This window comes from Pseudophryne corroboree, chromosome 10 (genome assembly GCF_028390025.1).
Source record: "Pseudophryne corroboree isolate aPseCor3 chromosome 10, aPseCor3.hap2, whole genome shotgun sequence".
In the NCBI taxonomy this organism is placed as follows: Eukaryota; Metazoa; Chordata; class Amphibia; order Anura; family Myobatrachidae; genus Pseudophryne; species Pseudophryne corroboree.
The window spans coordinates 327,418,780-327,490,868 of NC_086453.1; the positions used below are offsets into that span (position 1 = coordinate 327,418,780).

General features: G+C 47.7%; 1 protein-coding gene across 1 annotated transcript; it reads right to left on the reverse strand.

Moving 5' to 3' along the window:
• Positions 1 to 5,477: 5,477 nt before the first annotated feature.
• On the reverse strand, positions 5,478 to 60,259 carry LRRC47 (leucine rich repeat containing 47). Its single transcript, XM_063943579.1, has 7 exons — positions 59,614 to 60,259; positions 56,701 to 57,147; positions 35,035 to 35,151; positions 28,599 to 28,714; positions 14,246 to 14,348; positions 12,168 to 12,257; positions 5,478 to 5,908 (listed from the first exon to the last, which is right to left on the reverse strand). Exons 1-7 carry the CDS (start codon positions 60,172 to 60,174, stop codon positions 5,666 to 5,668), a joined length of 1,677 nt encoding a protein of 558 aa, XP_063799649.1. The 5' UTR covers positions 60,175 to 60,259; the 3' UTR covers positions 5,478 to 5,665.
• Between the last annotated feature and the right edge of the window lie 11,830 nt (positions 60,260 to 72,089).

The window sequence follows — 72,089 nt, forward strand, 5'->3', positions numbered from 1 at the left end:
GTCGGCAGATAAGAACCACTTGGCCCATCTAGTCTGCCCCTTTTTTTTTTTTATATATTATTTTTTTTTTATCACTAACCTTATTTGTTCCTTATTTCTTTGTAAGGATATCCTTATGTCTATCCCATGCATGTTTAAATTGCTCTACTGTCTTAGCCTCTACCACCTCTGATGGGAGGCTATTCCACTTGTCCACTACCCTTTCTGTGAAATAATTTTTCCGCAAATTTCCCCTGAACCTCCCCCCCTCCAGTCTCAGTGCATGTCCTCGTGTCCTATTGCTTCTCTTCATTTGGAGAATGTTTCCCTCCTGGACTTTGTTAAAACCCTTCATATATTTGAAAGTTTCCATCATGTCCCCCCTTTCTCTTCTCTGCTCCAAACTATACATATCGAGATTTCTTAGTCTTTCTGGGTATGTTTTGTGATGTAGGCCATGCACCATTTTAGTTGCCCTCCTTTGTACAGTTTCTAATGTATTAATATCCTTTTGAAGATATGGCCTCCAGAACTGAATACAGTATTCTAGATGAGGCCGTACCAATGACCTATACAGTGGCATTATTACTTCTTTCTTTCTGCTGCTGATTCCTCTCCCAATGCAGCCAAGCATCTGACTAGCCTTCCTCATTGCCTTGTTACATTGCTTACCTGCCTTTAAGTCATCTGAAATAGTGACTCCTAGATCCCTTTCCTCCTCAGTAGTTTCCAGTATAGTGCCATTAATACTGTATTTAGCTTTAGGATTTTTGAGACCCAAGTGCATGATTTTGCATTTTTTGGCATTAAACTGTAATTGCCAGACTCTTGACCATTCCTCTAGTCTACCTAGATCCTCAATCATTTGTTTTACCCCACCTGGTGTGTCTACCCTGTTGCATACCTTTGTGTCATCTGCAAAAAGGCATACTTTCCCTTTAATCCCATTTGCAATGTCACCAATAAAGATATTGAAAAGCACTGGTCCAAGTACAGATCCCTGGGGTACTCCACTGGTAACATTTCCCTCCTGTGAATGCACTCCATTTACCACAACTCTCTGTTTTCTATCCTTCAACCAAGATCTTATCCATTCAATAATCCTAATATCCAATCCCAAACTTTCAAGTTTATTTAGCAGTCTGCGATGTGGAACTGTGTCAAAAGCCTTACTAAAGTCAAGATAAGCTATATCCATGGCTCCACCTTTATCCATCACTTTAGTCACACAATCAAAAAAGTCAATAAGATTTGTTTGACATGATCTTCCCCCAGTGAATCCATGCTGTTTGGGATCCAGTAAATTGCCGGATTTGAGATGATCTACAACTCTTTCTTTTAAGAGTGTTTCCATCAATTTCCCTACTACTGATGTAAGACTCACTGGTCTGTAGTTGTTTGCCTCTTCCTTGCTTCCACTTTTGTGCAGTGGGACTACGTTTGCTCTTTTCCAGTCCCCTGGAATTTCTCCTGTAGCTAATGACTGGTTGAATAATTCTGTCAATGGTGCTACCAGCACCTCTTTAAGTTCTTTTAGTATCCTTGGATGTATCCCATCTGGCCCCATAGATTTGTCCACTTTCAGCTTTGAGAGTTCTGTTAGGACCTTCTCCTCTGTAAATGTACTTGTTTCATTTTCCTGAATATCCCTGCAACTTAACTGTGGCCCCTTCCCCTCTCTTTCAGTAGTAAATACTGAGCAAAAATAATCATTAAGATGATCTGCTATTAAATTGTCTCCCTCAACAAGATTCCCAGTGTCCGTCTTTAGTTTTATAATTCCGCCTTTTGTTTTTCTTTTTTCGCTTATATACCTAAAAAAAGTTTTGCCTCCTTTACCCACTGACTGGGCCATTTTCTCCTCAGCTTGTGCCTTTGCACATCTGATTACCTTCTTTGTCTCCTTCTGTCTAACAAGATATATCTTTTTGTCTTCATTATTTTGTGTCTGCTTATATTTCCTAAAAGCCATCTTTTTTGCTCTCACAATATTTGCTACTTCTTTTGCAAACCACACTGGCTTCCTTTTCCTTGTGTTTTTCCTAACAGTTTTGATACAAAGGTCTGTTGCCTTCAATATTGCACATTTGAATGTTTTCCACCTCTCCTGCACTGTTTCCAAGTTCCTCCACTCTGCCAAAGAATCGCTTACACATTTTCCCATCCCTACAAAATCAGCCTTCCTAAAATCCAACACCTTTGTTTTTGTATGGGACGAGTCAGTCTCCGTCTTAATGCTGAACCATACTGCTTGATGATCACTGGATCCGAGGTTTTCACCCACTTTTACGTCTGATAATCTGTCTCCATTTGTAAGTATTAAGTCTAATATTGCGTCTTTCCGAGTGGGCTCCCTCACCAATTGGTGGAGGGATGCTCCCTGAAGGGAATTTAAAATGTTCCTACTTCTAGTGGAACTAGCAACAGACACCTCCCAGTTTACATCAGGAAGATTAAAGTCTCCCATGATTATTACCTCTCCTTTTAATGCCATTTTAGTTATGTCCTGCAATAGGTTCTTGTCAAGTTCCTCTTCCTGACCTGGTGGCCTGTATATCACGCCAATACGAATAATCAACTTTTCCCCTGTTTCTATGGTCACCCAAAGGGCCTCAGTTTTTTCTTCAATACTTTGTATTAATGTAGTCTTTATGGCATTTTTTACATACATTGCTACCCCTCCCCCGATTTTTCCAATTCTGTCCTTCCTAAACAAAGTATATCCCGGTATAGCTATGTCCCAGTCATGATTTTCATTGTACCATGACTCTGTAATTGCCACAATGTCTAGATCATCCCTTGTCATTATTGCAGTTAGTTCTGGGATTTTATTTCCTAAGCTCCTAGCATTTGCACACATAGCTTTTAGAGTTTTGTTTGTGCTTTTTCTGTTCCTAGCTATGTTCTTCTCTCTGCCTATTTTTATTTGGTTTTGATCTGAATTATCTTCTGTTGCTGTGGATATGCTTCCTATTCCCTTTGCCTGCAGAAACAATACCTCTGTGTTGGGGGAGCAGATTTCTTTATTCCTATTTGGTTCACTGCCCCCCTTTGTTAGTTTAAATAGCTCTTGATGAAGCATCCAAACTGTTCAGTTAGTATTTTCGTTCCCGTTGAAGATGGGTGCAGGCCGTCACTTTTGTATAAGCTCCTATCTTGCCAGATGGTGTGACTATGGCCTATAAATCCAAATCTCTCCTCATTGCACCATGTCCTTAGCCAAACATTGAAGTTTCTGATGCAATGAGTTCTGTCTTCCCCTCTGTGTACTGGCAATACTTCTGAAAAAGATACAGTGGTTGCCACCTGCTTCAGAGCAGTCCCTAACTTCCTAAATTCATCTTTTACAGCAATGAGTTCTGCATTTGCCAGGTCATTTGTCCCTAGGTGGACAATGACATCCACCTCCCCATCTTTTCTTGCTGCCTTCACAATTCTTAGCATGCGCTCTTTATCCCTTGGAGCTGTGGCTCCAGGTAAGCACCTTACTTGTTTCTCTACTTCATTTGCATTTCCCAGATGTATTCCTCTAATAATGGAATCTCCCAAAAGAAGTGCAGTCCTTTTTGGAGATTCAATTTTCCTGTTCCATTTCCTGTTCCTATGGTTGGTAGATGTCCCCATATCCTCCTGTTCTGTAGTGCCTCTATTAGTTGTATCTTCCAGCCCTGCAAGAGTAGCATACGAGTTTTGCAGTGTCACCGCTTGCGGGAGGTGTCTGTGTCCCTCTGGAAACCTCTGCCCTTGAGAGCCCACAGTAGTCCAGGCAGAATGTCTTCTGGTGGCTCTCTGAGGCAGTGGAGGCTTCAAAGACACAGACATCTTACAAATCTCAGCATGCAGTTTTGCTATCTCCTCCTTCAGCAGAGAAAATTGCTCACAGATTGGACAGCAGCTGAGTCTCCACGCTGCCTCTTTCCAAACAAATGCTTTACATCCATTGCACTGCACAAGGCCAAACATTGTATCAGATGTGAATGGTATTGCAAATTTGTGTGTTACTTGGTGTATTTTAAAACTCACCTGTTGCTGTATTCTAACTCACCTGCTGCTGACAGGGAGCGAGGGAGAGATATGCAGCTCCAGGGCGGGAGCATTCACAGAAATGGCACCCTGGGGCTATAGGTTAGGCCTTCTCCCCCTGCTGGCATCCCCACCGGGCGCTGCGGGCTATGAAAACAAGGTTTTAACATAGGGAAAACCCCCCACCTGTGCCCAGTGTCCCTGGTGGCTAGTGGAGCGGCTGCCCAGTAACCGTGTCCATGCCAGCGCGCATGGCCCACCTCCTACGGTCGCAACGGATCGCGGTAAACAGTGGCCAAAGAGACCCCATACCTCCCTATGTACCTGCGGCCACGCGATCCTGGAGGGTAGCGGCGGGTGTGTGTGTGTGTGTGACTAACCAGAAAAACACCAGAGCCTCCGCTGTAGTTACCTAGCAACCAGGGCGCGGGAGTATACAGCGCCACTTGGGGTGATGGAGCTGCAGCAAAGTATGTCTATCCGACATAAAATGCTGCAGCCCTTGAAGTCTTGAAAGTATTCTTATCTTCTTTCTTTAAATTAAGCTATAAATGGGCCTCAAAAGGCAGCCCCCCTGTTGATTGCCTGCTTACTGCATGGCACCAACTTACAAACTGAGCTACTGTGCACGGAAGCGGGGTTATAGAGGAGGTGGCGCTGTGCATCTTGGGAACAGCCTGTTGGTGCCTCGGATCAAGATCCTCCTCTACACCCCAATGTTATTCCTTGTGGAGCCCAGTGTACCCCGCAGCAGAAAATCTTTTGACAAGACCTGATGCCCAAGACTGGATGAAAGCAAAAGGTGATGAACCAAGGAAAAAATAAAACCTACCATAATATAGTCCTCCCCCTAACAGGAAGGTTTTACTAATACTTACAAGCATTAACTATTGTATTAAAGGTTAGAATACTCCGTTACTACAACGCTGGCACCCCTGCCTGGACCCACGTCAAGGCCCTTTAAAGTTATACAATTTTGCAATGTACAACTCTGCTCTATACCGTCACACTGCAAAGGGTTACATGCTGATAAATAATGTAGTATGCCTTTTAAAAGGTCTATTTTGGGTAGCAGCCCTTTAAATCACTACGAAGACGAAAAAAAAAAACGTTGTCAGGTCTGAAGTAAAATATTAAACGTCTTTAGAAAATAAAGTGTAAACATCTTACAGTGATCAAACACAGTCATGAACGGAATGTATTCTAGACAAAACATTCTCTGCTGCCAGTCATGTTGTAATCTGTGCATTCCAGCAGCCCAACCTGTCCTCTGTACTACCCAGGAAGAAGCAGTATTGCACAACGTAATGCCAGGAATATACAGCGGAGTGCCCAGTCCCATTGTTCCCCCAAGAAATCAGCAGTGGCCAGTACCGCACTTCCCACATTACACTGCACTACACCAACTAGTACCTAGGGGGCACTGCGGAGGCAAAGGAATTTTTATAGCTCAAGAGTTAAAACAGAAACGTCAGCACTTCTCAAATTGCCAATTTATTTTGGCCAAAACCGCACAATGATTACAAAGAAGTCAACTCCCATAGCACATACAGGCACCGGCAAAATGGGCATAAAAAATAAATTAAACATGTTCCAAGTATTATTGGTTAATGTGACTCTGCAGGTTAAGTGCTACCAGTCCGGTACAAGTGGAAGTGTGGTGCTAACGCACAATTACAAAGGACGAACTTAAGTCCAGGTCAGTTTTTGAAGGGTATAAAACTTTGAGGTTTCCGTCGATGTCGGCCACTCGCACTTGTTCTAGCACGAGCTGGGTGCTGTCCTCGGTCTCTGGATTCTGATTGGCTGCTGGTTGCTCATGAGCGTAATCATCTTCCGGATCTCTGTCTGCAATGATCTCCTCCTCTTTGTTCTCCAAGGTGAATTTATTAAGCTCAGCCATTTTCTGTGTCAAGTGGGGAGACAGAGAAATCAAAATTGTCCCTTGGCAGTCATATTGTGTTCCTCTTACTTAGATTACTATTCAAATATGCATTATACGTATGATCATTACACCCCTATGATTATGCCTTATGTACATGCAGCATTCCACTCCTCTATACGACTTCACTAAATATTGAATTAGTGTGTATTTATAACATTCAATTTCAACTGAAGATATTGACTAAAGGTGTACATATATTAGTCATTTATTATACATTTCTAAACCTAGTGCCCCCCTCTCAGCACAATGGCAGAGCCCAACGTTCACCTGCAACTCACTAAGCCAATAGGTTTCCCACTGAAGACTGTGTATAAGGACATATATCAGAGGAGATGGAATTACACACTGTATATTTCCACAGAAAGACACTATCTAAAACTAGGATCAGTGTCCTAAGACACTGCAATGGAAAGAGTTGCGTGCACGTGACAAGGGCGGAAAGTGAAACCTTCTTGACGTCATCATTGAGCAGATCACTTTCATTGTGTTCTAGAGTGGACCGAGCACCAGGAGTGACATGATCCAAAAGCACTACTGGTATTATTAGTACGTTCTGCACTATAAGCCAGGAATACATAGGTCACAATTATTTTTTAATACTGGTTTCATAACTGGGATGAGGAGGGGTAGGTGAACGTGAAATTCATCAAACAGAGATCGCTTTTGGGAAGCCAATTCCATGGGCCCATTTGGGAATGATGACGTGTTATCCCTAGACACCGCCTCTCCCGTTATTAAAATGCCTTTGCTAAATCGCCTCCCTTAAGAGCTTCCCACTGGGGTCTTAAGATTAGAATCTCCTGCTAGAACCACAATAGTGGAAGTAAACTGAATGCAATTTACAATTAAAATTACATAACTGGCCTCATTGGCCATGGCACAGATCTTGGATAAATCCACCACAGTATAATTGGTAAAGAAAGTAGGATTTTAAATTACCTACTGGTAAATCCTTTTCTCGTAGTCCGTAGAGGATGCTGACTACACACAGATAGTGGCGAGATTCACACCAGCTCACACAGACAAGGCAAACCAACCTAACCAGCTTGAAAATTCAGCAAAGGCTGAACAAGAATACTTAACCAAGAATAAAGCAGCACTGAACCAAATAACCACTGCAGGAACACGAAGCACTGGGCGGGCGTCCAGCATTCTCTACGGACTACGAGAAAAGGATTTACCGGTAGCTAATTAAAATCCTATTTTCTCTTACGTCCTAGAGGATGCTGGGCTCCATATTAGTACCATGGGGATGTACCAAAGATCCCAGAACGGGAGGGAGAGTGCAGAGGCTCCTGCAGAACTGATTGACCATACTTTAGGTCCTCCGAGGCCAAAGTATCGAACTTGTAGAACTTAGCAAACGTGCTCGACCCTGACCAAGTAGCCACTCGGCAAAGCTGTAAAGCCGAGACACCCCGGGCAGCCGCCCAGGATGAACCCACCTTACGAGTCGAGTGGACCTTAGATTTTGGACACGGCAATCCTACCGTAGAATAAGCATGCTGAATAGTGAACCTGATCCAGCGAGAGGTCGTCTGCTTAGAAGCAGGACACCCAAGTTTCTTGGGATCATACAGGACAAACAGAGTCCGATTTTCTGCGACGAGCAGTCCTCTTCACCTAGTTTTTCAGAGCCCTTACAACATCCAAGGACTTTGATGGAAATAGGGAGTCAGTAGCTACTGGCACCACAATAGGTTGGTTGATATGAAAAGCAGACACAACCTTCTCAGCTCTATCTTCATGGAAGATTAAGTAGGGGCTTTTACAAGACAAAGCCCCCAACTCCAACACCCGCCTAGCAGAATCCAAGGCCAACAAAGTGACAGCCTTGCACGTGAGAAACTTGACCTCAACCTCCTGTAGAGGCTCGAACCAATCCGATTGGAGGAACTGCAACGCCACATTAAGATCCCAGGGTGCCATAGGCGGCACAAAGGGAGGCTGGATGTGCAGAACCCCTTTCAAGAAAGTCTGAACCTCCAGGAGGGAAACCAGTTGTTTCTGGAAGAAAATGGATAAAGCCAAAATCTGGACCTTTATGGATCCCAAACGCAGGCCCATATCCACACCTGCTTGCAGGAAGAGGAGAAACAGTCCAAGTTGAAACTCCACCGTAGGAAACTTTTGCTTCACACCAAGATACATACTTTTTCCAAATACGATAGTAATGTCTAGACGTTACTCCTCTCCTAGCCTGTATCAGGGTAGGAATAACCTTGTTCGGAATGCCCTTCCGAGCTAAGATCTGGCGTTCAACCTCCATGCCGTCAAACGTAGCCGTGGTAAGTCTTGATAAGCGAAAGGCCCCTGTTGCAGAAGGTCCTTCAGAAGAGGAAGAGGCCTCGGCTCTTCCAGCAAGTCCGCGTACCAAGCCCTTCTTGGCCAGTCCGGAACAATGAGGATTGCCTGAACTCTTGTTCTCTTTATGAGTTTTAGAATCCTTGGAATAAGTGGAAGTGGAGGAAACACGTACAATGACTGGAACACCCACAGGGTTACCAGGGCATCCACCACCACTGCCTGTAGGTCTCTCAACCTGGAACAGTACATTCGAAGCTTCTTGCTAAACCGGAGGCTATCATATCTATTTGAGGTACACCCCAAAGACTTGTCACCTCCGTGAACACCTCCGGATGGAGATAGTGTCTGTTGAGGAAGTCCGCTTCGCAGTTGTCCACTCCTGGAATGAAGATGGCTGACAACGCCAATGCATGCCTTTCTGCCCAGAGGAGGATTCTTGTCACCTCTGACATTGCAGCTCTGCTCTTCGTTCAGCCATGTCTGTTTATGTAGGACACCGTTGTTACATTGTCCGACTGAACCTGAATGGCCCGATCTTGGAGAAGATGCGCCCCTTGTAGAAGACCGTTGTACACGGCCCTTAGTTGCAGAATGTTGATTGGAAGAATGGATTCCAGACTTGACCACCTTCCTTGGAAGGTTTCCCCTTGGGTGACTGCGCCCCAACCTCTGAGACTTGCATCCGTGGTTAGAAGGATCCAGTGCTGAATCCCGAACCTGTGGCCCTCTAGAAGGTAATTGTAGCCACCACAGGAGTGAAATCCTGGCTTTCGGCGACAGACGTATCCTCTGGTGCATGTTGCAGATGAGATACCAACCACTTGTCCAGGAGATCCATTTGGAAGGACTGTGCATGAAATCTTCAGTACTGTAGAGCCTCGGAGGAGGCAACCATCTTCCCCAGAAGGCGAATGCACTGATGAACCGATACCCAGGTAGGCTTCAAGACGTCCCAGACCATAGTTTGGATCACCAATGCTTTCTCCACCAGTAGAAATACCCTCTGCACTTCCGTGTCGAGGATCATCCCCAGGAAAGACTATCTCCTTGTCGGCTCCAGATGTGACTTAGGAAGATTCAGGATCCATCCATGATCCCTGAGCAGTCGAGTCGTAAGAGTAATGGACTGCAACAACCTTTCCATGGAAGACGCTTTTATCAGCAGATCGTTCAGATAAGAAATTACATTCACCCCGCCTGCGGAGGAGAATCATCATCTCTGCCATTACCTTGGTGAACACCCTTGGTGCCGTGGAGAGGCCGAACGGCAGTGTCCAACAGCGCAAACCTGAGATAAGCCTGGTGTGGCAGCCAAATTGGAATGTAGAGGTACGCATCCTTGATATCTAAGGACACCAGACATTCCTCCTCCTCCAGACCAGAGATCACTGCTCTCAGAGAATCCATTTTGAACTTGAAATCCCTCAGATAAGGGTTTAGCGACTTCAGGTACAAAATTGGTCTGACCGAACCATTAGGCTTTGGTACCACAAATAGGTTTGAAGAGTAACCCTGGTTTACCAGATGAGGTGGAACTGGAACAATTTACTTACTGAAGGACAGCCCTCTCTGTCAGCAAAGCTGGCAAGCCTAATTTGAAGAACCTGTGATGCGGGAGCTCTTGAAACTCCAGTCTGTACCCTTGGGACACAATATCCAGTACCCAGGGATCCAGACTGGACGACACCCAGACGTGATTGAAACGTCTGAACCTCGCTCCCACCTGCCCGCTCTCCAGGCAGGGAGGTCCACAGTCATGCTGAGGATTTTGAGGACACAGAGGCAGGTTTCTGTTCCTGGGAAATTGCTGGTGCCGGTTTTTGGGATTTTGCTTGCCCACCTCTGAAGAAAGTAGTAGGAGTCTTGGACTTAGCTTTTGCAGGCCGAAAGGACTGCATAGAGGATGTAGAAAACTGTTTCCTCGTCGACTGAGAGGCTGAGGAAAGAAAGGTGGACTTACCAGCGGTTGCCGTGGAAATCCACGCATCCAAAGCTTCCCCAAATAGAGCCTGACCTGTGAAGGGTAGGTGCAACACACTTCTGGATTCCGCGTCTGCAGACCATTGGCGTGCTGAGACAGCCATGGACGATGTCCTTGCAGTCAGATTACCCAGGTCCTACATGACCTCCACCATGAACCCCGCATAATCCTGTATGTTACGTAAAAACAATTCAATTTCACTTCTATCCATAGAATCTAAGGGGGTCATTCCGAGTTGATCGTAGATATGCTAAATTTAGCACAGCTACGATCTTCTTCCCTGACATGCGGGGGGACGCCCAGCACAGGGCTATCCCGCCCCCAATGTCAGTCTGGTTTCCCCCGCAGAAGTGCAAAGGCATCGCACAGCGGCAATGCCTTTACACTTCAAGAGTATCTCCCCGGCCAGCGCAGCTTTAGCATGCTGGCCCGGAGCTACTCATCGCTCCCCGTCACGCAGCCGCTGCGGCCCGCCCCCCCCGTTCCGTCCGGCCACGCCTGCGTTGACTGGACCGCACCCACGAAACGGTGGCCAAACGCCGCCGTTCCGCCTAGCGATCGCATCCCTGCTACGGCCTTCTGGCATGTGCCGGCGCATGCACAGTAGGGACCCGTTCGCTCTGCTGCGTTAAAAAGCAGCGAGTGAACGGGTCAGAATGACCCCCTAAGTCCTCTAGTAACGTGCCTGACCACTTTACTATGGCTTTAGAAATCCATGCACAGCCAATAGTGGTCCTTAACGCCACTGCTGAAGCAGTGGATTTTGGCGTAATTTCAATATTGCGGTCTGCCAGTTCTTTCAAAGCGATAGACCCAGGGACAGGTAAAACCACATTTTTAGACAGTCTAGATACAGAAGCGTCTACTATAGGTGGGTTTTCCCCATCATCCTCAGGGAAAGGAAAAGCCACCAGAACCCTCTTTGGGATCTGGAATTTTTTCTCTGGATTTTCCCAGGATTTTTCAAATAATGCGTTTAATTCCTTAGATGAAGGAAAGGTCAGGGAGGCTATCTTATTGTCTGTAAAGTAAGCCTTCTCTACCTGGCGCTGACTGTGTACCCTTAATAGAACTACACGGTCATATACAGCCTCCCCCCTGGTACCGCACAGGATATCTGGAGTCGTGGAGGGTCAGCGCTCCGTCAGCGTCTCAGCGTGTGGACCTGAAGGGAGAAAATGGCGCTGGCGGACCGCTCTGAGAAGCTCCGCCCTCTGAACATTGCATGTCTTCCCGCACATTTCAAATATTTATACTGGCCTGAGGTAATAGCGCTAGCAGTGTAACCGAAGCCCCTGATAGCTGGTGTGACCAGTTGTAAGGGTATCGCGCTGGCCCAGGGCGCCCCACACAGCGCTGCATCCGTGCCACTGAGCCTTCCGGAGCACAGTGTCAGTACTGCGCTCCTAACCCTGTAGCCGCCATACACACCGGCTCCCCGCTTGTCGGGTCGCCGGAGACACAGTCACCATCGCGATCTCCTGGCTGTTAGGGGGTGGTGGCATGCTGCAGGAATGAGCGGTCGCCTCGGGGGCCAACGATCATCACCCTCAGGAGCTAAGTGTATGGTCAGCGGAGATAGTGGCCATTAACCTCAAAGGGTTGAACACTGCCTGCCCCCCCCCCCCCCCAAAGCTCCTCTGGGCACATTTTCTAAACTAGGCCTGGTAGAAGGGGCATAGAAGGAGGAGCCAGCCCACACTATTATAGTCTTAAAGTGCCCATGGCCCCTGGTGGACCCATCTATACCCCATGGTACTAATATGGACCCCAGCATCCTCTAGGACGTAAGAGAAAATACCATGTAAATTATCCAAACCGTAAAATGTCAGGTCTGTTAAAAGGGAAACTTCCCAGAGGGACCACTAGAACAGGAACCTGGAACGTAAATCTGATGGAAGACACAGATATTATACCAAAAGCAGCACTTACAGCAATGAGAGAGTCCATCACATCTTTACAGGTCTGCAAACTGCTGGAACTGGTAACCTCCACTAAAAGCTCCCGGGTGGATTTACGGATCTAGGGACACAGTAAATAGACATATTGATTACTTCCAAACACATTAGATAAGGCATTACAATAGAGTAGGTGAAGAACAAATTCTGTAACATACTCCTATAAAGCAGCGTTTTACTGATACAGTAAGCATACTGACTACTGTGAAGGTAACGGATTTAGGATATAAAGCCCACGTTTATTCCCAGGCCCCCTAAATACAGCACTCACACAGATAAGGAGAAGATGCCTTCTAAACACACATTTATTGGTAGGTAATGTGAACAAAAAAGCCAGCACAAGCCTCCTAGGTAACATCACACAATCACCAAAAAGCTTTTAACAACTTCTCGTGATTATTTAATTAAAACACCAGTCTCCAAAAGACAGACGAATCCCCCAAAACTCAGAGGCAGTCACCACAGTTTAATACAGTTCCTACTCTCAGGTAAACAGCTCCAGCACCTTTTCAAAGTCACGGCCGCTCGACCACTGCACTTAAACACTGTGGGGTCCCAACAACGATGCCCTGTCATCTGCTAGCATAACCAGCTCCTGCTGCCAAACACACTAGCTTCTGGGAGTTTCCAGCAACACAGGAGTTGAAAAGCCTGACTTACACCTACCCCAGCCCCTTTCAAATCCACACTGAAACATGACTAGGGGCGTGTTCACTTCACAGGGCCAGCAAAACAGGAAATCACAGAGGAGCATACTGGGAGATTTAGTCCTACTGGGTAGTAACCTCTAAAGACTCAGGAAATCCCAAGAGCAGCATGCTGGGAACTGTAATGAAACTAGACAGTAACTGCTGGGGAGACTCAGTCTCGGCACAGTCTCTACCCAGACCGCCGTGCTCCGTTTTAGAACAATCAGGCTAGTAAACAAAAACACGCCTACCACAGCAGCCTAAACCCTCACAGCCACTACTCGTCAGGCCACGAACTATACAGATCTGTTAGGTTTAGTCTAACCTGCTTAGATCATAACTAATAAACGGATAGATTATCAAGTAATAAGGCGTGATGCCATGGGAAGATTACAAAAAAAAAAAAAAAAAAAAAAAAAAAAAGGACTGTTCACAAACAAAATATATTATATATATCTATATGTACATACACACAAACAAACAAAACTGTTGGCTTTGATCCCCTTGTAAGTACAAAATATAGGCATAAACACATTAATGCAAAGGAAATTGCCTTGAGTAACATATTACATAAACACACCCTCCAAGCCGTCTAACATATCATTACGGATCTCATGTGCTGGCCCCCTCCCAACACCTAGTGTCACAGTGCTGCATCTCATTTTATGGTCATTAAGTAAAAATCCAAAACAGAGGAAAGGGGGACAGGCTAACGTCCAATCAATGTCATGCAGCCCTCATGCACGCGAATAATAAGAGAGACAGATGTAGTGGCCCCTCCACTGTAGCCTGGGCCCTGTCTCTGTCATTAGGTCGACCACGATAGGTAGACATGCGTTAGGTCGACAGAGTAACTAAGTCGACATGGTCATTAGGTCGACGAGTCAAAAGGTCGACATGAATTTTCCACATTTTTATTTTTCCATACTTGACGATCCACGTGGACTATGATTGGCACGGTAACCTGTGCAGCAGAGCAAGGCACCTTGCACTAATTGTGGTTCCCCGTCACTTCACGAAGAAAACAACACCATCGTGGTCGACTCAATGACTGTCGACTTAAGTTGAGTTGACCCAACCCCAAAAAATCAGTGTTGGGTTTCATACTGACGTATTACCACCAGTACTTTATGTGGGATTATAAGCAATGCTCTAACTTCACTACTAAGGACCCGGCTCCATCAGAATGGGTTCATTTACTATTATAGCACACCAAAATGCCTTTTTGAATCCACCCGATTCCAGTAACCTAATACTACTACTCCCTCGTGGGAAAGATGCTATAGAATAAAACCATGTGGCCTATACAGGTACCTACAATCCAGAACAATTGTCTCAGTTCCAAGCAGCCAATACAACGTACCTTGGTCTTCTCACTGTTCGTGATCGGTGGGAAGGATATAACCGTATTCTCGGCATCTACTAAGAATGGGTAATTTTCTTTGCGATCCAATAAATGAAGGTACCTAGGGTGGTTATATGACTATATCAATATACATGGTCACAAAAAAAAGACCTCAAAATTAAATGCTGCATTAAAAGGACTATTAGCAGTATAAAAAACACATTGTGCATTTCCACAGGATATTTTGTCTTTGATCTTTCTGTGTACCACTGTGCCATATACATGGAACACATACATCATGGGCAAACACCACACAAACTGGGATACACATCTTTGGCCAACATTAAAGTATACGTCTGTGATGTAGCGTCTCTTGAAGAAAAGGCACTGTGTAGTGAACAACTACTGCATGAATGCGCAACTTAAAATAGCTTGGACACTCCAGAAATGGCAAAATACAGTACACCCCTTTGATGCCATATTGGAAATGTTGTCATGGGAACTTTACAACTTCAATATAGCCAGTTAGAGAACCTACTGTAGTGTACACATGGCTGTGAATGGGGTATAGAACCGTCGTACTCCCCATCTTACAGGTCGCACTCCTCAGGAACAAGAGCGGCAGCCTGCTCTGCCAGTAACACTATATACAGCCGGGATAAAGAGCTGGCGTCTATCACATGATCTGCTCTTTCTGGAACAGACGTATCTGTCCGATACACGGGTGTGAGAACACACCCTGGCTGTGTGTGATGGGAATACTGCCCCTGGGCCAGGTAATCACTGACAAAATGTGGCACTCTGCATAAGTCCTATATTAGGAGCGTTGTCACTGGTAACAGTGATGGATACGGTTATATCTGTATCAGGTGATTACGTAACAGCACTGAAACCGCCGGCGCTGTTTAGATGAAGGCACACCTAGCTGAGCCACACGTCCTTATTATAGACATGTTGGTGACATTACTGCTGATTTGTAGATGGCAAGGTTTCCATGATAAAGTAGTACATAGTCCAATTCCATGTCCTACTATCTAGGACAGAGTACAAACAATCTGTTGGCTATGGCAATTTCCACTTTGTGTGATTGGAACAGACCGATACCTCCACTTCCATATCTATTATATATGGTGAGAAACAGGTCCTATACAGGCAATCCGTACCCATACAGAGGTGTCCCCACTCACCTATCTTTAAATCACGGCAAGTAGTTCCCATTTGGCGCAACATGAAAAATGTGCCTAAGCCACGCGCAGCAATCGTGCAATGTTTCTGTATGTGTGTCTGTTTTGCACTGCTAGTGCGATGAAAGCAAAGTACGTGTACAACACTATTGGGTTTCATCTGAGTGGCAGGAGACCGGGGACTGACGAGAGCCTGCATCCAGCAGCATACACTATGTGGTCGAATTCAATTCACAGACAGTTGAATAGCGCCGGGAGTTAGCTCCCATCGCTATTCAATTCAGCTCAAGTTAAGTCGGCGAAGGCCCGTTCTCCCGGACTTAACAGGTTGAATTGTCGGGAGAACGGGCATTCTCCGACTTAACTCCCCGCCGCGATGCTGATACCTGACAGAATCAGCCTCGCGCCGGCCGCACTTTTGTCGGATTTCTTCTCTCATCCCCAAGGTGTGAGAGAAGAATTCCCGACAATTGAGGGCCACTTGTCGCTGTACTGAATAGCGCCGGGAGCTAACTCCCGGCGCTATTCAACCGTCAGTGAATCGACCCCTATAAGCCCTCCAATACACTAATACCCTGTTTGTGTGTGGCTGCAATGTGAAAGTTCGGAACTAGCGTTTCATGGCAAGGCGTCTTTATTCACACCTTGCGCCATACAGCACAAAAGTGCTAGCTGACTAAGGACACATCCGCAGGATTCATGAATATTTAGTTCCGAGCGGATCTCCAGGCAAATACAGTTTATCATCTCCCCTTTACCACCGACTAAGGCCGGGCCCCCTGCAGTTTGGGACCATTTCTACCCTGGCATTACGGACTGGAGAAGCACAACACCCACAAGCTGTAATGACCAGGTGTAGCAGCAGGGGAGGCGACAGCCATGGTTATTGATATTAAATGCAGGCGGTGTGCTTCAATATTAAATGTAATGGCCCCTGCAAAAAACACTTTCCCTTGAACAATGGACCTGCTGAGTAAAAGGGGAGTGAGGGACATTAATGACCATATGTAACTTGCCTGGAGTTCATTACATAAAGGAACCTGTTAAATAAAAAGGAGAATATGTAGATAAAGCAAACTTCATATCCGTATTAAAAGTCATCATTCCGGCTGGAGTATTATAACCAGCACATATGTAACAAACGTAATAACTCTGACGTTATGGTAATACTCAGCCCAGTTACACCTTCAAAGACAGACGTCTAATACAGGAGTTTCTTTATAAGGAACAATTCCTGCCCATTCACAAATATTTATGGGAAAAGAGCTTGCTAGAATCGAAGGGAACAGCGATTACTCAGATTTGCAGGAGAGATCTTACTCTATGAGGATTCCTGTTCTATCTATGGGGTGTCCTGCTGGGAGTATATACAGCCAGATACACATTATCACAGTGTGTACGCTCAGTCATGTTTGATTGAGCGTCGTCAGCATGGTCACCACACTTTATGTGCTACACTCCAGGAGGGACGACCCCGCTGACGACGCGCATGCAACTGAATCTGGAATGTACCTCTAAATCGTGCAGTCGTACACCGGATTGTGCAGTGTGTATTGCCGAGCAATACATCAGTACGTTGACCGCGGAGTCGGCTAAAAATGGCTGCACAGCCAGAAAGATGACAGACTGCACATAAAACTAAACACAAATGAAGCACACAATGTGGTTCTCCGAGTCTCTGCTGCGCAAACGGAAAAAGTAAGATTTTACAGTTACTTTTGCACTTTATGTTAACAGTTTGGTTTTTATATCCAACACCTGCAGCTGTCACTGAAGAGATTAGTGACAGATCTACGGACAGCAGCAACCTCTGCATAATAAACACTTCATCTATACTGTAAAGCAGGGCTCCACAAATCCTGGGGGCCAGGTAGCCATGGCCCCTAGATTATGCTGCCTGGCTACCAGATTTTGGAGGGAAGAAGCAGAACCTCTTCAGCACCAACGGAAACTTTGGGAGGTGTGCCTGTAGTGCAGCGCCCATTTATTGCACTTGAGTGCAAGTGCTGAGGGTCTGTCCCGGCCTGCGCTGACTGCTGTCTCCAATCAGTGGCTGCAATAAGAAGGTCTATGCGACATAGTGTAGACACTACACCCCAGCAGCCAGAGCATTATACAGGGGTGTGACAGTAAGACGCTACAGGCCAGCTGCCAGAGCATTATACAGGAGTGTGACAGTAAGACACTACACGCCAGCTGCCAGAGCATTATACAGGGGTGTGACAGTAAGACACTACACGCCAGCAGCCAGAGCATTATACAGGGGTGTGACAGTAAGACACTACACGCCAGCAGCCAGAGCATTATACAGGGGTGTGACAGTAAGACACTACACGCCAGCAGCCAGAGCATTATACAGGAGTGTGACCGTAAGACACTACACGCCAGCAGCAAGAGCATTATACAGGGGTGTGACAGTAAGACACTACACCCCAGCAGCCAGAGCATTATACAGGGGTGTGACAGTAATACACTACACGCCAGAGCATTATACGGAGTGACCGTAAGACACTACACGCCAGCAGCAAGAGCATTATACAGGGGTGTGACAGTAAGACACTACACGCCAGCAGCCAGAGCATTATACAGGGGTGTGACAGTAAGACACTACACGCCAGAGCATTATACGGAGTGACAGTAAGACACTGCACGCCAGCAGCCAGAGCATTATACAGGGGTGTGACAGTAAGACACTACACGCCAGCAGCCAGAGCATTATACAGGGGTGTGACAGTAAGACACTACACGCCAGAGCATTATACGGAGTGACAGTAAGACACTACACGCCAGCAGCAAGAGCATTATACAGGAGTGTGACAGTAAGACACTACAGCCCAGCAGCCAGAGAATTATACAGGAGTGTGACCGTAAGACACTACAGGCCAGCAGCCAGAGCATTATACAGGGTTGTGACAGTAAGACGCTACAGGCCAGCAGCCAGAGCATTATACAGGGGTGTGACAGTAAGACACTACACGCCAGCAGCCAGAGCATTATACAGGGGTGTGACAGTAAGAAACTACACGCCAGAGCATTATACGGAGTGACAGTAAGACACTACACGCCAGCAGCAAGAGCATTATACAGGGGTGTGACCGTAAGACACTACACCCCAGCAGCCAGAGCATTATACAGGAGTGTGACCGTAAGACACTACACCCCAGCAGCCAGAGCATTATACAGGGGTGTGACAGTAAGACACTACACGCCAGCAGCCAGAGCATTATACAGGGGTGTGACAGTAAGAAACTACACGCCAGAGCATTATACGGAGTGACAGTAAGACACTACACGCCAGCAGCAAGAGCATTATACAGGGGTGTGACCGTAAGACACTACACCCCAGCAGCCAGAGCATTATACAGGAGTGTGACCGTAAGACACTACACCCCAGCAGCCAGAGCATTATACAGGGGTGTGACAGTAAGACACTACACGCCAGAGCATTATACGGAGTGACAGTAAGACACTACACGCCAGCAGCCAGAGCATCGTACAGGAGTGACCGTAAAACACTACATGCCAGAGCATTATACGGAGTGACAGTAAGACGCTACACGCCAGCAGCCAGAGCATTATACAGGAGTGCGACAGTAAGACACTACACGCCAGCAGCCAGAGCACTGTACAGGGGTGTGACAGTAAGACTACACCCCAGCAGCCAGAGCACTGTACAGGAGTGTGACCGTAAGACACTACAGCCCAGCAGCCAGAGCATTATACAGGGGTGTGACAGTAAGACGCTACACACCAGCTGCCAGAGCACTGTACAGGAGTGTGACAGTAAGACGCTACACGCCAGCTGCCAGAGCATTATACAGGGGTGTGACAGTAAGACACTACATCCCAGCAGCCAGAGCATTATACAGGAGTGTGACAGTAAGACACTACACGCCAGCAGCCAGAGCATTATACAGGGGTGTGACAGTAAGACACTACACGCCAGCAGCCAGAGCATTATACAGGGGTGTGACAGTAAGACACTACACCCCAGCAGCCAGAGCATTATACAGGGGTGTGACAGTAAGACACTACACGCCAGCAGCCAGAGCATTATACAGGAGTGCAACAGTAAGACACTACACGCCAGCTGCCAGAGCACTGTACAGGGGTGTGACAGTAAGACACTACATGCCAGCAGCCAGAGCATTATACAGGGGTGTGACAGTAAAAACTACACGCCAGCAGCCAGAGCATTATACAGGGGTGTGACAGTAAAAACTACACGCCAGCAGCCAGAGCATTATACAGGGGTGTGACAGTAAAACACTACACTCCAGCAGCCAGAGCATTATACAGGGGTGTGACAGTAAAAACTACACGCCAGCAGCCAGAGCATTATACAGGGGTGTGACAGTAAGACACTACACCCCAGCAGCCAGAGCATTATACAGGAGTGTGACCGTAAGACACTACACCCCAGCAGCCAGAGCATTATACAGGGGTGTGACAGTAAGACACTACACCCCAGCAGCCAGAGCATTATACAGGGGTGTGACAGTAAGACACTACACGCCAGCAGCCAGAGCATTATACGGAGTGACAGTAAGACACTACACGCCAGCAGCCAGAGCATTATACAGGGGTGTGACAGTAAGACACTACACGCCAGCAGCCAGAGCATTATACAGGAGTGCGACAGTAAGACACTACACGCCAGCAGCCAGAGCATTATACAGGAGTGTGACAGTAAGACTACACCCCAGCAGCCAGAGCACTGTACAGGGGTGTGACCGTAAGACACTACACGCCAGCAGCCAGAGCATTATACAGGGGTGTGACAGTAAGACACTACACGCCAGCAGCCAGAGCATTATACAGGAGTGTGACAGTAAGACACTACACGCCAGCTGCCAGAGCACTGTACAGGGGTGTGACAGTAAGACTACACCCCAGCAGCCAGAGCACTGTACAGGGGTGTGACCGTAAGACACTACACGCCAGCAGCCAGAGCATTATACAGGAGTGTGACAGTAAGACACTACACCCCAGCAGCCAGAGCATTATACAGGGGTGTGACAGTAAGACACTACACGCCAGCAGCCAGAGCATTATACAGGGGTGTGACAGTAAGACACTACACGCCAGCAGCCAGAGCATTATACAGGGGTGTGACAGTAAAAACTACACTCCAGCAGCCAGAGCATTATACAGGGGTGTGACAGTAAAAACTACACTCCAGCAGCCAGAGCATTATACAGGAGTGTGACAGTAAGACACTACACGCCAGCAGCCAGAGCATTATACAGGAGTGTGACAGTAAGACACTACACGCCAGCAGCCAGAGCACTGTACAGGAGTGTGACCGTAAGACACTACACGCCAGCAGCCAGAGCATTATACAGGGGTGTGACAGTAAAACACTACACTCCAGCAGCCAGAGCATTATACAGGGGTGTGACAGTAAAAACTACACTCCAGCAGCCAGAGCATTATACAGGAGTGTGACAGTAAGACACTACACGCCAGCAGCCAGAGCATTATACAGGAGTGTGACAGTAAGACACTACACGCCAGCAGCCAGAGCACTGTACAGGAGTGTGACCGTAAGACACTACACGCCAGCAGCCAGAGCATTATACAGGGGTGTGACAGTAAAACACTACACTCCAGCAGCCAGAGCATTATACAGGGGTGTGACAGTAAAAACTACACTCCAGCAGCCAGAGCATTATACAGGAGTGTGACAGTAAGACAGTACACGCCAGCAGCCACAGCATTGTACAGGGGCGTGACAGTAAGACACTACACGCCAGCAGCCAGAGCATTATACAGGGGTGTGACAGTAAGACGCTACAGGCCAGCAGCCAGAGCATTATACAGGGGTGTGACAGTAAAAACTACACTCCAGCAGCCAGAGCATTATACAGGGGTGTGACAGTAAGACACTACACGCCAGCAGCCAGAGCATTATACAGGGGTGTGACAGTAAAAACTACACTCCAGCAGCCAGAGCATTATACAGGAGTGTGACAGTAAGACACTACACGCCAGCTGCCACAGCATTGTACAGGGGCGTGACAGTAAGACACTACGTGCCAGCTGCCAGAGCATTATACAGGGGTGTGACAGTAAGACGCTACAGGCCAGCAGCCAGAGCACTGTACAGGGGTGTGACAGTAAGACACTACACGCCAGCAGCCAGAGCATTATACAGGAGTGCGACAGTAAGACACTACATGCCAGCTGGAACAAACAACAGATTGAAGTAAACACTTAACCAGCGCTTTTCCAGAATTCCATATGTTGGCTCATTCGCATTATACCCTGAAAACGAGAAAGGGTTATCAGATATGCAAAGAGAAAAAGGAAGGAATATAGTGTAACATTGTTTTAATTAACACAAAATGAACAATAATTAAAATTGATTCTGGGGTGAATCACAAAATGCAGTGTATGGCATACAAGCTCCTTTATAAGGAGGTAGGCTTATTAAACCACGGGTAATTACCGGATCGGATTGAACTGGGTTTTAAGCAGTTCAAAAGACGCTCAGAACATAGGATCGCATGGTATCCCTCCTTGCAGATTGTCCCGGCTTCCAGCAATGTTCCTGTGAATCCCGAATTGAATCGCCACCTCCTCCACCAACGCGTTTCTCCCCCTCTGCTGGGGTCTTTATCAAGGTGTGAGTATGCCTCCTATGTGGTCCTTCCTTCCTTTTAAATGTATAAAGTCCAATAGGCTTGCCCCACGCACAGCTGAACCCCTCAACAATAAAGACTACATGTCCCATGGTTCCCTGCTGTGTGCGGGACTTCCTGTTGCGTCACTTCCGGTCTGGCCGAGTGTTGACGGTGTAATCAACAAAATCTTTAACCAGATCTATCTTTCCTCCCAATCTTATGAGGATCTGGTCTCCACTTGGACACAGTGACAATATAAACTTTGTAAACGGGACTTAGATTCCTCGTCCCGAATAGTCCATCGCGTCACTTCCAGTGACGCGTTGGCGCAACAGAAATGTCCAAATCTTTCTAAAAAAAGGACATAATTGCATGATAAAGTGCATATTGAAGACATCAATCTCATAAACAATTAAAAAGTTTTAAAAACAATCTTATTTAGAGTATTTAAAATATCCATGGCAACGGAATTCGTCACTTCCTGTGACCTCATATTGTTAGATGTGTTGCCATGGAGATCTCGCCATTACTTAATAAAGTGCATAAAAATACAAAATACTTTAAAACTAGATTGAAATATATAGTGCAGTTAAAATTTGATCAGTGCAGTATTGAATTCTAAACCTCAGACAAATCTTATAAAAAATCCTTGTAAAATGTGTGTAAACCCGGTGTACCTCAATTCAGAAACCATTTTATTTCAAAGTCTGCATTCAGACCCTCAGGTTTGAGTGTACCCAACTCATAAATGGCTTGCATTTCAGCCTTTGCTAGTTGTTGATTGCTGTCACGTTTTCTCCATTGGTTTTTTATGTGTCCGATACCACAGAAGCGTTTAATTCCGGCTATATTACTGCTGTGGTGGACTCGGAAATGTTCGGACAGTGCATGGGTCGTTAATCCTTTTTTAATATTTCTTAAGTGTTCACTAATTCTAATTTTCAAAGCCCTTAGAGTCCACCACAGCAGTAATATAGCCGGAATTAAACGCTTCTGTGGTATCAGACACATAAAAAACCAATGGAGAAAACGTGACAGCAATCAACAACTAGCAAAGGCTGAAATGCAAGCCATTTATGAGTTGGGTACACTCAAACCTGAGGGTCTGAATGCAGACTTTGAAATAAAATGGTTTCTGAATTGAGGTACACCGGGTTTACACACATTTTACAAGGATTTTTTATAAGATTTGTCTGAGGTTTAGAATTCAATACTGCACTGATCAAATTTTAACTGCACTATATATTTCAATCTAGTTTTAAAGTATTTTGTATTTTTATGCACTTTATTAAGTAATGGCGAGATCTCCATGGCAACACAACAATATGAGGTCACAGGAAGTGACGAATTCCGTTGCCATGGATATTTTAAATACTCTAAATAAGATTGTTTTTAAAACTTTTTAATTGTTTATGAGATTGATGTCTTCAATATGCACTTTATCATGCAATTATGTCCTTTTTTTAGAAAGATTTGGACATTTCTGTTGCGCCAACGCGTCACCGGAAGTGACGCGACGGACTATTCGGGACGAGGAATCTAAGTCCCGTTTACAAAGTTTATATTGTCACTGTGTCCAAGTGGAGACCAGATCCTCATAAGATTGGGAGGAAAGATAGATCTGGTTAAAGATTTTGTTGATTACACCGTCAACACTCGGCCAGACCGGAAGTGACGCAACAGGAAGTCCCGCACACAGCAGGGAACCATGGGACATGTAGTCTTTATTGTTGAGGGGTTCAGCTGTGCGTGGGGCAAGCCTATTGGACTTTATACATTTAAAAGGAAGGAAGGACCACATAGGAGGCATACTCACACCTTGATAAAGACCCCAGCAGAGGGGGAGAAACGCGTTGGTGGAGGAGGTGGCGATTCAATTCGGGATTCACAGGAACATTGCTGGAAGCCGGGACAATCTGCAAGGAGGGATACCATGCGATCCTATGTTCTGAGCGTCTTTTGAACTGCTTAAAACCCAGTTCAATCCGATCCGGTAATTACCCGTGGTTTAATAAGCCTACCTCCTTATAAAGGAGCTTGTATGCCATACACTGCATTTTGTGATTCACCCCAGAATCAATTTTAATTGTTTGTTCATTTTGTGTTAATTAAAACAATGTTACACTATATTCCTTCCTTTTTCTCTTTGCATATCTGATATACCCTGAAAACGAGAAAGGGTTAATGCGAATGAGCCAACATATGGAATTCTGGAAAAGCGCTGATTAAGTGTTTACTTCAATCTGTTGTTTGCTTCTGTTTGTCTTGGTGGAGGTTAAAAGGGATACCTCTAGAAGTGTTACACTGACTAGCAGCTGTTTTGCGCACGGGACGGCTCTTCTAACCTTTTTTTGCCACTACATGCCAGCTGCCAGAGCATTATACAGGGGTGTGACAGTAAGACGCTACAGGCCAGCAGCCAGAGCATTATACAGGAGTGTGACAGTAAGACACTACACGCCAGCAGCCAGAGCACTGTACAGGGGTGTGACAGTAAGACTACACCCCAGCAGCCAGAGCACTGTACAGGAGTGTGACCGTAAGACACTACAGCCCAGCAGCCAGAGCATTATACAGGAGTGTGACAGTAAGACGCTACAACCCAGCAGCAAGAGCATTATACAGGAGTGTGACAGTAAGACGCTACACGCCAGCTGCCAGAGCATTATACAGGGGTGTGACAGTAAGACACTACATCCCAGCAGCCAGAGCATTATACAGGAGTGTGACAGTAAGACGCTACAGGCCAGCTGCCAGAGCATTATACGGAGTGACAGTAAGACACTACACGCCAGCAGCCAGAGCATTATACAGGGGTGTGACAGTAAGACACTACACGCCAGCAGCCAGAGAATTATGCAGGAGTGCGACAGTAAGACACTACAGCCCAGCAGCCAGAGCATTATACAGGAGTGTGACCGTAAGACACTACACGCCAGCAGCCAGAGCATTATACAGGAGTGTGACAGTAAGACACTACACGCCAGCAGCCAGAGCACTGTACTGGGGTGTGACAGTAAGACACTACACGCCAGCAGCCAGAGCACTGTACTGGGGTGTGACAGTAAGACACTACACGCCAGCAGCCAGAGCATTATACAGGAATGTGACAGTAAGACAGTACACGCCAGCAGCCAGAGCACTGTACTGGGGTGTGACAGTAAGACACTACACGCCAGCAGCCAGAGCATTATACAGGAGTGCGACAGTAAGACACTACATGCCAGCAGCCAGAGCATTATACAGGAGTGTGACAGTAAGACAGTACACGCCAGCAGCCAGAGCACTGTACTGGGGTGTGACAGTAAGACACTACACGCCAGCAGCCAGAGCATTATACAGGAGTGCGACAGTAAGACACTACACGCCAGCAGCCAGAGCATTATACAGGGGTGTGACAGTAAGACACTACACCCCAGCAGCCAGAGCATTATACAGGAGTGTGACCGTAAGACACTACAGCCCAGCAGCCAGAGCATTATACAGGAGTGTGACCGTAAGACACTACACGCCAGCAGCCAGAGCATTATACAGGAGTGTGACAGTAAGACACTACACGCCAGCAGCCAGAGCACTGTACTGGGGTGTGACAGTAAGACACTACACGCCAGCAGCCAGAGCATTATACAGGAGTGCGACAGTAAGACACTACACGCCAGCAGCCAGAGCATTATACAGGAGTGTGACAGTAAGACAGTACACGCCAACAGCCAGAGCATTATACGGAGTGACAGTAAGACACTACACCCCAGCAGCCAGAGCATTATACAGGGGTGTGACAGTAAGACACTACACGCCAGCAGCCAGAGCATTATACAGGGGTGTGACAGTAAGACACTACACCCCAGCAGCCAGAGCATTATACAGGGGTGTGACAGTAAGACACTACACCCCAGCAGCCAGAGCATTATACAGGAGTGCGACAGTAAGACACTACAGCCCAGCAGCCAGAGCATTATACAGGGGTGTGACAGTAAGACACTACACGCCAGCAGCCAGAGCATTATACAGGGGTGTGACAGTAAGACACTACACCCCAGCAGCCAGAGCATTATACAGGGGTGTGACAGTAAGACGCTACATCCCAGCAGCCAGAGCATTATACGGAGTGACAGTAAGACACTACACGCCAGCAGCCAGAGAATTATGCAGGAGTGTGACAGTAAGACACTACACGCCAGCAGCCAGAGAATTATGCAGGAGTGTGACAGTAAGACACTACACGCCAGCAGCCAGAGAATTATACAGGAGTGTGACAGTAAGACACTACAGCCCAGCAGCCAGAGCATTATACAGGAGTGTGACAGTAAGACACTACACGCCAGCAGCCAGAGCATTATACAGGAGTGCGACAGTAAGACACTACACGCCAGCAGCCAGAGCATTATACAGGAGTGTGACAGTAAGACACTACACGCCAGCTGCCAGAGCACTGTACAGGGGTGTGACAGTAAAAACTACACGCTAGCAGCCAAAGCATTGTACAGGAGTGTGACCGTAAGACACTACACGCCAGCAGCCAGAGCATTATACAGGAGTGTGACAGTAAGACACTACACGCCAGCAGCCAGAGCACTGTACTGGGGTGTGACAGTAAGACACTACACGCCAGCAGCCAGAGCATTATACAGGGGTGTGACAGTAAGACACTACACGCCAGCAGCCAGAGCATTATACAGGAGTGTGACAGTAAGACAGTACACGCCAGCAGCCAGAGCATTATACGGAGTGACAGTAAGACACTACACCCCAGCAGCCAGAGCATTATACAGGGGTGTGACAGTAAGACACTACACGCCAGCAGCCAGAGCATTATACAGGGGTGTGACAGTAAGACACTACACCCCAGCAGCCAGAGCATTATACAGGGGTGTGACAGTAAGACACTACACCCCAGCAGCCAGAGCATTATACAGGAGTGCGACAGTAAGACACTACACGCCAGCAGCCAGAGCACTGTACAGGGGTGTGACAGTAAGACTACACCCCAGCAGCCAGAGAATTATACAGGAGTGCGACAGTAAGACGCTACACACCAGCAGCCAGAGCACTGTACAGGAGTGTGACCGTAAGACACTACAGCCCAGCAGCCAGAGCATTATACAGGAGTGTGACAGTAAGACACTACAGCCCAGCAGCCAGAGCATTATACAGGAGTGTGACAGTAAGACGCTACACACCAGCTGCCAGAGTATTATACAGGAGTGTGACAGTAAGACGCTACAACCCAGCAGCAAGAGCATTATACAGGAGTGTGACAGTAAGACGCTACACGCCAGCTGCCAGAGCATTATACAGGGGTGTGACAGTAAGACACTACATCCCAGCAGCCAGAGCATTATACAGGAGTGTGACAGTAAGACGCTACAGGCCAGCTGCCAGAGCATTATACGGAGTGACAGTAAGACACTACACGCCAGCAGCCAGAGCATTATACAGGGGTGTGACAGTAAGACACTACACGCCAGCAGCCAGAGAATTATGCAGGAGTGTGACAGTAAGACACTACACGCCAGCAGCCAGAGAATTATACAGGAGTGTGACAGTAAGACACTACAGCCCAGCAGCCAGAGCATTATACAGGAGTGTGACCGTAAGACACTACACGCCAGCAGCCAGAGCATTATACAGGAGTGTGACAGTAAGACACTACACGCCAGCTGCCAGAGCACTGTACAGGGGTGTGACAGTAAAAACTACACGCTAGCAGCCAAAGCATTGTACAGGGGTGTGACAGTAAAACACTACACCCCAGCAGCCAGAGCATTATACAGGAGTGTGACCGTAAGACACTACAGCCCAGCAGCCAGAGCATTATACAGGAGTGTGACCGTAAGACACTACACGCCAGCAGCCAGAGCACTGTACTGGGGTGTGACAGTAAGACTACACGCCAGCAGCCAGAGCATTATACAGGAGTGCGACAGTAAGACACTACACGCCAGCTGCCAGAGCACTGTACAGGGGTGTGACAGTAAGACACTACACGCCAGCTGCCAGAGCACTGTACAGGGGTGTGACAGTAAGACACTACACGCCAGCAGCCAGAGCACTGTACTGGGGTGTGACAGTAAGACACTACACGCCAGCTGCCAGAGCACTGTACAGGGGTGTGACAGTAAGACACTACACGCCAGCAGCCAGAGCATTATACAGGGGTGTGACAGTAAGACACTACACGCCAGCAGCCAGAGCACTGTACAGGGGTGTGACAGTAAGACTACACCCCAGCAGCCAGAGCACTGTACAGGAGTGTGACCGTAAGACACTACAGCCCAGCAGCCAGAGCATTATACAGGAGTGTGACAGTAAGACACTACACGCCAGCAGCCAGAGCATTATACAGGGGTGTGACAGTAAGACACTACACCCCAGCAGCCAGAGCATTATACAGGGGTGTGACAGTAAGACACTACACCCCAGCAGCCAGAGCATTATACAGGGGTGTGACAGTAAGACACTACACGCCAGCAGCCAGAGCATTATACAGGGGTGTGACAGTAAGACACTACACCCCAGCAGCCAGAGCATTATACAGTGGTGTGACAGTAAGACACTCACCTGTGAAGTCCAGACACATTCTGACGTTTTTTCTGTTTTCTTTGCTCCTCGGCCTCAAACTGCAGTTGTCGGACAAGCTCCTTCGCATTAATCTCTTTGCGATTCAATGGTATAATCTGTAAACAATGGAAGATCATTTACATGCAAGTCAGATATCCCTCCTGTATGAATAAATCGCAATGCTAAAGAAACTTATCAATACTTCTGCTTCATTTCCGTTTTAACCTTCCTAGGATGTTCGGGTCTTGTTTGACCCACATCAAATTACACCTTAGGCGTATGCTCCATTGCAACACCCTAGGAAGGTTAAGTTGTTTGGTGCCTTATTGTAAGTAGCATAGGTGAAAGGATTTATGGCAGGCATGTCCAAACTGCGGCCCTCCAGCTGTTGTGAAACTACATATCCCAGTATGCTCTGACACAGTTTTGCTGTCAGAGAATGCTAAAGCTGTGTCAGGGCATGCTGGGATGTGTAGTTTCTCAACAGCTGGAGGGCCGCTGTTTGGACATGCCTGATTTATGGTATTATAGGTTATTTCTCTGTACACAAGGGGTTTCAAAGCACGGTCCTCAACGCACACTAACAGTCCAGGTTGTAAGGATAGCCATACTTTAGCACAAGTGCCTCAGCAGTTAATATGGTTTAACCATCTGCGCTGAAGCCTGGATATCACTAAAACCTGCACTGTCAGTGTGCCTTGGGAATTACTGCTGTACAGTCTGTTATATTTTTGGAGACCATGGGGTATATGCAATTAGCGGCGAATCGCAGCAAATTATCGTCCGTTTTTTAATTAGACACAATTCGACCGTCCAATTTCGGCAAGTGGGTGCCGAAATTGACCATATTCAATCAAAAACGGATTCGACAGTCCCGCGGCAGAAAAACTGCCGATTTGACGGATTTTGATCCGGTTTTTTAAAAACGGGACAAACCCGAAAAAAAATGGCGTGGGGTCCCCCCTCCAAAGCATAACCAGCCTCGGGCTCTTCGAGCTGGTCCTGGTTCTAAAACTGCGGGGGAAAAATGGACAGGGGATCCCCCGTATTTTTAAAACCAGCACCGGGCTCTGCGCCTGGTGCAAAAAATACGGGGGACAAAGAGTAGGGGTCCCCCGTATTTTATACACCAGCATCGGGCTCCACTAGCTGGACAGATAATGCCACAGCCGGGGGTCACTTTTATACAGTGCCCTGCGGCCGTGGCATTAAATATCCAACTAGTCACCCCTGGCCGGGGTACCCTGGGGGAGTGGGGACCCCTTCAATCAAGGGGTCCCCCCCCCCAGCCACCCAAGGGCCAGGGGTGAAGCCCGAGGCTGTTCCCCCCATCCAAGGGCTGCGGATGGGAGGCTGATAGCCTTGAGAAAAGTGAATGAATATTGGTTGTCAAGTAGTACTACAAGTCCCAGCAAGCCTCCCCCGCAAGCTGGTACTTGGACAAGTACCAGCATGCGGGAGAAAAACGGGCCCGCTGGTACCTGTAGTTCTACTGGAAAAAAAATATCCAAATAAAAACAGTAGACACACACCATGACAGTAAAACTTTATTTCACACATGTCGACACACATACATACTTACCTATGTTGACCCGCCGACTGGCACGTCTCGTCTCAGACGATCCGGGGTACCTGTGAAAAAAAATTAGACTCACCTGATCCAGGGTCCGGGAGATAATCCACGTACTTGGCAAAAAAAGAAAACGACAAACCCGGACCAGCGGACTGAAACGGGTACCATGTTGACACATGGGACCCCTTTCCCCGAATGTGCCGGGACCCCACGTGACTCCTGTCACCGAGGTCCCTTCAGCCAATCAGGAAGCGCTACTTCGTGGCGCTCACCTGATGTCAGACAGCGCATCGCACAGCTCCCTCCATTACTTTCAATGGTGGGAACTTTGCAGTCAGCGGTGGGGTTACCCGCGGTCAGCCGCTGACCGCGGGTGACCTCACCACTAACCGCAAAGTTCCCACCATTGAATATAATGGAGGCTTTGCGATGCGCTGTCTGACAGCTCAGAAGCGCAGCCAATCAGTAGAGTGCAAGGACGTTGCACTCGCTCATTGGCTTAAGAGACCTTTCAGTGACAGCAGTCACGAAGGGGTCTCTCTGCATTCGGGGAAAGGGGTCCCATGTGTCAACATGGGACCCCTTTCAGTCCGCTGGTACGGGTTTGTCGTTTTCTTTTTTTGCCAAGTACGTGGATTATACTCTGGACCCTGGATCAGGTGAGTATAATTTTTTTCACAGGTACCCCGGATCGTCGGAGACGAGACGTGCCAGTCGGCGGGTCAACATAGGTAAGTCTGTGTGTGTCAACATGTGTGAAATAAAGTTTGTCAGGTGTGTGTCTCCTGTTTTTATTTGGGTATTTTTCCCCCAGTAGAACTACAGGTACCAGCGGGTCCGTTTTTCTCCCGCATGCTGGTCCTCGGGCTTCACCCCTGGCCCTTGGGTGGCTGGAAGGGGGGGACCCCTTGATTGAAGGGGTCCCCACTCCCACAGGGTACCCCGGCCAGGGGTGACTAGTTGGATATTTAATGCCACGGCCGCAGGGCACTGTATAAAAGTGACCCCCGGCTGTGGCATTATCTGTCCAGCTAGTGGAGCCCGATGCTGGTGTATAAAATACGGGGGACCCCTACTCTTTTTGTCCCCCATATTTTTTGCACCAGCATCAGGCGCAGAGCCCGGTGCTGGTTTTAAAAATACGGGGGATCCCCTGTCAATTTCCCCCCCGGATTTTTAGAACCAGGACCAGCTCGAAGAGCCCGAGGCTAGTTATGCTTTGGAGGGGGGACCCCACGCTACTTTTTTTCGGGATTTTACCATTCCATCTAAAAAAAATAAAAAAACATTATTTTTAAAAATATATAAATAATACTTGTGCCTCCAAAAAAGACAAACCAAGTACCTAATCCCTTCTAATATAAATAGATATGCTATTACAAATAAAAAAAACACCAAAAAAAACAACATGTTTTACATTTTTTTTATTAGTTTCACCCACCAAAGTGTGGCGGATTGAAAATGACGAATTTACGGTCTAAAAGCACTGTTGTCGAATTTGCAAACTTCAATTTAATATACTTTGGTCGAATTGCAGCATTTGTATCATTGCACAAAAGTCGAATTTGACAAAAGTCGAATTTGACAAAAGTCGAATTTCGAAAGTCCGTTTTTTTGACGGAAAGTACTGAATTGCATTGACAATTATTTTTTTGGGCGAAAAAGTCCAGTTTTTCGCCAATTTCGTGAATTCGACCTCAATTGCATATACCCCCAAGACTTGCCAATGTAGACACATAAAGCAATCCCCACCACCACCCACTGTATTGTGAAAGGTTTATTACATCCTCGCGAAGCTGAAAAGGGAACTGTCTAAGCACTAAACTCTGCGAGCAAACTCTGGCTGCCATTACATAATAGGCAACATCAAGGATATTGGTCTCTAAAGACTTCCGAAAACAAAAAATATGGGTCGGAGTCCCTTTAAAGCGGACTACGTGCTCATGATGACAGGAGGTGAGCCAGGTAGGTGTCTATAGGGATTTGACTGCACTTGTTACATATTAACTACCAGACCTGCGGGATTAGGGCCACACAATGCAGGATTAGATTGAATACATTCCGCATTATGCAAACAGGTCGTTTCAGGTTCTGCATGAGCAGGAAGGATAAAATACACGCACATCTCAAATATGTCCTGCACGTGTCAAGGAGGGCTAGGTCAATACAGGCATGAGGGGGCAGTGGAGAGAGCACGTGGGGAAGGGGCGACAAGACCGTGGTGTCTAAACCTTTTATTCTTATTACCTATACACAGTATAGAGACTTTATGTTATGTGACCTATCAGCATTCTACAGAACAAAGGGTCCGGAATGTGAATTACTGGGTGCAACACCACGCAAGTCCCAACTACTGGCACAATACAGACGTGTCCTCATACACTTAGCATCAATACACCATAGACCAGGCATTCCCAACCACGGTCCTCAAGGCACACTAACAGTGCAGGTTTTAGTGATATCCAGGCTGCAGCACAGGATATTTTGATTTAACCATCTGTGCTGCAGCCTGGATATCACTAAAACCTTCACTGTTAGTGTGCCTTGAGGACCGTGGTTGGGAATGCCAGCCATAGAGCCACGACGACCCGCGCAACCAAGGACCCTCCGAGAGGAGAAGCGTACAGTCTCTCTCAATTCTGTGTCTTATGCACTCGCATACGCAGTAGACCACCATAGCACACTAGATGCAATGTGCTAAGTTTATTTATCTTATCAGTAAAAAATAAAAAATTCTTCATGTAATAAACACTTCTCTACTACAGCAGGAGGTACAGGTGACGGCCGCCAGGTACTTATAAATGCAGCCTGGTGTAAGGAGAGAGGGGTGATCGGATCCAGGTTGGAGCGGTCGGCACTGATTAAGGTATAATGAAGAGTCCTCATATACAAAAGGCATTTAGTTATCTAATGAAACTTTACCGTTCTACTATTTCCACATAGGTTAATACTCTGCTGCAGTTCTGTTACTCCAACTTCCTACTTTCTTCTAATCAAACGCATGAAGCATATGAACTGGCAGCAACAATACCACGGATACACACGCTACATCAAGGATTTATAGACTTGGAAACGTTTGTGTCCCCTCTGGATCTCTATGGGACTCTTAGCCAGAAGAACTATGCCTGCGCACGGTTTTACTCCTATTATACATGGTACCATCTGCGGGGCAATATTAATGTCATATGTATACAAAACTGAAAGATATTGGCAGCTGGTGCTAAAAGGTGGGTACACACTATGCCAGAGGTTCTCAAACGCAGTCCTCAAGGCACCCCAACAGTCCAGGTTTTAAGTATATCCATGCTTATCCACAGGTGACAATTACCTCGGTCAATCTTATGTAGTCATCTGTGCTGATCCATGGAAATACTTAAAACCTGGACCGTTGGGGTGCCCCGAGTACCGTATTTGAGAACCTCTGCACTACGCGATTACGGATTGCCGGCGATGGACGACTATATCGTTGAACGGTATAACATTCAGCGATATAGTGGGTACACACTGAACGTTATCGTTCAACGCCAACGTTCAGTGACATCGTCGGGTTGAGGTACATGTCAGCTCAATACTGGTGATTGCTGAACAGCGCTCACCAATATCACCCCCATACACACTGGACGATTTCAGGGTAAAAATAAACAATAACGACATTTAAGTAGTTATCGTTATTTTTCAGGCTGAAATCGCCTAGTGTGTACCCGGCTTAACAATAATTTACCGCAGATCTGTGTGTATGTAGCAAATAGAATAGAGGGGGGTTTTGTCTTGCTACATGCACGAAGAATATTATTGTTAGCGCCAATAGTAAAAGTCTCTGTTCTATGGGAGTCTTGCACAGGCAGATGTCATCACTAGAGCAGGCCTGGCCAACCTGCGGCTCTCCAGCTGCTTTAAAAACTACACATCCCAGCATGCCTTGCCACAGTTTTAGCATTACCCAATAGCAAAATTGTGACAGCATGCTGGGACTTGTAGTTTCACAATAGCTAGAGTGCAGCAGGTTGGCCACGCCTGCACTACAGCATATAAAACTGTTATTATAATTATTCACTGAGCAGCAATAAGCAAAAAAAAAAAAAAAAAGAAAATCTAAATTGTTTATTTTTTTTACCATGGTTTTTAGCACCAGGCACATTTTGCTAATAAAATGAAAGTACAATAGTGATAGTCACATGACCTCCACCGACATCCCGCCCCATCACTATCCCGATGGTCGGCATGCCGACCAACAGGGACTATTTCCACTCGTGGGTGTCCACGACACCCATAGAGTGGGAATAGAACCTGTGGCGACACCTAGCCCGCAAGGGGCTTGCTGCACTCGCCCCTCCCCGCCGGGATCCCGGCGTCGGTATGCTGACCGGCGGTTTCCTGACCACCGGTCAGACATACTACAACCGTGATAAGAGGGGGTACCGATCCAACCGTTTTCCCCTGATGCCCGACGCAGCAACTCATTTGATCCTTTATTCCTGCTAAGGGGGGGAGTGACATGTACTAAGCAGTGAATAGAGTGGAGAAGTGCGCCAGTGGAGAGGTTGCCCATGGCAACCAATCAGCATTGAAGTAACATTTACAATTTGCATACTATAAAATGACACAGAGCATACTATAAAATGACACTCTAGAACAGGCATTCCCAACCACGGTCCTCAAGGCACACCAACAGTGCAGTGCAGGTTTTTGTGATATCCAGGCTGCAGCACAGATGGTTAAATCAAAATAAGTGAGCTACTAATTAAGTCACCTGAGCTGAGGCCTGGACATCCCTAAAACCTGCCCTGTTAGTGTGCCTTGAGGACCATGGTTGGGAATGCCTGCTCTAGAACCTCCTCACAACACAGATGAAGGCAAGCTCACCTTGGACTCCTTGGGTGGTCTGGCGTCATACAGCAGCGGCCCCTTCACCAGCTGCAGATCATGGGTGGCAATAGTCGCTAAGGTCCTTTTATCACAGAGGTCTTCGTGGAGCTTGGTCTGAAAATGATTCCAGCAAGGTCACATACAATTTCCTAGTCATATATAAATACAGATCACTGGAGTTTTTGTATCCCCAGAAATAAAATAAGTGTTGCATGTATAAAAAGCTACAAATAACATAAAAACATAAAATTAGGTCTTCCATCACTGTGCGATAAACCAATAAAGAGATGGTCTACGAAACCTCCAGCGACATTATGGAGGCCAGTGAGCGGCACTCTCACAGCCTATCAGTACAGCCCGCAGAATGGCGGCTGCACATAGCTGCTGCAGCTTACTGATGAGGGGCTGCAGTAATCAGGAGACGGTAAGTGGCAGCTAAGACAGAGAAATAAGGTGGGACATTGTACGGGGTTGTATGGTATGCCAGCGGTCGGGCTCCCGGCGACCAGCATACCGGCGCCGGGAGCCCAACCGCCGGCATACCGACAGTGTGGCGAGCGCAAATGAGCCCCTTGCAGGCTCGCTGCACTTGCCATGCTGCGGGCACGGTGGCGCGCGCCACGCTATTTTATTCTCCCTCCAGGGGGGTCGTGGACCCCCACAAGGGAGAATAAGTGTTGGTATGCCGGCTGTCGGGATTCCGGCGCTGGTATACTGTGCGGAGGGATCCCGACAGGCGGCATACTGAAGACCACCCATTGTATGTAGGGGTGTACTACATTTGGCTGGTGCTCGGAATCCCGTCGCTGGTATATCGAGTGCCTCCCGTATGTAGAGGTGTTGTAACAATGTAAGGGGGTTCCTGAGCTTACAGATGGGAGCTCCAAGTGTTTTTTGTTTATACAGAACTCTTATATACAGTACACACTTAAACATCGCCATAGGAACAGGTTACTGTAACTGAAAACAGACTTATCTGCTGCAATACACATGCGGTCTATCACCATCCATCATTTATAAATGCTGCAAATATCAACCATTGACGCCACTTATCTGCCCCCAATACTTTGCACATGGCCACTAAAAGCCTCCTACATCACCCTATCATCTTATTTGGCCCTTTTTAGGGGAGGGGTTCAGGATGTTTTTTTCACTACTTCACACAGGTCGCACACTGCAGAATTAACTTGCGTCATCTACAACTTGCAGTTTCTAGTCTAACGGAAATGCAAGGGAAACAGGAGAGCATATAGGGCTCGATTCTGGAGCAGTCATTATTAGGGTACAAAAAGGCAACGCACAGATGTTCAGTACGCTGAGCCGGACCCATACTCCGTATGTGCAGTATGTGTTTTCGGAAAGACCTAAGGCTGCACACCGTTTGGGGGCAGCAATGGTCTCCGCTTACCAAAGCAGAGGTGTGTTGCCTCTTTTGTGGGATTGCAGAGGTCAGGGTCTCAGTCGACGGAGATTTTCTGGCCTCAGCGGATGTAGCTGTCCCATAAATATGTAAGTACATTGGATGGACTTGCTCTGCTACACACTGCACAGCTTGGGAACATTTACCGTCAGCTTCAAACAATCATTGTGTAAGGCAGTTGCAAAAACGACAATTTTTAGAAGGAAATGCCTTAGAAGCGCAGGGCTCAAATAGCAAATAAACATTTGAAACATTGTTACAAGTACAGAACTTATTGCAGCAACATTAAACAGCAAGCATGGGATTAAATAACTATTGGAGGCAACGGTAAAACAGGGGTTGGGGGGCTGCATTTACATTAAAGCTCTGAAAACAGTAAGAAAAATAAATAAAATACAGGTAATGTTGCAAAATGCACAAAGAGGGAATTAGGTTATCAAGGTGTGAGGCTGTAAAACAACTTGTATACATAGCAACTCCAATACACTAGCACACACACATAAACAGCAACAAAAAACGTTGGGTTTGTGGAGCTATATCCAGAATAGTGGTCCCGATCTTTCAGTACTGTAACGCAACAGAACTCGTTTTTGGTTTAAATATTCTTATAAGTAAAATAATAAGAATTTACTTACCGATAATTCTATTTCTCATAGTCCGTAGTGGATGCTGGGGACTCCGTAAGGACCATGGGGAATAGCGGCTCCGCAGGAGACTGGGCACATCTAAAGAAAGCTTTAGGACTATCTGGTGTGCACTGGCTCCTCCCCCTATGACCCTCCTCCAAGCCTCAGTTAGGATACTGTGCCCGGACGAGCGTACACAATAAGGAAGGATTTTGAATCCCGGGTAAGACTCATACCAGCCACACCAATCACACCGTACAACTTGTGATCTGAACCCAGTTAACAGCATGATAACAGAGGAGCCTCTAGAAAAGATGGCTCACTACAGCAATAACCCGATTTTTTGGTAACAATAACTATGTACCAGTATTGCAGACAATCCGCACTTGGGATGGGCGCCCAGCATCCACTACGGACTATGAGAAATAGAATTATCGGTAAGTAAATTCTTATTTTCTCTAACGTCCTAAGTGGATGCTGGGGACTCCGTAAGGACCATGGGGATTATACCAAAGCTCCCAAACGGGCGGGAGAGTGCGGATGACTCTGCAGCACCAAATGAGAGAACTCCAGGTCCTCCTCAGCCAGGATATCAATTTTGTAGAATTTTACAAACGTATTTGCTCCTGACCAAGTAGCTGCTCGGCAAAGTTGTAAAGCCGAGACCCCTCGGGCAGCCGCCCAAGATGAGCCCACCTTCCTTGTGGAGTGGGCATTTACAGATTTTTGGCTGTGGCAGGCCTGCCACAGAATGTGCAAGCTGAATTGTACTACAAATCCAACGAGCAATAGTCTGCTTAGAAGCAGGAGCACCCAGCTTGTTGGGTGTATACAGGATAAACAGCGAGTCAGATTTCCTGACTCCAGCCGTCCTGGAAACATATATTTTCAGGGCCCTGACAACGTCTAGCAACTTGGAGTCCTCCAAGTCCCTAGTAGCCGCAGGCACCACAAATAGGTTGGTTCAGGTGAAACGCTGAAACCACCTTAGGGAGAAACTGAGGACGAGTCCTCAATTCCGCCCTGTCCGAATGGAAAATCAGATAAGGGCTTTTTCAGGATAAAGCCGCCAATTCTGACACGCGCCTGGCCCAGGCCAGGGCCAACAGCATGACCATTTTCCATGTGAGATATTTTAACTCCACAGATTTAAGTGGTTCAAACCAATGTGACTTTTGGAACCCAAAACTACATTGAGATCCCAAAGTGCCACTGGAGGCACAAAAGGAGGCTGTATATGCAGTACCCCTTTTACAAACGTCTGAACTTCAGGGACTGAAGCTAGTTCTTTTTGGAAGAAAATTGACAGGGCAGAAATTTGAACCTTAATGGACCCCAATTTCAGGCCCATAGACACTCCTGTTTGCAGGAAATGTAGGAATCGACCCAGTTGAATTTCCTCCATCGGGCCTTACTGGCCTCGCACCACGCAACATATTTTCGCCAATTGCGGTGATAATGTTTTTGCGGTTACATCCTTCCTGGCTTTGATCAGGATAGGGATGACTTCATCCGGAATGCCTTTTTTCCTTCAGGATCCGGCGTTCAACCGCTAAGCCGTCAAACGCAGCCGCGGTAAGTCTTGGAACAGACAGGGTCCTTGCTGGAGCAGGTCCCTTCTTAGAGGTAGAGGCCACGGATCCTCCGTGAGCATCTCTTGAAGTTCCGGTTACCAAGTCCTTCTTGGCCAATCCGGAGCCACGAATATAGTGCTTACTCCTCTCCATCTTATCAATCTCAGTACCTTGGGTATGAGAGGCAGAGGAGGGAACACATACCCTGACTGGTACACCCACGGTGTTACCAGAGCGTCTACAGCTATTGCCTGAGGGTCCCTGGACCTGGCGCAATACCGGTCGAGTTTTTCCCAACGGTTTATAATCATGTGGAATACTTCTGGGTGAAGTCCCCACTCTCCCGGGTGGAGGTCGTGCTGAGGAAGTCTGCTTCCCAGTTGTCCACTCCCGGAATGAATACTGCCGACAGTGCTATCACATGATTTTCCGCCCAGCAAAGAATCCTTGCAGCTTCTGCCATTGCCCTCCTGCTTCTTGTGCCACCCTGTCTGTTTACGTGGGTGACTGCCGTGATGTTGTCCGACTGGATCAACACCGGCTGACCTTGAAGCAGAGGTCTTGCTAAGCTTAGAGCATTGTAAATGTCCCTTAGCTTCAGGATATTTATGTGAAGTGATGTCTCCAGGCTTGACCATAAGCCCTGGATATTCCTTCCCTGTGTGACTGCTCCCCAGCCTCGCAGGCTGGCATCCGTGGTCACCAGGACCCAGTCCTGAATGCCGAATCTGCGGCCCTCTAGAAGATGAGCACTCTGCAACCACCACAGGAGGGACACCCTTGTCCTTGGTGACAGGGTTATCCGCTGATGCATCTGAAGATGCGACCCGGACCATTTGTCCAGCAGGTCCCACTGGAAAGTTCTTGCGTGGAATCTGCCGAATGGGATTGCTTCGTAGGAAGCCACCATTTTACCCAGAACCCTTGTGCATTGATGCACTGAGACTTGGCTCGGTTTTAGGATGTTCCTGACTAGCTCGGATAACTCCCTGGCTTTCTCCTCCGGGAGAAACACCTTTTTCTGGACTGTGTCCAGGATCATCCCTAGGAACAGAAGACAAGTCGTCGGAACCAGCTGCGATTTTGGAATATTGAGAATCCAATCGTGCTGCCGCAACACTACCTGAGATAGTGCTACACCGACCTCCAACTGTTCCCTGGATCTTACCCTTATCAGGGAATTGTCCAAGTAAGGGATAACTAAAATTCCCTTCCTTCGAAGGAATATCATCATTTCGGCCATTACCTTGGTAAAGACCCGGGGTGCCGTGGACCATCCATACGGCAGCGTCTGAACTGATAGTGACAGTTCTGTACCATAAACCTGAGGTACCCTTGGTGAGAAGGGTAAATTTTGACACGAAGGTAAGCATCCTTGATGTCCCGAGACATCATGTAGTCCCCTTCTTCCAGGTTCGCAATCACTGCTCTGAGTGACTCAATCTTGAATTTGAACCTCTGTATGTAAGTGTTCAAAGATTTTTGATTTAGAATCGGTCTCACCGAGCCGTCCGGCTTCGGTACCACAACAGTGTGGAATAATACCCCGTTCCCTGTTGCAGGAGGGGTATCTTGATTATCACCTGCTGGGAATACAGCTTGTGAATGGCTTCCAAAACTGTCTCCGTGTCAGAAGGAGACATCGGTAAAGCCGACTTTAGGAAACGGCGAGGGGGAGACGTCTCGAATTCTAATTTGTACCCCTGAGATATCACCTGAAGGATCCAGGGGTCTACTAGCGAGTGAGCCCACTGCGCGCTGAAATTCATTGAGACGGGCCCCCCACCGTGCCTGATTCTGCTTGTAAAGCCCCAGCGTATAATGAGGGCTTGGCAGAGGCGGGAGAGGGTTTCTGTTCCTGGGAACTGGCTGATTTCTGCAGCCTTTTTCCTCTCCCTCTGTCACGGGGCAGAAATGAGGAACCTTTTGCCCGCTTGTCCACGAAAAGACTGCGCCTGATAATACGGCGTCTTCTCATGTTGAGAGGCGACCTGGGGTACAAACGTGGATTTCCCAGCTGTTGCCGTGGCCACCAGGTCTGAAAGACCGACCCCAAATAACTCCTCCCCTTAATAAGGCAACACTTCCAAAAGCCGTTTGAAATACGCATCACCTGACCACTGACGTGTCCATAACCCTCTACTGGTAGAAATGGACAACGCACTTAGACTTGATGCCAGTCGGCAAATATTCCGCTGTGCATCACGCATATATAGAAATGCATCTTTTAAATGCTCTATAGGCAAAAATATACTGTCCCTATCTAGGGTATCAATATTTTCAGTCAGGGAATCCGACCACGCCAACCCAGCACTGCACATCCAGGCTGAGGCGATTGCTGGTCGCAGTATAACACCAGTATGTGTGTAAATACATTTTAGGATACCCTCCTGCTTTTTATCAGCAGGATCCTTAAGGGCGGCCATCTCAGGAGAGGGTAGAGCCCTTACAAGCGTGTGAGCGCTTTATCCACCCTAGGGGGTGTTTCCCAACGCACCCTAACCTCTGGCGGGAAAGGATATAATGCCAATAACATTTTAGAAATTATCAGTTATCATCGGGGGAAACCCACGCATCATCACACACCTCATTTAATTTCTCAGATTCAGGAAAACTACAGGTAGTTTTTCCTCACCGAACATAATACCCCTTTTTGGTGGTACTCGTATTATCAGAAATGTGTAAAACATTTTTCATTGCCTCAATCATGTAACGTGTGGCCCTACTGGAAGTCACATATGTCTCTTCACCGTCGACACTGGAGTCAGTATCCGTGTCGGCGTCTATATCTGCCATCTGAGGTAATGGGCGCTTTAGAGCCCCTGACGGCCTATGAGACGTCTGGACAGGCACAAGCTGAGTAGCCGGCTGTCTCATGTCAACCACTGTCTTTTATACAGAGCTGACACTGTCATGTAATTTCTTCCAACAGTTCATCCACTCAGGTGTCGACCCCCTAGGGGGTGACATCACTATTACAGGCAATCTGCTCCGTCTCCACATCATTTTTCTCCTCATACATGTCGACACAAAAGTACCGACATACAGCACACACACAGGGAATGCTCTGATAGAGGACAGGACCCCACTAGCCCTTTGGGGAGACAGAGGGAGAGTTTGCCAGCACACACCAGAGCGCTATATATATATATATATATATATATATATATATATATATATATATATATATATATATATATATATATATATACACACACACACACACACACACACACACACACACATATACATATACACATATACATATATATATATATATATATATATATATATACACATATACATATATATACATATATACATACACACACACACACACACACACACACACACACACACAGGGATAACCGTATATAAGTGTTTTTCCCCTTATAGCTGCTGTATAGTTAATACTGCGCCTAATTAGTGCCCCCCTCTCTTTTTTAACCCTTTCTGTAGTGTAGTGACTGCAGGGGAGAGCCAGGGAGCTTCCCTCCAACGGAGCTGTGAGGGAAAATGGCACCAGTGTGCTGAGGACATAGGCTCCGCCCCCTTATCGGCGGCCTTATCTCCCGTTTTTCTATGTATTCTGGCAGGGGTTAAATGCATCCATATAGCCCAGGAGCTATATGTGATGCATTTTTTTTTGCCATCCAAGGTGTTTTTATTGCGTCTCAGGGCGCCCCCCCCCAGCGCCCTGCACCCTCAGTGACCGGAGTGTGAAGTGTGCTGAGAGCAATGGCGCACAGCTGCAGTGCTGTGCGCTACCTTGTTGAAGACAGGACGTCTTCTGCCGGCGATTTTCCGGACCTCTTCTGCCTTCTGGCTCTGTAAGGGGGGCGGCGGCGCGGCTCTGGGACCCATCCAAGCTGGGCCTGTGATCGTCCCTCTGGAGCTAATGTCCAGTAGCCTAAGAAGCCCAATCCACTCTGCACGCAGGTGAGTTCGCTTCTTCTCCCCTTAGTCCCTCGATGCAGTGAGCCTGTTGCCAGCAGGTCTCCCTGAAAATAAAAAACCTAAACTAAAACTTTCACTAAGAAGCTCAGGAGAGCCCCTAGTGTGCACCCTTCTCGTTCGGGCACAGAGATCTAACTGAGGCTTGGAGGAGGGTCATAGGGGGAGGAGCCAGTGCACACCAGATAGTCCTAAAGCTTTCTTTAGATGTGCCCAGTCTCCTGCGGAGCCGCTATTCCCCATGGTCCTTACGGAGTCCCCAGCATCCACTTAGGACGTTAGAGAAAATAGGATTTTAATACCTACCGGTAAATCCTTTTCTCTTAGTCCGTAGAGGATGCTTCAAGAACCATGGGGTATAGATGGGATCCGCAGGAGACATGGGCACACTATAAGACTTCAAATGGGTGTGAACTGACTCCTCCCTCTATGCCCCTCCTCCAGACTCCAGTTATAGGAACTGTGCCCAGAGAGATGGACATTGAGGAAAACGATTAAATTATTTTAAACTAAGGTGCGATACATACCAGCTCACACCACTAACATGCCGTACAACATGGCATTCAACAACAACGCATGCAACGGCATGACCAACAACAGTCACAGATTGACTGAATTCAACATAACATGAGCATAACAATAATCAAACTGCAGAAACAGCCCGCACTGGGACGGGAGCCCAGCATCCTCTATGGACTAAGAGAAAAGGATTTATCGGTAGGTATTAAAATCCTATTTTCTCATACGTCCTAGAGCAAGGGTGGCCAACCAGTCAGAGACAAAGAGCCAAGAAATCTTGTTAGGTACATTAAAGAGGGAGCAGACTTCGAGCCGAAGGAGCACTTGCAAAAATGGGGTGTGAGCTTGTGCCTGCTAGGCCACGCCCCTGGTATAAAATACATTGAAAAAGCCAGATCCAACATAAAATACAATGAAAAAGCCACTTCTACATCAAATAATTGAAAAGGCCAGATCCGCATAAAATATATTGAAAAGCCAGATTCACATAATACACTTCAGTTCCCGCCTGTGTCACTCCAGCCAGCACCCGCCTGTGTCACTCCAGCCAGCACCCGCCTGTGTCACTCCAGCCAGCACCCGCCTGTGTCACTCCAGCCAGCACCCGCCTGTGTATTTGGCTCCCTCAGTTCTCAGTGTACGTAGTGCTGCTGCATGTCTGGCTGGAGTGCAGCGGTTTACACAGATCTCTTGTGGTCACGTGACTGAGTGTTGGGAGCCACATTTGAATGAAGAAAGAGCCATGCGTTGGCCACCACTGTCCTAGAGGATGCTTCAAGAACCATGTGGTTTATACCAAAGCTCTAGATCGGGCGGGGGTGCGCGGATGACTCTGCAGCACCGATTGACCAAACAAGAGGTCCTCCTCAGCCAGGGTATCAAACTTGTAAAACTTCGCAAAGGTGTTTGAACCCGACCAAGTAGCAGCTCGGCAAAGTTGTAACGCCGAGACTCCCCGGGCAGCCGCCCAAGAGGAGCCCACCTTCCTAGTGTAATGGGCTTTCACCGATTTCGGTAACAGCAATCCCGCCGTAGAATGAGCCTGCTGAATCGTATTACAGATCCAGCGCGCAATAGTCTGCTTGGAAGCAGGAGCCCCAATCTTGTTGGGAGCCCACAGGACAAACAGAGCCTCTGTTTTCCTAATCTGCGCCGTTCTGGCGACATAGATCTTCAAAGCTCTGACCACATCGAGAGACTGACTCCGCCAAGGTGTCAGTAGCCACTGGCACCACAATTGGCTGGTTCACATGAAATGATGAAACCACTTTTTGCAGAAATTGCCGACGAGTTCGCAACTCCGCTCTATCAGCATGGAAAATCAAATATGGGCTTTTGTGAGATAAAGCCGCCAACTCAGACACTTGCCTTGCAGACGCCAAGGCCAACAACATGACCACTTTCAAAGTAAGGAATTTTAACTCAACCTTGCGCAAAGGTTCAAACCAATGTGATTGCACGAATTGGACCACCACATTAAGGTCCCATGGTGCCACTGGGGGCACAAAGGGAGGTTGGATGTGCAGCACGCCTTTTACGAGGTCTGAACTTCTGGAAGGGAGGCCAATTCTTTTTGAAAAAAGATCGACAAGGCCGAAATCTGTACTTTAATAGATCCTATCTTTAGGCCCGCATCCACACCTGCTTGTAGGAAATGGAGCAAACGCCCCAGGTGAAATTCTTCCGTAGGAGCCTTCTTGGATTCACACCAACACACACTTTCTCCAAATACGATGGTAAAGCTTTGCCGTTACTTCTTTTCTAGCCTGAAGAAGCGTAGGAATGACTTCACTGGGAATACCCTTTCGGGGCTAGTATTTGGCGTTCAACCGTCACGCCGTCAAACGCAGCCGCAGTAAGTCCTGATACACGCACGGCCCCTGTTGTAACAGGTCCTCCCGAAGAGAAAGAGGCCAGGGATCTTGAGCAACTCCTGAAGATCTGGATACCAGGCCCTTTTTGGCCAATCCGGAACAAGGAGGATCGCCTGAATCCTTGTTGTTCTTATAATTTTTATCACCTTTGGAATGAGCGGAAGTGGAGGTAACACATAGACCGACTGAAACACCCACGTTGTCACTAGGGCGTCCCCCGCTATCGCTTGAGGGTCCCTTGACCTGGAACAATATCTCTGATGTTTCTTGTTGAGGCGGGACGCCATCATGTCCACTTGAGGAACTCCCCAACGACTTGTCACTTCTGCAAAGACCTCTTGATGAAGACCCCACTCCTGGATGGAGATCGTGTCTGCTGAGGAAGTCTGCTTCCCAGTTGTCCACACCTGGAATGAAGACCGCTGGCATGTCTTTCCGCCCAGCGGCGTGGCCTCAGCCATCGCTGCTCTGCTCTTTGTTCCGCCTTGGCGGTTTATGTACGCCACTGCTGTCACGTTGTCTGACTGAATCAAGACCGGCAGACCTCGAAGAAGATGTTCTGCTTGCAGTATGCCATTGTAGATGGCTCTTAATTCCAGAATGTTTATGTGTAGACAAGTTTCCTGGCTTGACCACTTTCCCTGAAAGTTTCTTCCCTGTGTGACTGCTCCCCAGCCTCGGCTGCTTGCATCTGTGGTCACCAGGATCCAATCCTGAATCCCAAACCTGCATTCCTCAAGGCGGCGAGAACTGTGCAGCCACCACAGAAGGGAAATTCTGGTCCTGGGAGATAGAATTATTTTCCGGTACATGTCCAGGTGAGACCCGGACCACTGGTCCAGCAGGTTCCATTGAAACACCCTGGCACGGAACCTGCCATACGGAATAGCCTCGTAGGCCGCCACCATCTTCCCCAGCAACCGAGTGCACTGAAGAACTGACACCTTTGCTGTTTTCAGAATCAGTTTTACCATGTTCTGTATTTCCAGAGCTTTTTCCACTGGAAGAAAAACTCTAATTCTGTATCCAGAATCATACCCAGGAACAGCCATGTTGTTGGATCTAACTGTGATTTTGGCAAATTTAGGAGCCAACCGTGTTGTTACAGAATCGTCAGTGAAAGGGCAACATTCGTCAACAATTGCTCCTTGGAACTCGCCTTTATGAGATCGTCCAAGTACGGGATAATTGTGATTCCCTGCTTGCGCAGGAGAACCATCATTTCCGCCATTACTTTAGTGAAAATCCTTGGAGCTGTGGACAGACCAAACGGCAATGTCTGAAATTGGTAATGACAATCCTGCACAGCAAATCTCAGGTAAGCTTGATGTGGAGGATATATGGGGACATGTAAGTAGGCATCTTTTATGTCGACCAACACCATAAAATCCCTCTCCTCCAGACTGGAGATCACTGCTCGTAGAGACTCCATCTTGAACTTGAATTTTTTTGGAAAGAAATTGAGGGATTTTAGGTTTAGAATCGGTTTGACTGAGCCATCCGGCTTCAGGACCACGAACAGGCTCGAATAAAAACCTTCCCCCTGTTGAGACGGGGGTACCGTGACAATCGCTTGAGTTTGACACAACTTTAGTATCGCAGCGCTTACTATCTCCCTTTCTGGAAGAGAAGCTGACAAGGCCAATTTAAAAAAAAAAAAAAAAAAAAAATCGGTGAGGGGGCACGTCTTGAAACTCTAACTTGTATCCCTGGGTTACTATAATAAGAATTTACTTACCGATAATTCTATTTCTCGGAGTCCGTAGTGGATGCTGGGGTTCCTGAAAGGACCATGGGGAATAGCGGCTCCGCAGGAGACAGGGCACAAAAGTAAAGCTTTTACAGGTCAGGTGGTGTGTACTGGCTCCTCCCCCTATGACCCTCCTCCAGACTCCAGTTAGGTACTGTGCCCGGACGAGCGTACACAAAAAGGGAGGATTTTGAATCCCGGGTAAGACTCATACCAGCCACACCAATCACACCGTACAACTTGTGATCTAAACCCAGTTAACAGTATGATAACAGAGGAGCCTCTGAAAGATGGCTTCCTAAACAATAACCCGAATTAGTTAACAATAACTATGTACAAGTATTGCAGATAATCCGCACTTGGGATGGGCGCCCAGCATCCACTACGGACTCCGAGAAATAGAATTATCGGTAAGTAAATTCTTATTTTCTCTATCGTCCTAAGTGGATGCTGGGGTTCCTGAAAGGACCATGGGGATTATACCAAAGCTCCCAAACGGGCGGGAGAGTGCGGATGACTCTGCAGCACCGAATGAGAGAACTCCAGGTCCTCCTTTGCCAGGGTATCAAATTTGTAAAAATTTACAAACGTGTTCTCCCCTGACCACGTAGCTGCTCGGCAGAGTTGTAATGCCGAGACCCCTCGGGCAGCCGCCCAAGATGAGCCCACCTTCCTTGCGGAATGGGCCTTAACAGATTTAGGCTGTGGCAGGCCTGCCACAGAATGTACAAGTTGAATTTTGTTACAAATCCAACGAGCAATCGACTGCTTAGAAGCAGGTGCACCCAACTTGTTGGGTGCATACAGTATAAACAGCGAGTCAGATTTTCTGACTCCAGCCGTCCTCTAAATGTATATTTTTAAGGCTCTGACAACGTCCAACAACTTGGAGTCCTTCAAGTCGTCTGTAGCCGCAGGCACTACAATAGGCTGGTTCAGGTGAAACGCTGATACCACCTTAGGGAGAAAATGCGGACGCGTCCGCAGCTCTGCCCTATGTCGAATGGAAAATTAAATAAGGGCTTTTATAAAACAAAGCCGCCAGTTCAGATACTCTCCCGGCCGAAGCCAGGGCCAGTAACATAGTCACTTTCCATGTGAGATATTTCAAATCCACATTCTTTAGTGGTTCAAACCAATTGGATTTGAGGAAATCTAAAACTACATTTAGATCCCACGGTGCCACCTTAGGCACCACAGGAGGCTGTATATGCAGTACTCCTTTGATAAAAATCTGGACCTCAGGGACTGAGGCCAATTCTTTTTGGAAGAATATTGATAGGGCCGAAATTTGAACCTTAATAGATCCCAATTTGAGACCCATAGACAATCCTGATTGCAGGAAATGTAGGAAAACGACCCAGTTGAAATTCCTCCATCGGAGCACTCCGCTGCTCGCACCACGCAACATATTTTCGCCAAATACGGCGATAATGCTTCGCGGTGACTTCCTTCCTTGCCTTTATCAAGGTAGGAATGACTTCTTCTGGAATGCCTTTTCCTTTTAGGATCTGGCATTCAAACGCCATGCCGTCAAACGCAGCCGCGGTAATTCTTGAAAAAGACAAGTACCCTGCTGAAGCAGGTCCCTTCTCAGAAGTAGAGGCCACGGATCGTCCGTGACCATCTCTTGAAGTTCCGGGTACCAAGTCCTTCTTGGCCAATCCGGAGCCACTAGTCTTACTCCTCTTTGCCGTATAATCCTCAATACCTTTGGTATGAGAGGCAGAGGAGGAAATACATATACCGACTGGTACACCCAAGGTGTTACCAGCGCGTCCACAGCTATTGCCTGCGGATCTCTTGACCTGGCGCAATACCTGTCCAGTGTTTTGTTGAGGCGAGACGCCATCATGTCCACCATTGGTTTTACCCAACGGTTTAATAGCATGTGGAAAACTTCTGGATGAAGTCCCCACTCTCCCGGGTGAAGGTCGTGTCTGCTGAGGAAGTCTGCTTCCCAGTTGTCCACGCCCGGGATGAATACTGCTGACAGTGCTATCACGTGATTCTCCGCCCAGCGAAGGATCCTGGCAGCTTCTGCCATTGCCCTCCTGCTTCTTGTGCCGCCCTGTCTGTTTACATGGGCGACTGCCGTGATGTTGTCCGACTGGATCAACACCGGTCTTCCTTGAAGCAGAGGTTCCGCCTGGCTTAGAGCATTGTAGATTGCTCTTAGTTCCAGAATGCTTATGTGAAGAGACTTTTTCAGGCTCGACCACACTCCCTGGAAATTTCTTCCCTGTGTGACTGCTCCCCAGCCTCTCAGGCTGGCCTCCGTGGTCACCAGGATCCAATCCTGCATGCCGAATCTGCGGCCCTCCAATAGATGAGCCTCCTGCAACCACCACAGAAGGGATACCCTTGTCCTCGGCGACAGGGTTATCCGCAGGTGCATCTGAAGATGCGACCCTGACCATTTGTCCAACAGATCCCTTTGCATGGAATCTGCCGAAAGGGATTGCTTCGTAAGAAGCTACCATTTTTTCCCAGGACTCTTGTGCATTGATGTACAGACACCTTTCCTGGTTTTAGGAGGTTCCTGACCAGGTCAGATAACTCCTTGGCTTTTTCTTCGGGAAGAAAAACCTTTTTCTGAACTGTGTCCAGAATCATCCCCAGGAACAGCAGACGAGTTGTCGGCATTAATTGGGATTTTGGAATATTCAGAATCCATCCGTGCTGCTTTAGCACCTCTTGAGATAGTGCTAAACCCATCTCTAGCTGTTCTCTGGACCTTGCCCTTATTAGGAGATCGTCCAAGTATGGGATAATTAATACGCCTTTTCTTCGAAGAAGAAATATTATCTCGGCCATTACCTTTGTAAAGACCCGAGGTGCCGTGGACAAACCAATCGGCAGCGTCTGAAACTGATAGTGACAGTTTTGTACAACGAACCTGAGGTACCCCTGGTGTGAGGGGTAATTGGAACGTGGAGATACGCATCCTTGATGTCCAAGGATACCATAAAGTCCCCTTCTTCCAGGTTCGCTATCACTGCTCTGAGTGACTCCATCTTGAACTTGGACTTCTTTATGTACAGGTTCAAGGACTTCAGATTTAGAATAGGCCTTACCGAGCCATCCGGCTTCGGTACCACAAAAAGAGTGGAATAATACCCCTTCCCTTGTTGTAGAAGAGGTACCTTGACTATCACCTGCTGAGAATACAGCTTGTGAATGGCTTCCAAAACCGTCTCCCTTTCTGAGGGGGACGTTGGTAAAGCAGACTTCAGGAAACGGCGAGGTGGCTCTGTCTCTAATTTCAACCTGTACCCCTGAGATATTATCTGCAGGATCCAGGGATTTACCTGCGAGTGAGCCCACTGCGCGCTGTAATTCTTGAGACGACCGCCTACCGCCCCCGAGTCCGCTTGCGAAGCCCCAGCGTCATGCTGAGGCTTTTGTAGAAGCCGGGGAGGGCTTCTGTTCCTGGGAAGGAGCTGCCTGTTGCTGTCTCTTCCCTCGTCCTCTGCCTCGTGGCAGATATGAATAGCCCTTTGCTCTCTTATTTTTAAAGGAACGAAAGGGCTGCGTTGAAAAGTCGGTGCCTTTTTCAGTTGGGGAGTGACTTGAGGTAGAAAGGTGGATTTCCCGGCCGTAGCCGTGGCCACCAAATCCGATAGACCGACCCCAAATAACTCCTCTACGCATCGCCTGTCCACTGTCGTGTCCATAAAGCTCTTCTGGCCGAAATGGACATAGCACTTACCCGTGATGCCAGTGTGCAGATATCTCTCTGTGCATCACGCATATAAAGAAATGCATCCTTTATTTGTTCTAACGACAGTAAAATATTGTCCCTGTCCAGGGTATCAATATTTTCGATCAGGGACTCTGACCAAACTACCCCAGCACTGCACATCCAGGCAGTCGCAATAGCTGGTCGTAGTATAACACCTGCATGTGTGTATATACCTTTTTGGATATTTTCCATCCTCCTATCTGATGGATCTTTAAGTGCGGCCGTCTCAGGAGAGGGTAACGCCACTTGTTTTGATGAGCGTGTTAGCGCTTTGTCCACCCTAGGAGGTGTTTCCCAGCGCTCCCTAACCTCTGGCGGGAAAGGGTATAAAGCCAATAACTTCTTTGAAATTAGCAGTTTTTTATCGGGGCACCCCACGCTTCATCACACACGTCATTTAATTCTTCTGATTCGGTAAAAACTACTGGTAGTTTTTTCACACCCCACATAATACCCTGTTTAGTGGTACCTGTAGTATCAGCTAAATGTAACATCTCCTTTATTGCCAAAATCATATAACGTGTGGCCCTACTGGAAAATACGGTTGATTCGTCACCTTCACCACCGGAATCAGTGCCTGTGTCTGGGTCTGTGTCGACCGACTGAGGCAAGGGGCGTTTTACAGCCCCTGACGGTGTTTGAGGCGCCTGGACAGGCACTAATTGAGTGTCCGGCCGCCTCATGTCGGCAAACGACTGCTTAAGCGAGTTGACGCTATCCCGTAATTCCACAAATAAAGGCATCCATTCTGGTGTCGACCCCCTAGAAGGTGACATCCTCATATTTGGCAATTGCTCCGCCTCCACACCAATAACGTCCTCATACATGTCGACACACACGTACCGACACACAGCAGACACACAGGGAATGCTCTATACGAAGACAGGACCCACTAGCCCTTTGGGGAGACAGAGGGAGAGTCTGCCAGCACACACCAAAAAGCGCTATATATGACAGGGATAGCCTTATGATTAAGTGCTCCCTTATAGCTGCTTTTATATTAATATATTGCCATTTATTTTGCCCCCCCTCTCTGTTATACCCTGTTTCTGTAGTGCAGTGCAGGGGAGAGACCTGGGAGCCTTCCTGACCAGCGGAGCTGTGACAGAAAATGGCGCCGTGTGCTGAGGAGATAGGCCCCGCCCCTTTTCCGGCGGGCTCGTCTCCCGCTATTTAGTACATTTAGGCAGGGGTAAATATCTCCATATAGCCTCTGGGGCTATATGTGAGGTATTTTTAGCCTTTTTAAAGGTTTTCATTTGCCTCCCAGGGCGCCCCCCCCCCAGCGCCCTGCACCCTCAGTGACTGCCGTGTGAAGTGTGCTGAGAGGAAAATGGCGCACAGCTGCAGTGCTGTGCGCTACCTTAAGAAGACTGCAGGAGTCTTCAGCCGCCGATTCTGGACCTCTTCTTGCTTCAGCATCTGTGAGGGGGCCGGCGGCGTGGCTCCGGTGACCATCCAGGCTGTACCTGTGATCGTCCCTCTGGAGCTTCATGTCCAGTAGCCAAGAAGCCAATCCATCCTGCACGCAGGTGAGTTCACTTCTTCTCCCCTCTGTCCCTCGTTGCAGTGATCCTGTTGCCAGCAGGAATCACTGTAAAATAAAAAACCTAAGCTAAACTCTCTAAGCAGCTCTTTATGAGAGCCACCTAGAATTGCACCCTTCTCGGCCGGGCACAAAAATCTAACTGGAGTCTGGAGGAGGGTCATAGGGGGAGGAGCCAGTACACACCACCTGACCTGTAAAAGCTTTACTTTTGTGCCCTGTCTCCTGCGGAGCCGCTATTCCCCATGGTCCTTTCAGGAACCCCAGCATCCACTTAGGACGATAGAGAAATCTACTATCCAAGGATCCAGTTCCGAGTGCACCCAGACCTGACTGAAGAGTTTGAGACGTGCCCCCACTGGTGCGGACTACCGCAGCGGAGCCTCAGCGTCATGCGATTGATTTGGTAGAAGCCGGAGAGGACTTCTGCTCCTGGGAACTTGCCACAGCCTGTGACCTTTTTCCCCTTCCTCTCCTCCTCGCAGTAAGGAAGGAGGACCCACGTCCTTTTTTAAAATTTGTTGGGCCGAAAGGACAGCATCTGATAGTGAGGCGATTTCTTCTGCTGTGCAGGAACATAAGGTAAAAAAGATGACTTACCCGCGGTAGCCGTAGACACCAGGTCAGTGAGGCCGTCACCAAACAAGACCTTACCGTTAAACGGTAGAGACTCCATCGCCTTCTTAGAGTCAGCATCAGCATTCCATTGATGAATCCACAATTCTCTCCTTGCCGAGACTGCCATGGCATTGGCCCTTGATCCCAAAAGGCCAATATCCCTTACAGCTTCTTTTAAATATGCTGCAGCGTCCTTGATGTGACCCAAAGTCAAAAGCACGTTATCCCTGTCTAGGGAATCTATCTCAGATGACAAGTTATCTGCCCACTTTTCAATAGCGCTACTCACCCATGCCGAAGCAACGGCAGGCCTGAGTAGCGACCCTGTAGTGACATAAATGGATTTCAGGGTATTTTCCTGCTTACGATCCGCAGGATCCTTCAGGGCTGCCGTGTCAGGGGACGGAAGCGGCACCTTTTTGGATAGACGCGATAAAGCTTTGTCTACCGTGGGGATTGACTCCCAGCTTTCCCTGTCCCCAGAGGGGAACGGATATGCCATTGGAATTCTTTTGGGAACATGTATCTTTTTGTCAGGATTTTCCCAAGCATTTTCAAAAAGAGCGTTCAGTTCATGAGAGGGAGGAAACGTTACCAGAGATTTCTTTCCTTTATACATACAGACCCTAGTATCAGGAACAGCAGGGTCCTCAGTGATATGTAATACGTCTTTTATCGCCACAATCATGTACTGAATACTCTTAGCCAGTTTTGGATGTAATCTGGCATCACTATAGTCGACACTGGAATCAGAGTCCGTGTCGGTATCTGTATCTGCTATCTGGGTAAATGCACGTTTCTGTGACCCCGAAGGGGTCTGGGCCTGTGACAAAGCATCTTCCATGGATTTCCTCCATGTCTGGTTCTTAGACTCAGATTTATCAAATCTCTTAGCCAACTTAGTCACATTTGCGTTTAAAACACTTAACATATTGACCCAATCATCCATCGGCGGTGCCGACACTGTCACTCTCACAACACTGTCACTCTCACAGAACTGTCTGTCCCCACACCAGCCTCCTCCTGGGAAGAGCATTCAGCCTCAGACATGTCGACACACGTACCGACAGCCACAACCACACTGGGGCTATAGGAGACAGACCCACAATAAAGCCTGCCAGAGAGGGAGAGAGTTCTGCCAGCTCACACCCAGCGCCTATCCCGGTACTGAAGTCAGTAACAAGACTGCCCAGACCTGCTAGCGCACTTTTTACATATATAATAAATCACCAATCACTAGTGCCCCCCCCCCCCCGTTTTGCACCCTGTTACTTGCACAGCAGTATGGAGGTCAGGGCCAGCGTCTCTGCAGCCTTCTGTGAAAAGAAAAATGGCGCTGGTCAGAGCTGTGCGGGCTAAGCCCCGCCCACTACATGGCGCACTTCAGTCCCGCTCAAAAAAAAAATCTTTATACTGTCGGGGGTCCCTTAACAAGTGCCTGGGCACTGTTATATCCTATGCCAGTGCTGTTTGAGGTCCACCATGCTGTCCAGGGCGCCCCCCTGAACCCTGCAGTGCCGTGATCAGTGTGGGAGCATGGCGCGCAGCGCGGCCGCTGCGCGGTACCTCAAACGCCGTCTTCTGCCGTCACTGAAGTCTTCTGATCTTCTCATACTCACCCGGCTTCAATCTTCTGGCTCTGTGAGGGGGTGTGACGGCGCAGCTCCGGGAACAAGCAGCTAGGCGTACCAAGTGATCGAACCCTCTGGAGCTAATGGTGTCCAGTAGCCTAAGAAGCAGAGCCCTTGAACTCTTAAGAAGTAGGTCTGCTTCTCTCCCCTCACTCCCACGCTGCAGGGAGTCTGTTGCCAGCAGGTCTCCCTGAAAATAATTAACCTAATAAAGTCTTTTCCCTGAGAAACTCTGGAGAGCTCCTCAGTGTGCATCCAGTCTCGTTGGGCACAGAATCTAACTGGAGTCTGGAGGAGGGGCATAGAGGGAGGAGCCAGTTCACACCCCTTTTAAAGTCTTAAAGTGCCCATGTCTCCTGCGGATCCCGTCTATACCCCATGGTTCTTGAAGCATCCCCAGCATCCTCTAGGACGTATGAGAAAAAGAGCATTAATATATTTGAAAACTGTAATACATCACGTGTCACTTATGATCGGTAATACACAAAATCACCAATACATTGGGTTAATTAAGCTTACTATTTTTTCCTTTTACCCCATTAATATCTAGAAATTCCTATGGCATGTCCAGCCTGATGTGAGGTACAATTGTGCTGCCATCCAGTGGACATTCTATGATATTACATTTCATGGTAAAACCAGGAAGATGTGTATTACTCGATAAACAATGAGCATAATTTTATACGGCACCACAAATTCCCCAGCGCATTACAGTGAACAGTCATTCACATCAGTCCCGCCCTAGTGAGGCATACAATCGATATTCCCTACCACATGTAAAACACACACAAACTAAGTTGTCTTGTCAGATGCCAATTAACCTATGAGAATGTTTTTTGTATTGTGAGAGGAAACATGTAGGCACGGGGAGGACATTAATCCCTGCACAGACAGAGCCTTGGGCAGAATGGATCCCAACACCCGAGTGCTGTGAAGCAACAAGCTAATCAGTGTGCTTTCACAGCATACAGCCCTATGCCGGCCTCCTTAGGCTACGGACACACATAGCGACCCAGCGGGTCCCGTTGACATGCAATGGTGCATCACTGAGGCATTAGGCATGACAGTGCCTCCTGCCTCACAACAATTCTGGTATGAATGGTCGACCATGTTAAGGGCAACAGTCATTAGGTCGACCACTATTGGTCAACATGGACAAATCGACACATGAAAATGGCCGACATGGATTTTTGAACCGTTTTTGGTGTTATTTTTTCCTGTAACATGACCAGGAACCCCAATTAGTGTACCGCGTCCCCTTGCATGGCGAGCGAAGGGCAAGGTGCCTCGTTCCGCTACCACTACGCTCGGCACAGGTTACTATTCCCAATCGTAGTCCATTTGGATGGTAAAGTATGAAATTATATAATATATAAAAAAAGGGGGTGGAAAAATCCATGTCGACCTATTCATATGTCGACCATGTCAACCAATAGTGCGTCGACCTGCCAAACGGATACCCCTCACAACTAAGGGATCACTTTAAGCACCTGCAGGGACTGACATTTAAATTTTCCATCTGAAAATGTATTACAGAGCTCCATCCCACACAGCGTATAAAACAAGTGTCTGCGTACAGTCACCCGTCAATCCCTAAAAAAAAAAAAAAAAAAAAAAAAAAAAAAAAAAATCAACGATCACTAAGAGCACATCCATTCCAGCTGTCAGCACTGTGTGGTAACAGAACGACACACCGGAATGCACAAAAACAGAAATTACCTTTCTAGTCCAAGCATTACCTAACTGACCGCAACAAAGGTGTTAAAAAAATAGGAATTCAATAAAAAGGAAAAAGTAATCCTATATATACCAGTCATAGTCTCTTCCCAGTATGGGATATGCATATATAGTATTTTTTTGCTTTAAGATCTCTGGTACAAGAAACACAGCTTGGGAAGCTTGAAGAGCACCTCCTACAGGCAGTCGGCTGCTGGTGCATCTGCTGAGAACAGTAATAGCACTGAAGAAGGGGTGTGAGACACAGGCTGCTAATGCGGGTTATGGTGCAGACCCCTATAGCGCTGTGCATTCAAAACCAGTATGTTTAGGGCAGGGATGGTGTAATGGTTAGCATTACTGCCTCTCAGCAATGAAGTCCTGGGTTCAATTCCCACCATGGACCTAACTGTGTGGAGTTTGCATATTCTCCTCATGCTTGCTTGGGTTCACTCCCACAAACCAAAAACATACTGGTAGGTTAACGGGCTTCAAACAAAATGAACCCTAGCGCGAGTGTGCGCGCGTGTAGCGTTTTTGAGCAAATGGTCAATTGTCATTTGCTCCCATACATTACCAGATTTTCATTCCAACCAGCCAGACTGGACAGATGGTCTGACATAATTGTATAGTGTATGCCCAGTTTTAGATTGTATGTTATGCAAATTGATACTGCCTAATAGGAGTTACCTGTGCAGTTAAGAGGCGCTTCAGGGCATTTCCAGGCCTCAGGTTCATCCCTTTCACCACACAGCAGACTATATACGGACGGACGTCTTTAATGTTTGCGCTCACGGTGACAGTGAGGGGAGCCGGGTTCTCCAATATGTGCAGGACCCTCAGCATCATCTTATTCACATCCTCCACCTCCTCTTCACTTTCCTTACGTTGCTTTTTCTTCTTCTTATCCTTAGCATCCTCTTTGATTGCGCCGTCAACCTTTGTTTTCCCTTTCCCTGCTCCCCGGCCGCCAACCCGCAGATACTCCAGTATGGATTTGGTCTGACAGCCATTTACCATCTTCTCCAGACGTTTATCTTTCAGTTTGTTGCCTTTGAAGTTGATTTCCTTCAGTTTGGTGCAGTCTGCGAGCTCATATGGGATCTCGGTGAGTCGGTTATTAGAGAGGTCCAGGTTCTGGCAGGAGGAAAAGACAGGACTGTGTCAGACAGAGGTCTATAGCAGCCTTAGGGGTCTATTTACTAAGCCTGGGATGGAGATAAAGTTGCTGGAGATAAAGTACCAGCCAATCGGCTCCTAACTCCTTTTTAAAACGCAGCCTGTGGCATAGCAGTTAGGAGCCGATTGGCTGGTACTTTGGAGATGTACTAAGCAGTGATAAAAGTAGAGAAGTGAGCCAGTGGAGAATTGCCCATACCAACCAATCAGCTGCTCTGTATACTTTTATAGTATGCAAATTATAATAGTTATGTCAGTGCTGATTGGTTGCCATGGGCAACTTCTCCACTGGCTCACTTCTCCACTTTTATCACTGCTTAATAAATCTCCTCCTTTATCTCCAGCGATTTTCTCTCCATACAAGGCTTAGTAAATAGACCTCTTTGTTACATTATAAAAGGTTCATCTTATTGGAGTTATTGAAACCTGCTGATACATATGCACAGGACTGCATGTGATATACTGCCTAATGTAGTATTTCATGTGCTAATCCCCCTAGCTGGAGCTTGTATCACACAGCCATTTCTTTCCAGGGCTCTGCTGGTTCTGTAATACAAAATCAGCAAAACTGCTATATTCTCCACAGTAAAAAAGTGACGCGAGCGGGAGGACCAATCACAAACTGTAGTCTCCTAATTACAGTTTGTGATTGGCCCTCCCATTACTGTCTCTATCCACCTGCCGGAGGAATTTCACTGAACGAGACAAAAATGGAACCTGCCCATGGATTCAGCTACAGGAAGGAGATGTTGATAACGTTTTACATAGTGCGACACAGTGCAGCATTAAAGGTCGAGCAATATTTTGGGGGGCTCAGAGCATTAATCCCAGTTAAAGCACCGTTCTGAACTATGCTGGATTCTCAGATTACATTATATTCTGATATACGCACTGATCAGAACAAGACGGCGTATGCTACTTGGCCAAGTACTGTCAGGAAAGTCTACTGAGCGGCTAGCGTGCTCTGTCATTTTGAGGTAAGCAGCCAGTGGTCCTGCAGCTGTCACGGAACTACAAGTCCCAGAATCTCCATGCACTATGGTAAACCATACATGGAAAACATAAATCTTATTGTGAGAAGAGGTGTGCAATGGTGGCCATTAGCCCGTTTACACCGACATTTATGCAAAACTGGAACCTGGCTTTACTCCATACATATCCCTATTAGACACATACTATAATGTGCATACGGTATGGGCCACAGGTAGCAGACCCTCTCTATATACCGCCCACATGGATCTATAGTGTGTATTAGTTTTACAAATTTGAAGACATTATTTTACAATAATTAAGTCCCTCTGCATCTCAATTCCGCAGGGGCGGTATACGGAGAGGGTCGGCTACCTGTGGCTCACCTGTATTACTCCGGCAATTAGAGAAGTGTCATCTACAGACATTACCCCCTGTGCAGGTATTTGTGGCAGATTACTGCTGCAGCACTGAGGGGTCTATTCAGGAAGCAGTGAAAAGAGTGGACCAATCAGCTGCTCTGTATAATATTATAGTATGAAAAAAAAAAGCATTTGATATCACTAAGCTAATTGAGCATCTACCTATATATGTTTAATATTATAGTATGCAAAGTATAAATGTTACTTCAATGCCAATTGGTTGCCATGGGCAACTTCTCTCTTTTCACTGCTTCATGAATAGACCCCAGAATAACCCAATGACAAGCTAAAGCTACTGACAGGATTACAGTCTGCTTCTATGGCTACCGCACTGCCCATCCCCTTACGGTTGATTCTATTTCGGAGTGGGAGAAGGAACCTTCTGACGTATCTAGGGGAGGAGACACTTCACCATGGGGAGGAGCTACGGGCGAACAGGTTACCCGAAAAGTACCCTCGCAGGCTGGCTTCGCTCGCCACGCTTCGGGCTCGGTGGCTCGCTACGCTCGTCACCTGATTACTAAAGGTAATAGTTGGTGGCGTGGATAGTAGAGGAACTATCCTGCTGGCCTTGCTCCTCCCCCTTGTGTTGTGACTCCTCCCCCAGACGGAAAAGGTCCCTTAGCCCATTTGATTCTAGCATCTACCATCCCCTTACCCTGGACAGCGGGGCCAAGGGGTGTACATGAATGCCCACTATCACATCACATGCCCAGACTGGCGCCCACATGGAGGCATGACAGCGGCCCCCTCTGCCCCTCATACAAATACATGGCACTTATATAATGGGCCCCCAATGTGAAGCCAGAGGACCCACATTATTTTGAGGGAGGGTGTGTGGGGGGGGGGGGGGGGGGGGAGCTGTACCAAGCCTTGTAGAAAGATAAAGCACCAATCAGCTCCTAGCTGCCATGATGTTGCAGGCTGTGCTTGAAGAGTGCTAGGAGCTGATTGGCTGGCAGTCTCTCCTGGCTTTGATCCATCTCTCCCACCCCGGGCGTTACAGGGAGCACACAGCCGGCACAGCACCTACCCTCAGCCCCGACAGCAGCCCGACGCTCCCGTCCAGCTCCTCGATGAGATTGTCGGCGGCGGCGATGGAGGCCAGCAGCTGGAGCTGGGGACCGAGCAGCCCCGGGGGGATGGCGGTCACCAGGTTCCGTGACAGGTTGATGCCGGCCAGCTTGGTGCAGCGCTCCAGCCCCGGCGGCAGCTCCCGCAGCCGGTTGCAGCTGACGTTCAGGCTGCACAGCTCGGCCATGTGGCTCAGCTCCGCCGGCAGCTCCTCCAGCTGGTTCCCGGACACGTCCAACACCCGCAGGCCGCGCAGCTGGCCCAGGCCCGGGGGGAGGCTGTGCAGCGCGTTGCGGCAGAGGATGAGGCTCTGCAGGTGGGAGAGGAGGCCCAGGCCGGCCGGCACCTCCCGCAGCTCCGCGCAGCCGCTCACCTCCAGGTAATTTAGGAGGGTGAGCGAGGTGAGGCTGTCCGGGAGTTGCCCCCCGCACAGCAGCAGCCGCTCATCCGCCGCCTGCAGCACCAGCTCCCGCCGCTTCTCCCGCTCCGCACGCTCGATCTCCGGCCATTCCGCCGCCATTGCCGTACACAGCAGCACACGTGGTGACCGGCTGCACGGCGCGGCCAATCACAGACTGAGGGGACATCTTCCGGAAACATGATCAGCCAATGGCAGCACCGCATAACTGCCGATCAGCGAGCGGGACTACCTCTTCCTGGGACGTCACTAGCCAATCACAGAGCGGGGCGGAGCCTGTCTGCAGGGCGACCAACCATAATACACAACCTGACGTGCACTGGGGAAGTGGAGCACTGTCACCACCAACCACCACCACCACCACCAGGTGTCGCTGTGTTTCCTTCTGGGCAACGTTACCGCGGCGAGGTTCTGCTGGGACTTGTAGTTCCGTGTCAGGCTGCTCTATTTTGACGTCAGCTGGAGGGTTGGGAATTAGACTGTGATTTATCATTAGGGATTACCTGAACGTTAGTATAAACCAGTGTTTACCATACCTCCCAACATGACCCTCTCCAGGAGGGACAAAATATTCTGCTCCTGGACTTCCCTCTAATTTGTAATTGTCATTACCTGTGCTGAAACACCTTTCTTATCCATTAACCTGTTCAATACAGGTGCAGACAATCATAAATTAAGAAAAAAGTCCAGAAGCAGAGCATTATGTCCCTCCTGGAAAGGGTCATGTTGGGAGGTATGGTTTACCTCTGCGTGTAGGGGGTAATTCCAAGTTGATCGCAGCAGGATTTTTGTTAGCAATTGGGCAAAACCATGTGCACTGCAGGGGGGGCAGATATAACATGTGCAGAGAGAGTTAGATTTGGGTGGGGTGTGTTCAATCTGCAATCTAATTTGCAGTGTAAAAATAAAGCAGCCAGTATTTACACTGCACAGAAACAAAATAACCCACCCAAATCTAACTCTCTCTGCACATGTTATATCTGCCCCACCTGCAGTGCACATGGTTTTGCCCAATTGCAAAAAAAATCCTGCTGCAATCAACTTGGAATTACCCCCATAGTACCCCAGTGCCTCCTTCATACACAGACTGCTCTGTTTTTAGCAGCATTACAGGGGCACTGCAAAAGTATTAGAGGACAACTTACTAAGCCTTGGAGAGAGATAAAGGGGGTAATTCCAAGTTGATCGCAGCAGGAATTTTTTTAGCAGTTGGGCAAAACCATGTGCACTGCAGGGGGGGCAGATATAACATGTGCAGAGAGAGTTAGATTTGGGTGGGTTATTTTGTTTCTGTGCGGGGTAAATACTGGCTGCTTTATTTTAACACTGCAATTTAGATTGCAGATTGAACTCACCCCACCCTAATCTATCTCTCTCTGCACATGTTATATCTGCCCCCCCTGCAGTGCACATGGTTTTGCCCAACTGTTAACAAAGTTCCTGCTGCGATCAACTCAGAATTACCCCCAAAGTACCAGCCAACCAGCTCCTAACTAATTTTTCATACACAACATGGCAGCTAGGAGCTGATTGGTACTTTATCTCTCTCCAAGGCTTATGGGTACACACTGACGATCTTAGATCAGTAGTACACACTGAAGGATGCCGGTGGTCATGTGACTGACGCCGGAATCCTGACACCACTCGGAATCCCAGCACCAGAATACCAACCGCCGACATCCCAAAGGTAATTTTTGAGTTGCCACATAGTAGTAGGGGGAGGGGGAGGAGTTTAAGGATAGGTGCGGGGGGTTGCCACCTCTCCCTGTGTCTTTGCCCTAGCATCCGCCGCCGGCGTCTTAGCCCTAGTCACCACCCCCCACTAACTTATACTTAGCTGCCGCCGCAGGCGGGTTAGGGGAGGGGTAATATAATTACTCCGTCTACTGTCAGCATCCGAATTATAGGGATCCTGCTGTCGGTCATGTGACCACCGACATCCCGACCACCGGCATCGTGTATCACATCCGTGCTATATCCAGGAGCATGGTGTCGGTAAAGATATCAGATCTGCCTGCAGAAGACGCGATATGACCTGCAAGAGCGTGCAGTAGTCCGTACACACTGGCCAATGTGCATGATATGTTGGTCCGATCCGTGGGATTGGACGACATATCGCCTAGGGTGTACCCAGCTAGAACCCCTTATCAGGCCACGCCTGGATGTACCCATTTGTGACACGACCGGTGCCAATGTGACCGTGTGTTTTACATGTTGGGGCAGTCTGTTTCCTTTTCTAGTAGCACACAGTTACTGGGCAGCGTTATTTTCACACTGTGATTCCCCAGGTACACATTGGAACGATATTGTCACGATTTGTCCTGTTAGAACAAATCGTGAAGATAATCTAATGAGTATGCAGAATTGCGCGCTTCCTCAGATGACGTACATGATCTGTTGATAGACTGTGCTGCATGGCCAGTCAAACTGTATTGTGTGTGCTGCCATGCATATTAATGAAGGATGGAAAGAAAGATCGTTCCGTAATTCATTAATTCGCTCAGTGAGTACTGGCAACCTGTCATGGTGCGGAGCGAAGGGAAATCGCCTTGGCCATCGGAACGATTGCCGGTCATTGTATTGTGTACTCAGCTTTAGAGATTTATTTATGAAGATGCATTTCTCCCAACCGTCCCAATTTTGGCGGAACAGTCGTGCTTTTTGGGCACTGTCCCACCATCCTACCTGCGGCCACGGGTGTAGTATGGTATGCCGGCAGCCGGGATCCTGGCAGCCAACATACCAGCGCTGGGATCCCAACTGCCGGCATACCGGCAACTGGCCGAGTGCAAATGAGCCCCTTGCGGGCTCAGCTACGCTCGCCACGCTGCAGGCACGGTGGCGAGCTATGCGCGCCACACTATTTATTCACTCTCCAGGGGGGTCGTGGACCCCCAAAAGGGAGAATAGTTGTCAGTATGCCGGGTGTCGGGATTCCAGCGCTGGTATACTGAGCTCCGGGATCCCAATAGCCTGCATACTGAATACCACCCGTGGCCACAGTGTCCCATGGCGGGAATTAGGAGCCCCCCTGTATCTCGCAAAGGAAGTGGTGAATTGATGCAGATTGCATTCACGCGGCCACATTCAGCTGAGTTATCGGTAAGTTTTTGGGGGCACTCAGTTAAAAAATAACTTATAAAATATGGTTAAAAAAAAGTATAAATAATTAAATAAGTCTAGAGAAAAGAGTAAACAAACATTTCCTAAAGAAAGTAGTAACCACAGGGATATAATTTCCCTCCTATATTTCTCTTACGTTCTAGAGGATGCTGGGGTCAACATTAGTACCATGGGGTATAGACGGGTCCACCAGGTGCCATGGGCACTTTAAGAGTTTGAGAGTGTGGGCTGGCTCCTCCCTCTATGCCCCTCCTATCAGACTCAGTTTAGAAAATGTGCCCGGAGGAGCCGGTCACAGCTAGGGGACCTCTCCTGAGCTTTTCTAGAAAAGTTTTATTTTAGAGTTTATTTTTTTACAGGGAGGCTGCTGGTAACAGCCTACCTGCAGCGAGGGACCTAAGGGGGAGAGCAGTGTCCGCCCTGCGGGGTCTGAGCCACTGACTCCGCTGACTGGACACTGGGCTCCAGAGGGGTTTGATCAGTCTCCGCCACAAGGGAACCGCTCGCCCCAGCAGCATGCCGCCGACCCCTTACAGAGCTGAAGAGAGTGGTGAGTTAGTCACCGACCCCCCTGGCAAGAAGCAGCGTTCCAGCGCCATTTTCCTGCCTGCAAGCGCTGAGACGAAGATTCTGGTCCCTCCACAGCAACTTCACCTTACTGTACACGGTACCAGGGGGTTGTAGAAGGGAGGGGAGGCTGTTAATAGACTGTGTATCCTATTAAGGAGCACAGTCAGCGCTGACAGGGAGTTTCTCCTTGCTACAAAGTGCTGTGTGTGGGTTGGCTCCGAACTCTGTCTCTCTCTTGCCATTCTTAGGGGGGAAACTCTGTCTGCCCCCACCTGTGTATGTGTGGAGTGTTTGGTGGTCTCCTTTAACTATGTCCAGGGACACTGTGTCATATGCTGCAGAGGATTTATCCTCCCAGGATGATCCCATTCCATGTAATCAGGATAGCACTGGTTTAGCACAGATACCAGCAAGGGAACCAGAGTGGTTTTCCTCTATCAAAACTTGGATTTCTCAGCTTTCTGACAGGGTTGCTAGTAATGAATCTGCAACCCAGGTATTACAGATCTCTATGGCAGTATGGCCTGTGTCTGTCTGGTACCTCAGGACACCCCGCTATATACCCCCACAAGCGTGCGCTTGTGCATGTCACACAAGACAACACGGGTACAGATTCTGACACCACAGACGGTGATGGGGATGTGTTGCGGGGTCCGCATCTCTTGCAAAGAAAGGTGCAATTGTTGATAGAGGTTATCAGGGATGTGTTAAATGTAAATGATACCACACCTGAGCAGGTTGAGGAGGCTTTTTTCACTGAAAATAAGAAAGCCTCGCTAGCCTTCCCTGCGTCAAAGGAGCTGAATGCTATATTTGAAAAAGCATGGGTAAACCCTGAAAAGAAATTTCAGATCCCTAAGAGGATTCTGGTGGCTTTTCCTTCCCTGAGGAGGATAGGAAAAGGTGGGAAAACCCGCTGATTGTTGACGCATCTGTATCCAGACTCTCAAAGAAGGTGGTTTTACCTGTTCCAGGATCTACCGCCTTAAAGGAGCCGGCAGATAGGTAAATTGATAACACGCTTAAATCAATGTACACTGCTTCAGGGGCCATATTACGTCCCACTATTGCTAGTGCATGGATTGCAAAGCTATAGTGAAGTGGTCGGCTACCTTAATTGAGGATTGGGATACGATGGACAGGGATGACGTTGCAATGTATTTACGCAACATTCATGATTCTGCAGGTTTTATGGTAGAATCCATGAAAGACCTGGGTTCCATGGCTGTGGGAATTTCTTCCATGTCTGTTTCAGCTCGTCGGGGACTGTGGTTCCGCCAGTGGTCGGCCGACGCTACCCTACGCTACCCTATACAGGTCAGGCTCTCTTTGGGGAAACTCTAGACGCGTGGATATCCACCGCTACAGCGGGTAAGTCTACGTTTCTTCCCTCCCCAGCACCTGCTCCGAAGAAATCCTTCTCCTCAGCTGCGCAGCAGTCCTTTCGGCCTAACAAGCCTAGAAAGGCCAGATCGTCCAATACTTTCTTTAGGTTCTTTAGGGGAGATAAGGTTAAGTCCAAAAAACCTGCCACTGCAGGTTCCCAGGAACAAAAGCCTGCTTCAGGTACGCCAAAGTCCTCCGCATGACGGTGGACGGCACGGCCCGGAGGTGGGGCCTGTGGGAGCGAGACTCAGACAGTTCTGTCATGTCTGGGTATCGTCTTGCCTGGATCCCTGGGTTGTAGATATTGTGTCTCAAGGATACAGGCTGGAATTTCAAAGTCTCCCTTCTCATCGTTTTTTCAAGTCGGGCTTACCAACTCTGTTGGAGACAGCACAGTGCTTCAAGACACTGTCCAAAAGCTGGTGGAGGCACAGGTCATTGTGCCGGTGCCATCTGACATGCTGACCAAAGGTTACTATTCGAACCTTTTCGTGGTACCGAAACCGGATGGTTCGGTGAGGCCCATTCTGAACCTAAAATCATTGAACCCCTTTCTAAAGGAGTTCAGGTTCAAGATGGAATCTCTCAGGGCGGTGATATCAGGTCTGGAAGAAGGGGAATTCCTGGTATCACTGTATATCAAGGATGCGTACCTTCACATTCCGATCTGGCTGCCGCTCCGCTTTGCACTCCTGGACTGTCATTTTAGGTTTCAGGCCCTGCCATTCGGCCTCTCCACAGCGCCGAAGGTGTTTACCAAGGTAGTGGCGGAAATGATGATGCTACTCTGCAAGCAGGGTGTGAACATCATCCCTTATCTTGACGATCTCCTGATAAAGGCATCGTCCAAGGAGAAGACGCTGCAGTACATTGTTCTCACAACGCGACTGCTCCAGAGTCACGGGTGGATTCTGAATTTTCAAAAGTCACATTTGGAACCAACCCAGAGATTGTCATTTCTGGGAATGATCCTGGATACTGAAGTGCAGCAGGTGTTTCTTCCGAGGGACAAGGCATTGGTGATCCAATCTATGGTCCGGGAGGTCTTAAAGACACCCCGGGTGTCGGTTCATCAATTCATTCAACTATTGGGAAAGATGGTAGCCTCCTACGAGGCTCTCCAGCACGGGAGGTTCCATACTCGGCCCTTCCATCTGGATCTTCTGGACAAGTGGCCGGGATCTCACCTCCACATGCAGAGAAATCGTTTGTCGCCAAGGGCGAGGATTTCTCTCCTCTGGTGGCTCCAATTGCCTCACCTCCTGGAAGGCCGCAGGTTCGGGATTCAGGATTGGGTCCTGCTAACAATGGATGCGAGCCTCCGGGGCTGGGGAGCAGTCACTCAAGGAGTAACCTTCCAAGGATGGTGATCGAGCCTGGAAGCCGGCCTGCACATCAACATCCTGGAACTAAGAGCCGTCTACAACGGTCTTCTTCAGGCGGCCGCTCTTCTGAGAAATCGGGCCATTCAAGTGCAGTCGGACAACGTAACAACAGTGGCTTACATAAACTGACAGGGCGGAACGAAGAGCAGAGCGGCAATGTCAGAGGTGTCAAGCATTCTCCTCTGGACAGAAAAACATGCATTAGCGCTGTCAGCCATCTTCATTCCCGGGAGTAGACATCTGGGAAGCAGACTTCCTCAACAGACACGATCTCCATCCAGGAGAGTGGGGACTCCATCTGGAGGTGTTCAAGGAAATAACGGATCTTTGGGCCTACCCCAAATAGTCATGATGGCCTCTCGTCTCAACAAGAAGGTTCGGCGTTATTGTGCCAGGTCGAGGGACCCACAGGCAGTGGCAGTGGATGCCCTGGTGTCTCCGTGGGTGTTCCAGTCAGTGTACGTGTTTCCATCACTGCCACTCATCCTAAGAATCCTAAAGCTCATAAGGAGAACAAGGGTTCAAGCAATCCTCATTGCCCCAGACTGGCCAAGAAGGGCTTGGTACGCGGACCTTCTGAATCTACTGCAAGGAGAGCCGAGGCCTCTTCCTCTTCGAGAGGACCTGCTACAGCAGGGGCCGTTCGCCTATCAAGACTTACCGTGGCTACGTTTGACGGCATGGAAGTTGAGCGTCTGATTCTTGCTTGGAAGGGTATTCTGAAGAAAGTTATTCCTACCCTTATACAGGCTAGGAAAGGGGTAACGTCTAAACACTACCATCATATTTGGAAGAAATATGTCTCTTGGTGTGAGTCCAAGAAGTTTCCTATGGTGGAGTTTCAACCGGGACGTTTCCTCCTCTCCTGCAAGCAGGAGTGGATATGGATCTGAGGTTGGGATCTGTGAAGGTCCAGATTTCGGCCTTATCCATTTTCTTTCAGAAGCAATTGGCTGCCCTTTCTGGGGTTCAGACCTTTTTGAAGGGAGTTCTGCATATCCAACCTCACTTTGTACCGCCTACGGTGCCATGGGACCTTAACGTGGTGTTGCAGTTCCTCCAGTCAGATTGGTTTGAGCCTCTACAGGAGGTGGATCTCAAATTTCTTGCATGGAAGGTGGTCACTTTGTTGGCCTTAGCTTCTGCTAGACGTGTCTCCGAGCTGGGGGCTTTATCCTGTAAAAGCCCTTATTTGATCTTCCACGAAGATAGAGCTGAGCTCCGGACACGTCAGCAGTTTCTTCAGAAGGTTGTTTCGGCATTTCATATCAACCAACCTATTGTGGTGCCAGTGGCTACTGAGTCCTCAATTACTTCAAAGTCCTTGGATGTCGTGAGGGCTCTGAAGATTTATGTGGAGAACTTCTCGTCACAGGAAGTCAGGCTCTTTGTTTGTCCTATATGATCCCAAGAAGATTGGGTGTCCTGCTTCTAAGCAGACTATTTCTTGCTGGATTAGGTTCACTATCCAGCACGCTTATTCTATGGCAGGATTGTCGTGTCCAAAGTCAGTTAAGGCCCACTCTACTCGTAAGGTGGGTTCTTCCTGGGCGGCTGCCCGGGGTGTCTCGGCAGTGCAACTTTGCCGAGCTGTAACTTGGTCTGGGTCGAACATATTCGCAAAGTTCTATAAGTTTGATACTTTGGCCTCTGATGATCTGAAGTTCAGTCAGTCAGTTCTGCAGGAGCCTCTGCGCTTATCCCTCCTGTTCTGGGAGCTTTGGTACATCCCCATGGTACTAATGTGGACCCCAGCATCCTCTAGGACATAAGAGAAAATAGGATTTTGGTACCTACCGGTGACTCCTTTTCTCGTAGTCCGTAGAGGATGCTGGGCGCCTGCCCAGCGCTTCGTTTTCCTGCAGTTGTTATTTGTTTCAGTACAACTTTGTTTTAGTGGAGTACTGCATGATTACTTGGTAAGTAATGTTTCAGCTGTTGCTGAAGTTGTTCAAGCTAGTTGTCTTGACGTGCCTTGTATGTGTGAGCTGGTATGAATCTCACCATTATCTGTGATAAGTCCTTCTCTCGAAGTATGTCGTCTCCTCGGGCACAGTTTCTAAACTGAGTCTGGTAGGAGGGGCATAGAGGTAAAAGCCAGCCCATACTCTCAAACTCTTAAAGTGCCAATGGCTCCTGGTGAACCCGTCTATACCCCATCCAGCATCCTCTACGGACTATGAGAAAAGGATTTACCGGTAGGTACCAAAATCCTATTTTTGTCAATTACAAATTTCAAATATCATTATGTAATAACTGTAAAGGTTGCCGCACAAACAGTGGTGCCAAATAAGTGAAAATAAGAGGTTACTCTGATACATTATTCAAAGGGGGAGATTCAATTCTTTTCACCCCTTTTCACACCCATTCTGTTTCTGCCCTCAGGGGCGTGGTATAATTTTTTCAGCTTGCTACCTCCGGAGTATGGAGGCATCCAACCCTTTACACAGCTAAACCTGATCACTATGGGCGCAATATGCGCAATAACGGAGATCATTTTAGAAGGAAATTGGGCGTGATATGTCATTTGAATCTCACCCATAGTATCAGTGTCATGTTTGTACTGAGACTATCAGACACTGAGAATATAAAAAGGGTTAATATAGTATAAGTATCTGTAAAGTGATGTCTGGGTTTAGGGGGTGATTCAGACCTGATCGGTGCTGTGAAATCGGGCGATCAGGTAGTAACTGCGCATGCGTATGCACCGCAATGCGCATGCGCATTGGACAACAACAACGGGCATCGCCGGTCAGCGATGGGATGGTGTGAAAAATTAGATTGCACCGGCGTTCGTAAGGTGATTGACAGGAGGAAGCCGTTTGTGGGTGGTAACTGACCGTTTATTGGGAGAGCCCGGAAAAACGCAGGTGTGTCCAAACGTTTTCAGGGAAGGTGTCTGACGTCAGCTCCGGCCCTGAGAAGCCTGATGTGATCGCACTGGAGGAGTAAGTCCTGGGCTGCACAGAGACTGCACACAGTGGCTTTTTGCAGCTCAGCGTACACATGGGATCGCACACTTGCATGGCGAATTTACACTCCCCCTGGAGGCGGCGACTATCTGAATGCAGGACAGTAAAATTAGCAGCCCAGTGATCAGATATGAATCACCCCCATAGTGACTGGCTGGTATGTAATCCTGACACTTGACGTTAATGTGTTTACAAATGGTTTATAGTCAGATAGGGGTCAATTCAATTCGATGACTAGTTGCCAATTCCGCTAGTTTACTTAAGTTTTGTCGACAATTGGAATTCGCATTAATTCAGTTCTCATCAATGTGACTGTTTAGTCGGCGATGTTCGGTTGTAGTCGGCGATGTATACACAATTCCCGACAATTTGTTCTCCCTATAGGTTATAATGGTCGGACCAATTCAATGACCTCGCGGGTGGGGAGAGAGTTCGAATTCCCGACAATTTTAGACTTAAACTCTCTCTTTTTTTCTCACATCCCCCAAGAGGTGAGAGTTTTTCTTAATTTTGATTTTAAGGCAAGCTTTTAATTGTCTTATGCCTTAGATAGTCCCTAACTCTCAAACAAACTATTTCCCCCCCACACAAACGGCTTAGTTAGAAAGTGGTTTCTCCCTCCCCCTTTTTAGTTGTACCAAATTATTTATCAAGCTGCAGAAGAGGCTTTCCAGCCGAAGAGGGAGGATTGCTGGACCAGTAGTGACAAGGATTCTGAAGAGGACCTGTTCCATCCACGATCTTTTTGGAGTGTGGTTTTGTATAGTTTGCAGTTTGGTTTACAGTTCTGTTCTCACATTGCAATGGAGTTTTTCCCAGATTCTGTGTGGGTGTTTATGTTTGCAGCCTATGCCAGTGAATCCAGAAGGCAATGGCTGGAGGAGCATAGTGTTGATAACATTACACCAAACTCCAACCTGCAGCCAGCCCGTATCCCTAGGCCTTGTCTTTATCGTGAAAGACTGTTGCTAGATAGGATACGAGAGAATCGTGTGGAAAAGCTTTACCGCCTTTCGCCCTCAGCAATTTATGAGCTATATGAGCTCTTGCATGAGGATTTGGAGCCCAAAATGCCAACAAACAAAGCAGTGCCTGGGATGTGTAAACTTCTCAGTGCATTGCATTTTTTGGCATCTGGCACATATCAGCCCACATTTTCCCGTTGCCTGAACCTATTTCTCAAGGCTATATTAAAACACACTGGGAAATTAATTAAATTTCCCCAGTGTGATGCTGAGTAGCATGCTGTGAAGGCTGATTTTTATGATCTTGCGCATATACCCAATATGCTTGGTGCACTAGACTGCACCCACATTGCAATGACATCACAAAAGCAAATGGAAGATTACCACAACCGGAAATTCTTCCATTCACTTAATGTCCAGATGGTTTGTGACACAAACCTAAGGAAAATTAATGTGAATGCCCGCTTTCCTGGTTCCACTCACGATGCTTTCATCTTGCAGCAGTCTACAATCTGCCGTCTGTTTGAGAAGGGTGCTTTTCCAAACGGCTGGCTGTTAGGTAAGTGTAGCTATGTTGTTTTTATTTCCTTTGTAGTCTATATGCATTTACTTGTTACTAGTTATTTTAAATCATCTCTTTTGTTTTATTAAAGGTGATGCTGGATACGGCAATCAGACGTGGCTACTCACTCCTCTCTCCGATCCACATGGTACTGCTGAAAGGAGGTATCAAAAGGCCCACAAAAAGACCAGAGTTGTTATAGAACGAACTTTTGGTGTTCTTAAAAGCTGCTTTAGGTGCCTAGGCCGCTGCAAGGGCCTGCTTCTATATTCTCCTGCCAAAGTTTGCAGTATAATTGTTGCATGCAGCATTCTGCACAACATCTGTATTGCAAATAAACTGGAGATGGAGATTGATCCATTGGTTCCTTTGGATTTGAGCCTCAGTTCAGCAGTACCTGATGTGGTTGATTTGGGGACTGATACCAGGCAGGATCTAATCGCGGGCTTCTTTAGTTCTTGTAAGTGTAATCTCCTCTGAAGCCTGGGTTTTTTTTTTCCAAATAATTTCTAATGTTTTTCCCTTTCAACATGGATTTGTTTATTTTGTGGGAGTTCACAGATTACAGCAAGTTGTTCATTCTAAGTTTCAACGTGTTGACAGTTTTGTTCTGTTAGTTTTCAAGTGAACTTCTTTGCATTCCGTTTACTTCCAAGGGTAAGTTATTTTGTTGGGTATTTCTTCTTAAATGGCGTTATAGCATGTTTCAGGTCTTTAATTATATTTCTCTATCGTCCTAAGTGGATGCTGGGGTTCCTGAAAGGACCATGGGGAATAGCGGCTCCGCAGGAGACAGGGCACAAAAGTAAAGCTTTTACAGGTCAGGTGGTGTGTACTGGCTCCTCCCCCCATGACCCTCCTCCAGACTCCAGTTAGATTTTTGTGCCCGGCCGAGAAGGGTGCAATTCTAGGTGGCTCTCATAAAGAGCTGCTTAGAGAGTTTAGCTTAGGTTTTTTATTTTACAGTGATTCCTGCTGGCAACAGGATCACTGCAACGAGGGACAGAGGGGAGAAGAAGTGAACTCACCTGCGTGCAGGATGGATTGGCTTCTT

Bases quoted from the DNA above. Each gene is read 5' to 3' on its own strand.
- LRRC47 (XM_063943579.1), bottom strand. From the start codon at position 60,174: ATGGCGGCGGAATGGCCGGAGATCGAGCGTGCGGAGCGGGAGAAGCGG. The intron at 57,148-59,613 runs GTAGGTGCTGTG...TCCTCCTGCCAG, and splicing joins GGCTGCTGTCGGGGCTGAGG to AACCTGGACCTCTCTAATAA. The intron at 35,152-56,700 runs GTAACTCCTATT...AATCATTTTCAG, and splicing joins AGCGCCTCTTAACTGCACAG to ACCAAGCTCCACGAAGACCT.